The following is a 57,288-nucleotide window of genomic DNA, read 5'->3' on the forward strand; positions in this document are numbered from 1 at the left end:
ATGTTATGGGCCACACCACAGCCCGGGAAAAAGGTCCGGGACGTGCGCCGGCATTTAACTAGTTGCTTTGCTGTTTTAGGGGTGCCTATTACTATTAAAACTGATAACGGTCCTGCATATGGTAGCAGATTACTTAAACGCTTTATGCAAATGTGGAATATTAAACATGTTACTGCAATCTCTCATTCTCCAACTGGACAAGCAATCGTAGAGCGGGCTAACGGGACGCTAAAACGTTATATAGAAAAGTTCAAAGGGATTCAGAATGTAAGAGAAAGGGTAGAGAAGGCTCTTTTTGTGCTTAATCATTTGTGTGTATTTGGGGACAGTAATGAGCCGCCTATAATAAGGCACCACGCTGGCTCAGAACCCCCCAGGCCACCACACATGAAAGTACTGTATAAGGATGCAAAAACAGGACAATGGGTAGGTCCTGTGGAGGTGATTTATGTGGGGAGTGGTTATGTCTGTATTTCTACCAATTCAGGCACTATTTGGGTTCCCAGCCGCTGGGTAAAACCTGCTGTAGAGCACGCTGGAGGAGCTCGACGCGAGAACGCTGCTTCGCCTGCACCTTGCGATAGACCCTGTTCTGGAACCTATTCGACATCTGTTCCGATCCCACATACAGGGGACCACGCGTGAAAAACTCGAACTTTTGACAGCAAAGATACAATCTCATAACCCAAGGCCAACTGGTCACTCCAGCTGCCTTAAATGTGGTAACTGTAACTGTGGGGCGCGGGTATTGTTATGGTGTGCAGGGTGTTACCGTGAACTTTGGATTTATCAAACGTAACTGCGAGGCTTGTAATGTGGGAATTGTGAATTTGTTTAGCAAAAGCAAACACTTATATTAGAGCTTCACGCGATTAGGAAGAAAGTGACCAAAATCCTTATTCAGCAACAATCCGGAATCATCAATAAGAGGTGTAGTTGCTGGTCCACGGGCATGGATGTGAAGACTTTGACGGGATGTGTTGCATGGATCTAGAGGATCATTCAAAATCTATACATAAGGAGATACAAGACCTTATCAGCCACACCCAGCGTGTACAGAAAGATATCCGGGGTTTTTGGGGGGTTTTTTTGGCTTAGACGCTTTGGGAAATTGGTTGGGGCTAGGAGGCTGGCTTAAAGGCATTTTGCAAACGGGATTATTATTTTTGATCATTATTGTAATAGTTTTAGTAGTGCTTAGCTGTGTATTTTCCTGTGTTAAAACGCTGTTATTGAAAATGGTCAACCAAGCCTATGTCGCCCAAAATAAAAACAGGGGAATTGTGGATAACGGGCTAGCTGAGAAAGGTCACATAGACATAGTCCAGCCGGCTGGACAAAAATGCACATCGCTCTCAGCTTATCTGAAGTAAAGCAAAAATACACTGTCCTTGGCTGTTCTTGTTACACAATAACAGGAAGATTGCGGTGGGAAAAGAATGTTGCAGGTGGGAACCGATAACTACAGAAGAGAAACTAGGGGCGGGCTTGGTATTTAGGCAACTAACCAATAATGAGCTTAACTTTTGTAATATGTATGAGCTAATTATAACAAGGCCTAAAAGGTGACTGTAAGGCACAATAAACGAAGTCTGCTGATCACTCATATCGAGTGACTGTGTCTTCCCTCCGTCGCGACAAATACCCAGCTTCTTACATTTTTAATTTTTTTGTTAGAAGCTAGCCCTGAAATCTTTAAGGGCCATTTTCAGGAAATTTTTTTGACTGCTTAAATGCTTCTTATTGGGATAGCTGCTCTGCTGTCTAAACCCAAGTTTAATCTCTGGCTAAATTTCCACACTTATTTAGGGAAAGAAAAATACAAAACCAAAGTAAATATACATGAATACTGTTTTGATATACAATCCCTTCACACAGATGTCAGCTAGCTTTAGTTTTGGGACTGCTCAAGTCTTGAGGGACTTTTGTTGCACTTCTTCATGGAATCTTTTTTTGCAATTCTTTATATTTGGCTTCCAGACCATCCAGTGGCAGAGTCCTGTACTTTAATTACACATTGTGCAAAAATACTGTTCCTTTTGAGCCTGCTACCTGGTATTCATTGGGTAACCCCTAGTTTTGTAATGTAAAAATAATTGCTGCATTTACCTTCTCCAAGTCATTTTTGGGTTCACAGATCACTGTCATACTCTCTCTCTTATCTCTTTTCCAGGTTGAAGTGTCCTAGTCTATTTAATCTCTCCTCATAAAGAAGCCATTCCATGCTTTTCATAATTTCTCTCCCCTTCCTCTGTGTTTTCTAGATCTATGTTCATTTGCATATGAGGACACCAGAACTGCAGACATGCAAGGACACTTAAAACCCTTCTGCCTACATCTGACTGGTTTTTACTTCTGCTTTTTATAAGTTTGTATTTTAACTTGTAATCACGTACTAAGTTGGAAGGTGATTACTTTGCACAATGTTTTGATGAGCCATTGATAGGCCTCAGTTATGTCGCCATCTGTCTGTCTATAGACTATAATCCTGTCTGACTGGCAAATGATAGGCATCCCTCCAAGATTTATATTACTGGTTTATATCCAAGAGCATATTTTGAAACCACCTTGAATATGCATACAGCATCCACATTTCATTAGATCCTGGATAGCATATTGTTCATCTCAGTATCAAAAAGCAATAGCTCCTTTCATTTCATCACTGACATGAAAACGTGTATATATCTCTTTACCTCTTTCCAATTCCTTGGTCACAAGCATGACCTTCCTTTCGCACAAATTCCTTATGATCAGTGTTCTGGTCTGTAATGGCCCGTTTCCAAGGATGGGTATCTTTGCTTTTTCTTGGTATAACTATCAAGCACTGAACATCCTAAACTGTTGTTAAAAAGTCAGCATCTTAATGGTCAGCATCTTAAAAAAAACCACAGTTGATAGGCTAGGAGATTTTTAAGTTTTTAGAAGGACTTAGTTTGATGTGTATTGAATTAGGGACTGTTTTGTAACATCTTGCTAGGAAGTTTCATGCTATGTATGGAACAGCCTGCCTTTCTTTGCCATGACAAGCCTTCTGGAAGGAGATCCAGAAGCTGATTTTCCATTGGATTTCTTAGTGTTACCAAAATCTCGGAATGAAGAACTTATCGACACCAATGTGATGTAGATAAGCAGACACTTCTTTATTGACAGCCGGGTGCGTGAGTGAGTCCTCTCACGATCAACGCACACCAAGTCCCATAATCAAATCCCATATATAGAACTTATTCATACATATTCATTAATTATTCATACATAATCATAACATTTCCCGTAAATCATTTACATACTCTCCTCCTATATCCGATTATGCGCAGCAAAGCTTAGAAAGGTCTAGAAATGGGTCTAGGGTACAATTTGGGTAGGTGGGTATATGAGTCGGTGGTCGCGATCTCCCCCTGCCGGAATTACCTTTTTACTAAAGTTCACAGTTTCTTGGCAGGCACCTATAAGCTGTTCCAGTCGACTCTCCCCAGTTCCCATTAATCTCATATTCTGACATTTCAATGCACCTCTGCGTACAGAAGACTGGTTAAATACAATGGAACCTTCCAACCCTAGAGTTATTACAATAGTTCCAGGCCCTTCTTCTAGCCTTGGTACAAGACGTACAAAAGATTCCATAACGTCTCTTATTGCATATATGCAAGTTTCCTATAATTTTTTTTTTCTTAGCCTTCTACATTTTAACTCTATTATATGATTTTATAAAATCAATTAATTAATCAAATAGAATCAATCGATTTTAACTTATTAACTAATCGGTAACATTAGAATCACAGAATCATGGAATGGTTGAGGTTGGAAGAGACCTCTGGAGGTCATCTGGTCCAACCCCCCTGCTCAAGCATGGCCATGTGGACCTGTCCAGACAGCTTTTGAGTATCTCCACAACTTCTCTGGACAGCCTGTGCCAGGTGCTCGGTCATCTTCACAGGAGAAAAGTGTTTCCTGATGTTCAGAGGGAACCTCCTGTGTTGCAGGCCGTGCCCATCACCTCTGGCGCTGATACTGAACACCACTGAAAAGAGCCTGGCTCCATCCTCTCTGCACCCTCCGTTCAGGTATTTATAGACATTGATGAACCGCCCACTGTAGGAGAAGATCAGGTCCAAGAACATCTAAGGAACCTGAAGGTGGACAAGTCCATGGGACCTGATGAAGTGCACTCCATCATATTTGATAAGTCATGGCAGTCCAGTGAAGTTCCCACTGACTGGAAAAGGGGAAACATAACCCCCATTTTTAAAAAGGGGAGTCTCACCTCTGTGCCTGGCAAGATCATGGAGCAGATCCTCCTGGAAACTATGCTAAGGCACAGAGAATATAAGGAGGTTGTTGGTGACAGCCAGCATAGCTTCACTAAGGGAAAATCATGCCCGACAAATCTGGTGGCCTTCTACGACGGGGTTACAGTGTTGGTGGATAAGGGAAGAGTGACTGGCACCATCTACCTGGACTTGTGCAAAGCATCTGACACTGTCCACAACAACATCCTTGTCTCTAAGTTGGAGAGACAAGGATGTGACAGGTGGGTCACTCAGTGGATAAGGAATTGGCTGGATGGTCACACTCAAAGAGTTGCAGTCAATGGCTCAATGTCCAAGTGGAGACCAGTGATCAGTGGTGTTCCTCAGGGGTCAGTACTTGGACTTCTGCTGTTTGACATCTTTGTCTGTGACATGGACATTGGGATTGAGTGCACCCTCAGCAAGTCTGCCAACAACACCAAGCTGTGTGATGATGTGGACACGCTGGAGGTGGGAGTTGCCATCCAGAGGGACCTTGACAGCCTAGAGAGGTGGCCCATGCAAACCTCGTGAAGTTCAACAAGGCCAAGTGCAAGGTCCTGCACATGGGCCAGGGCAATCCCCAGCACAAATACAGGCTGGGCAGAAAGTGGATTGAGAGCAGCCCTGAGGAGAAAGACTTGGGTGTGGGGGTGAGCAAGAAGCTAAACACGGCTGGGCTGCATTAAAAGTAGCACAGCCAGCAGGTCGAAGGAGGCGATTCTCCCTCTCTACTCCACTCTTGTAAGACCCTTACCTGGAGTACTGCATCCAGCTCTGAGGCCCCCACCATAAGAAAGACGTGGGCCTGTCGGAGCAGGTCCAGAGCAGGGCCATGAAGATGATTGGAGGGCCACAAAAAGAGGGCAAAAGCACCTCTCCTATAAAGCCAGGCTGAAAGAGTTGGGGTTGTTCAGTCGAGAAGAGAAGACTGGGGACGCCTTAGAGCAGCCTGCCAGTACCTAAAGGGGGCCTACAGGAAAGGTGGGGAGGGACTTTTTACAAGGACATGTAGTGATAGGACAAGGCAGAATGGCTTTAAACTGAAAGAGGGTAGATTTATATTAGATATGAGGAAGGAATTATTCACTGTGAGGGTGGTGAGACACTGGCACAGGTTGCCCAGAGCAGCTGTGGGTGCCCCATCCCTGGCAGGGCTCAAGGCCAAGCTGGATGGGGCTGGGAGCAGCCTGGGCTGGTGGAAGGTGTCGCTGCCCATGGCAGGGGGTTTGGAACGAGATGATCTTTAAGGTTCCTTCCAACCCAAACCAGTCTATGATTCTATGAGATCCCCCCAAGCCTTCTTCAGGCTGAATATTCCCAGCTTTTTCAGCCTTTTCTCATAGGAGAGGTGCTCCAGTCCCTTAATTATCCTTGTGGCCCTTCATTGAACTCTCTCCAGTATGTCCATGTCTCTCCGTAGTGAGGAGCCCAGCCCTGAACACAGTACTCAAGTGTGGCCACACCATTGCTGAGCAGAGGGGAAGGAGTGGTCACCTCACTTGACACGGTGCCAATACTTTGCCTAATGCAGCCCAGGATAACATTGGCCTTCTTTACAGCAAGGGCCTGTTGCTGGCTCACGTTCTGCTTGGCGTCCAGCAGGACCCCCAGGTCCTTTTTTGCCAAGCTGCTGTCCAGCTGGGTGGCTGCCGGCATATACTTTTGCCGAGGGTTGTTCATGAGGTGTGTGGCTGAGGATGGCAGTCATGTTGTCAATGTAACCCATTAAGAACAGAGATCATAAAAGGACCATTGTGTTCAACAGCTACGCTTCGAACTCCAAAACTGCTATTCACAAGTTTGGTTTCTACATCTGTGATGAACACAGAAACATTAGATGGTCTCCAGTAGAATCTGTAAAACGTAGCTGTTGAGTAACAAAATGTTAAAAGCCAGGTGTGTCTGGACGCTCTCTGAGCTTTGATGAAGAATAAATACCATGACAGCAGATGCTGCAGCTGTCAAAAGTGCTGTTGTTGGTTCATACTTCAAACAGAAATTATTAGCACTGTTCAAATCAGAAACATTTGAGAAAGCCACCAGGATTTTTACCAGCATGAATCATCATCATGCGGCGAAAGCAAAATATTTTTTCTGTTAATGAAAATAAAAGATCTCTATTTGCATATAGATCTATATATACTGGGACTTACCAATCAAGCGTTGCCAGCATCAAGGTTCACTTTTGTTGTTTAATTTGGTGAGCTGCCAGCATCAACTTTCTTTCAGTACAGGTCAAAGTTAAAGTACATTTTGCTTTCAGTAAGTAGGTCACTTGGGAAAACATTGCAAATGTTCAGATACTTGTGAATCTTTGTCAGTTCTTATATCGTTTATCTTAAATATTTAAATAAAAACAGGTGCAGTGCATGACAAACTTACCAAGTTGCACTAAAGGAGACCAAACTGTCATTTTGGGCAGTGTTTCAGATTTACAACACTTTTCCATATTATCCTGTTAACTTCAACAGTGCTACAATCTGCAGAACAGTGCTTGATTTATGAAGGTGTCCTAGAAATACACCTCCATTTGCTCTAAGCATCTGCATGGACCTACCTTTATGCTTGTGAAATCGGCTGGATGTCTATAAAGCTCTGCACATGACCAGAGACACTTCAGGTCTTGACATCTGTCTCCAATTTAAGGTCGGCTGTGTCTTGTACTAGAGTATTCAGTAATAAAAGAGGACCAGGCAGGTCTTACTTTGTGGCCCTGTTCTGGACCTCTAACCAGATTTCTCAAAGACTATGTCCTGGCGCTGTCAGGGGACAGTCCTCTTCAAGTCAGCTCCCCAAAAGCACTGTGGACAGGAACGCACAAAGTCTGGCTCCCTCCATTTCCACAGTCCCCCAGCACTATTCCAGCAGGCTTTGCATCTTCAAACAGCCCACATGGTCTCATGCAATGTTTCCAGGGTATTTAGTATACACTCAAGAATGCAAAATATGTGACAGAAGAAGAGCAAATAATTGTGGTGGTGTAAGACAAATCCCTCCTGTTTTAAAAGGGAACTCCATCATTCATAGTTTTCACAGCTAGATATAATACATCAGCCCAAGTCTCTTTTTATGCCCATGGCTGTACTATAACAAAAAGACGTGGCCCACCAGCAGAGCCCTAAGGTGGCTGTCAGCCACCCTCCCGCTCTTGTGAATCGTCAGCTTTGGGAACTAGTATAGCCCGTGGCATAAAGCATCACTCTAATTTGTGAAAAACCTTAGAACTACACCTCAGAACAACTGAAAATCCACATCGCAAACTCCTTTCATGCATCTTGGGGGATTGTCCCTCCACCAACTGCAAGGCTTTCACAGCTCTTGTGTTCCTGTGAAGCAGTCGTCAAAGAGGAGCGTGAAGGGGAGAAGGATTATCTGCCATATTGAGCTTCCTGAAGTAAAAGCAGTGATACGACACAGTAAAACCATAACCAGTTAATGACTAAATACCGACAATATTTTTTAATGCTGCAGGAAATGTTAGTTACAGGAAATAAAAATTAGCTGCATCGATCATTTCCATTTAATTCAGAGGAAGAACCAAATCCAATCAAACAAGAAAAAAATAGCATCTCCTAGAAAGAGCCACAAAGTACTAGCTGTTATGAAATCCATGATCATCAGACAACTGAGCACTGGAGTAAGTACATCTGTAGGATTTTCCCAGGATCAGTTTATTATTCTGAAATTTGCAAGTGCTCTATACACACAAGTACCTGCAGCGGTACTGATTTGTTCAGTGAACATGGTAATCCAGCTCTCTTTCATCTGCTCTTAGCTTTATTTAATGTTCTGTGAAAACTAAGAAGTGTACCATTTGGCATTTATCTTAGAAATTCAGGTCAGCCACTCATATTCAGGAAGCATTTAGAAGCTGTCCTTCCATCCACAGAAGCCTTCCTATTAAAGAGGGTAAAAATCAATCACATGCACTGTCTTTATAGCCAGGCCCAATATAAGTAATTCAGAAAATAACTGATGGCCTATTTCTGCCTGCCTAATGTATTCACACTGCAAGCGAGCAACAGTCCATCTGTGCTACAGCTGTTGTGCACGGGAATAGCCACCATTCCTGCCCCACGCGTGCGGACCCCTGCCCGTTGGATCCGCGTAAACGGGGATTCAGGTTCTGCTCATTTTTCAAGCTGCTCTGCTTTAACATGTTGGAAATAGTGCTGAGCCCACTGCGGTGGCTTGACTTGGATGTCCGACAGGTGCCCACCACAGCCGCTCTGCCACTGCCCTCCTCAGCTAGGCCAGGGGGAGGGAACGTAACAAAAGGCTGTGGGTCCAGATAAGGGCAGGGAGGCATCGCTCACCAGTTACTGGCATGGAGCGACTCGACTTGGGGAAATTAATTTATTGCTAATTAAACAGAGCAGGATAATGAAATATAAGCCCAAATCTAAAAAGCATTTTCCCCCCACCCCTCCCTTCTTCCCAGGGGAACGGGGCTGCGGTGAGCGCATCACCCGCTGTCTCTGCTGCTCCTTCCCCCTCGCCCTCTGCCCCTGCCCCGGTGCGGGGCCCTCCCACGGGAGACAGCCCTGCACGGGCTTCTCCAACGATTCTCCACGACCTGCCCCAGCGTGGGGCCCTTCCACAGGGTGCAGTCCTCAGACACGGGCTGCTCCAGGCTGGGGGGCAGAATTAACTATCCCAGGCAAAACCAGCACGGCATGCCAGCTATGTAAGAAATGGTGTCCAGAGTGTGATGAATGAAAGTGGATGTACTGGGTTTGCGTGGCGAGGCCGTGGAAGCGGGGGTGGGGGGCTGCAGGGATGGTTTGTATGAGGAGATGCCAGAAGCTCCCCCCGGCCGGCAGAGCCGCTGCCCCCCGGCTCCAGGCCGGGCCCGCCGCTGGCCGAGGCCGAGCCCCGCAGCCGCGGGGGCAGCGCCGCGGGGAGAAGGGGCTGAGAAGGGGAAAAACCCCCGCGGGGGGGAACAGCGGCGGCAGCGAGGGGGGCCGGGAGGGGCGAGCAGCAGCCCCGCAGCCCCCCGGGGCAGGGCCGGGCCGGGCCGGGCCGGAGGAGGCCGGGGGGGCTCCGGGCGCCGCAGCAGAGGCTCCCCGGCAGCCCGCGGGGAAGGGCCGGGCCGGGCAGGGCAGGGCAGCCCCCGGCGGGGCAGGCTGTGCCCCTCAGCCCACGGAGCCCGCGGGGGAGCAGCTCCCCCCCGCAGCCCGGGCAGGGGGTGCCCGCGGGGGGCTGTGACCCGCGGGGGCCGCGCTGGAGCCGGCTCCGGGCAGGGCCCGTGGCCCCGCGGGGAGGAGCCCGGGCCGGGGCCGGGCTGCGGGCAGGGCCGGTGCCCCCGGGGGGGCTGGAGCCGGCTGGGCCTGAGGGGCTGCGCCCCGCGGGGGGCCGGGCTGCGGGCAGGGTCAGTAGCCCCACGGGCAGCCCCGGTTGCAGCGGCCCGTGCCTGACACAGGGGTGGTGGTAGAGGGTCTTGGTGGGCGTACGGTGAACACCCAAGTTTAACACACCACAGTGGAGGAGGGGCGAGGGGTAGGGAGAACTGTAGAAATTCACAAGCTTTTCATTTTCTACACAGGCCATTTGATTTGTGAAATGTCAGTGTCATAAACGAGCAGCCATTATTTCAGCTTTTTGTGTAAACACAATGAAATGGTGTTTTCCATTCACAGGGAAGTATTGCTACACTGTAATTAGAAATAAAACTTACTACATCCTGACATTTTTCTCCCTAATCTAATTCTTTGTGGACAGCAATGTTTGCTTTTGAATTGTCAGTTGCATAAAACTCTGTATCCCAAACCCCATAAATAAAGCATTCAGCAGAACAAAAGGATGCACTAACAACTGTTGTCTTTTTCTGGAGTACTTATCTTGAGTGGCATTTACTTTATAAATACTTTATAAAGACATCTCTTCTACACAGAAGTTCATCCTGTTCTTTATTTCACAAAGAAGTTTCCAGAATAATGAGCATATCCATCTTTTACAAGTGCTGGATATTTAGAATGAGGTAAATAATAATTCATATTCATTTAATGCTGAATATTATACTTAGCCCTGGACTTCTGAGAATCGAACAGAAAGTGATTCATGCATTACTGGTACCCATTTACAGTTACAGTCCTGTATGCAGCATAAAAAGAAATGACACTATTATCTTCAGATCTTTTTTCTTTTTACTAACCCTTTTCTTTATTCCTTCCCCTTCTTGTCTCAGCTTAAGGCCTGAAATAAACTTCTTGTCAGCAGTGAAATAACAAAACATTTAACAGTTATGCAAAGGTGAGACTAGAAAGAGGGACTGAGGCAAGAAAGAGCTGCAGCTTGGTGGAAGCCACTGCTGCTTCCAGTAAGGTCTCTATCAGTTTGCATGAAAGGATTACATACAGTCTGGAAATAAAAAAAAAAATACATATCTATTTCGAAATCCACAAATTTACATCACCAATTCATGTGCTAATTAAGGAAAATTTTGGTGGAGAATGCTATAGATTAGCAAGGGGCAATCATGACTTTAAAATTTGAAGGGTGATAGCCTGGTGCACGTGTTCCAGTCCTGGTTTGTGGGTGGGCTACATGCCCCGTTATGTAGCCATTTGGACTGTATCTATACCAGTAAGCTTATTAGATGGTGGGTACAACCACTGTTCTGTGATTATCTTTATTAAATTTTAACAGAAACATGGTTCTGAGCTGAGCTTGCACTTCCTTAAGCACAGTTTGATCGTGGACCATTGCCAAGGAGGAGACTGGATATGTCTGTCTCATTTTGGAAGGCGATGGACTTTAGCTATAAGGGCTGTATTCTATTAGTTCTGTAGTTTTTCTTACCTGGTGCTCAGAAAAAAAAGACCCTGCCCTGTTTTGGTTACTAGTATGGATTTTGTTTGCTGGTATAGATACATTGAAGAGCGGGTCAGCAAGCGGGTGGTTCCTGAAGGAGCAAAGAAGTTGCAGAATCTCCTTTGTCTGTAGCTGCAAGAAGAGCAGAGCATGGGCAAGGTGGAGAGAGGAAGGACATTCTTGCTGTACAGGATGCCTCTTTCCTATGTAAAAAAAATGTTGTGGATCATACCAGGAATTACAGGTTAACCATCTCTGGTGTAGCCAATGAACACAGAAATAGAGGTAAGAATCTCCCGAGTCCCAGTTCTCCCTGCCACTCCCAGTAAAAGTGTCCGTAATGTCTTTTTTTCAGTCATAGCTTGCTCCATAGCACCAGACTCGGTGAAAACCACTAGTGAAAACTGGATGTAGTTATTTTTACCTTGGCCTGTTCAGACAAAATGAGATGGTATGAAAATAAAAGTACTAGCTGCTGCCAGTTACCCGTTGCTGGCTCTGGCAGCACAGCAGTGGGAGGCTTTAAGGGAAGCATGGATGTGATTTCTGCTCAGTTCACCCAGGCTGGGTCAACTTCCCCTATGTACACCACAGCCCTATGATCAGTAGCAGTTCAATAGCATTTCACAAATAGCGTCTCGTGTAAATGTTACCCTGTTCAGCCCAACACTTTTTCTCTTAAGGGATAATCCAGGCCAAGGAAGCATCCCAAGGCTGTGTGAAGAAAGGCTATAACTTCTTGGGGAACAGAGTGGAGAAAAGCAAAGGAGCCAGGTCCATTTATGTATTCGTGTTCTAGGTATGCAGCAGTTTGTCACACCTTAGCCAGAAGTGAGATTTCACTAGTGAAAGGCAATTAATATAGGAGAGGAGAGGCAGAAGCAGAAGCAGAGGAGGAGACTAAACATTGCTGGGCTAAGAAATGATGCCGTACAAATCCTTCCTGGACAAATCCTCCCTTCACTGTATAATAAAGCTAGTTTAAGAATCTAGAGGGAAAGAGGAGAGGCTATCTCTACGCTTAGTCAGAGTACCCGGGCTTTAAATGCTATGTAGTCCTCCATTAAGATTTTAAAACTCTGTACAGAGGACACAGAAGGCTTTTCAGGGTGGGTTAATGCTCCTGTGTTAGCAGCACAGCGTATGACAACACAGCTCATGTAACAAAAGTGGCTGCCTCACCCTCCCTCGATATCACAAGTAACGCAGAGGACAGCAGCTCCTTTGGGACATCTCCATATAACATTAATCGAGCTCTAACCCCTGCGGCATTATTAGAGGTTGGAGCTCCAGGGTCAGACCAGGCAATTACTGCTTTGGGGGTTGCAGCCACACCCGTCTGAATTTGGGCTGCAGCAGGTAATGAACAGTGGGGTTGCAGTGGTTAGCCCAGGGATGCTAACCCTTACTGGTAACGAAAGACTGCACCCGGGCAATCATTAAAATATCTGGAGCGGAGATGGCACTAGACTGTACCAGGGAACTGAACTTGGGAAGCCCAGGTTTGTATCTGGTCTGCCAGAATGTACTCCTGCTTCTCCAAAGTACAGTCCACCTTTGCCATGTGTCATATTTAAAGCATAATTTCAGCAAGTTATCCAAGATGTTTTAATTACCGATCTTTTCAGTGTGCCTAGATTAAGTACCTTCTTAGACATGAAAAAGTGCTTCAAAAAGGCCTGTTTCTTTGATAAATAATCAGTTTTATGGTAGTTTTGGTAGACCAAATGGGTACAGAAGTTAAAGGCCTTGGTAAGGCTTAGTCCAAGGCTAAATGATATGAAGGTCTGAGTCAAGATTTGAGATCTGAGCTTGATTCATCTCATGGTAAACATTATTAAAACTTCGTAAAGGAAAAATAGTGAAAATATTGATGAAGTTTTAATTTTAACAGTATGATTTAATGACTTTCTCTTTTTTGTAAAAGAGAGGGGGTTTATGGAAACTTTCCACATTTGACTGTCATTTAGATATTCCTTTGTACGGAGCAGACAAAAGACAGTTTCACAGAGATGGTCTCAGGTTGTTAATGTTGCTGTCCTTTTTTCCTGAGGACAAAGCAATACAAATCTTCAAAGGGAGAAAGAAGCAGCAAGGATGGAAAATACAGTGTGAGGGAGCAGCAGGAGCAGCTGTGGGGCAAGGGTGGGAGAAGGCAGGTGAAGCAGAAGCCATGGGTGACAGCAAGGGACAGGGCAGTGCCCCCCCAGCCCCGACACAGCACCATCCCACAGCATCTGGCCAGAAGAGCAGAGCAGGGCCAGCAGGTCAGCAAAGCAAGTCAGCAGGTCAGGATGGGCAAAAACCAAGGGCAAGGGGGACCCAACGAGGCCACATCAAAGCTGTCCTTGAGCACAGGCAGCCAGACTCCAACAAGAACCTTGATGTTTTGGTATTCTTATTTGTACCTTTTTCATCGAATAATATATATGTTAATATGATTCAATTAGCTGCTCTGCACCCAGGCACATTAGTGCCTAGAGTTACTGTGCCCAGAATTACTGGATACGGCTTCTTGGCTGAAGGGAGGAAAAAAAAAAAAAGATAGAAAAAGGTAAGATACATATAAAAGATAGAAAAAAGGGAAGCGGGGGGGGAACAACAAAAGGCAAAAGAAACTCCAGGTCAAATACCCAGAATTACTAAAGCTGGCAAAGGTAGGGATATCAGGGCTCCTTCTGGTCCCCCTGTCTGTCTGTGACATTACCATACATGTGAAAGCACACTCTTATTGCAATGCACTTTGAAGTTCCACCAGGGTATTATAGAAGCCATTCACGAGAGATGCCAAATTATACTTCTTTCTATCTGTGTCGCTGTATTAAAAACCTGAGCAAAAGGTTTCAAGTTAAACCACCTTTTCCTTATTTTATTCACCTTGTTACTCCTAGTTTCTTACACAACCAGCTGTCATGGTTTAACACCAACCAGCAACCAAGCACTACACAGATGCTTGCTCACTCCCCCCCACCCAGACGAATGGGGAGAAGGATTGGAAAGGAATATAAAACTCCAGGGCTGAGATAAAAAAACAATTTAATTAGTAAAGCAAAAGCCACACACACAAGCAAAACAAGGAATTCATTCACCACTTCCCATGGGCACGTGTTCAGCCATCCCCAGGACAGCAGGGCTCCACCACCTATAACAATTACTCAGGACCACCAAACATCCCCACCCTCCTTCTCCTTCCCCCAGTTTATATACTCAGCATGACATCATATTGTAGAGGAATGAAGCTGGGTTAATTAACATTGATAATATACAGCTGTGGGCTGGCTTCAGGGGCGGTGGGCTGGCTGATGTAGATAAGGTGCAGCTGTGGCTGGTTCTGTTAAGGGGTTGAGAGCCAATGAAGGGAGAGCAGCCCAGGAAGAGAGAGCATGTGTGTGCCCTAGTTGAGAAGAGACTAGGAGAAGGCAGCAGAGGGACTGGTGTGGAGAGTATGCTAGTATGTGGTGATAAAAAGACCTTGTTGCAACCTGATAGTTTGGAGAGTGCTGCGACACTTGGTGCCCCATGTGAGGCCCTTCAGATTATGAGACAGTGTAATGAGCGGTGACAGCAGTGATGGCTGTGCTGGGGGATGTTCAAAGTTTTGAACGGTGATGGCGATGCCTAGCATAGCGGGGATAACCTGCGATCCAGATCATGTTGAGGTAGGTGGGAAGAGCCTCGGGACCTGGATCAGACACCAGTAAAGGTGAGCCGTTGGGATCAAAGAGAAGGAAGCCTGACTACCGTGGAGTTAAGGGACTGAGGATAACGGGTGACAGTGGTGGAGTACATGGCCAGACGTGGCAACAGCCCGCAGCGGCAGTGGGTCCGGTCAGACAGCGGTGATGGATGTGCCAGGGGAAGGCACAGGAGCAGCACGGTGCCACGAGCAGCTCCTGCTGTTGCTACTGCTGCTTGGCCTGGTGGTATTCTTGCCAGTGTTTATGTGCTCGTTGAAGGTGTCTCCACTCGTGGAAGAAATGAGTGACCACAAGGATGTTGAGAAGCTTGTTGGAACACGGACTAACGTATTAGTGCTGTATTCTAGATCTGCTGCTGTTGAAAGCTCATTCAGGTTACTGTCCAGTGTGACCCAAGAGGTGAAAGGACAAGGTACTATAAGTTCATCAGAACCCCACTCTGAAGAAAACAATATCCTAGATGTCAAGAAAGCAGATGAGAAGAAAGGTGATCAGCCCCCAGAAACTGAAAAGCCAAAGATAAAATAGAGGAAGGGATATGTGTATGAGTTCAGGGACAAATTGTCTGGACTGTATGAGAACTTTACTTGTGAAAAAGTTGTGATGACTGCTAAATACATAAGGCATGAAATGTTAAGAAGAAAAAAAGAGTTCGGGGATGAATTGTCTAGACTGTATGAAAAGTTTATTTGTAAAAAGGTTATGATGATTGTTAAATGCCTAAGGTATGAAATGTTAAAAAGGAAAAGAAAAAAAAGGGGGGGAATCATAGAGGAATGCAGCTGGGTTAATTATCATTGATAATATACAACTGTGGGCTGGCTTCAGGGGCGGTGGGTTGGCTGATGTGGATAAGGTGCAGCTGTGGCTGGTTCTGTTAAGGGGTTGGGCAGCCACTGAAGAGAGAGCAGCCGGGGAAGAGAGAGCATGTGTGCATGCACGCGCCCTGGGTGAGGAGAGACTAGAAGAAGGCAGCAGAGGGACTGGCATGGAGAGTATGTTGGTATGTGATGGTAAAAGACCTTGTTGCAGCCGGCTAGTTTGGAGAGTGCTGTGACATGGTATGGAATATCCCTTTGGCTAGTTTGGGTCAGCTGACCTGGCTGTGTCCCGTCCCAGTTTCCCGTGCCCCCCCCCCCCCAGCCCTCTGGCTGGCAGGGCCCGAGGAACTGAAAAGTCCTTGATTTAGTATAAACATCACCCAGCAACAACTAAAACCACCAGTGTCCTGTCAACCTTGTTCTCACATCAGAGCCAAAACACAGCACTGCACTAACTACTAAGAAGAGAATTAACTCTATCCCAGCTGAAACCAGGACACCAGCTTAGTCCACTCATTACTCAACCCACTATGTCTTCCTGTTCAAAATTATTGAATTTCTTTATTTTTTTACTTTGGACAATTTTTACAAATAGTTTTAGGCAACAGGCTGGATCGAATGCTCAAAGACATTTCTATATTGTATGGTATTATGATAGCACAGTCCATAGTATTAATCTTCACTGGAGAAGAAAGGAAGTTCCATTATATGCTGCTTAAATAGGAAAAAAGAACAGAAGCTGAAGAACTGAAATACAGAGGAAGAAAGCATCTTGCCTAAAGCTAAGCAGAAAATCTGTGACATTGTAAGGACTTGAATTCCACCCCCCTAACACACAGGCTAATACCACTCCTGCCCTACAAAAGCCTTTGGCAGCTGTATTTTTAATAGACCTCATGTAGATGAGATATTGTGAAAGATGTTCCTTTCCATCAACGCTGCAGATGAAAGTGGAGAATTTCCTACGGCAAAGCCATTTAGAGGCAGAGAATTAACAGTTATTTTTAAAATATCCCACTCCCTCAACAATTCATCACCACAACTACCAATTCATAAAAAAATTTTCCAGTTCAGTGAATAACCTGCTTGTGTACACTTACAGAAGTGGTCCCAGATGTATCAGTGTGCAGCTTCAGCGTGGTGTGTCACAGCTGGTGGTGGCAGCTGATGGGAACTCCCTAAGTGAACCCCCCCAACCGATGCCCCCAGTTCCTAACCAGCTCTTGCCTTCCATCTAGTGGCTACATCCATGCACCAAATATTTTATTCTGATTCTTTTTAAATTAATGTACTGAACAAGTTAAGTACCCTGTCTCCGGTAGAATGATGTAAGGCAACAGCCTTATTCTCAGAATTTCTAAATTACTTCGCCATGTATCAGTAAACCCAGTTGCTCAAATACTGTCGGTTCCTTCAAAAGTCTCCACAGGAACTTCAGAGTTAGGAGACTAAAAAAATAAATCTGAATGTGGAGTTCTTCTATTCCTTCCATGATTTTGAGCCCTGCAATGAAGCCGTGTTAAAAAATGTTTCACTGCCACTGTTAAAACTTTATAGTTTACTTTTCATCACAAAGTGCAAGGTTAAAATCTTCTGTGGAAAACTGCAAAACCTAAGAGATTGAAAGTACAACAGTAAAATCCCAAAAGTGAGCCCAGACTCTTGACTTTACATCCTGCAACAACCGCAAAACCACAGAACAGCCCAGGCTGGAAGGGACTTCCAAAGATCATCTGGTCCAATCTTTCATGGGAAGGGGAGCCGGTGAGATTAGCTAGCACCCTGTCCGGTCACATCCTGAAAACCTCCAGTGAACAAGCAATTCCTTCTCTCCAGCTACCAGCTGAGCTTCCCCTGTTTTGCACAAGCCATCTCTGGAGGAGGCAGGGTCTGTAGCTACAGCATCTGACCAAAGAACCGCACTGGCTGAAGTCAGACTTGAGTGTGGATCACACTGCCAGAGCTGCGGGAAGGATGCCAAATGGCCCAGCCCAGCTCCTCGCTGCTCCCAAAAAGCAGCCGTGTGTTCACAGGGAAGGCTGCAGCTAGAAATGACAGCCAGCATCTAGGAGAAAGTGCTGTATGTGGGAAAGGGAGGGCAAAGCAGAGATGCTGCTAGGGGATAATGGGATCTGGGGAGGTGCCTGGGGTACCAGGGGGGTTGTTCTGGCTGCCTTGGTTCAGCTGGTTTCTCATCCATTTGGGATAACTACCCACCGAACATAAGTTTTATTGGACATCTATAAATATTAATCACTCACCCTGATGAGGAGTGGAGCAGGCAGAATACAAAGCAGGGAGTTATCCCATGTGAGAATATGCTGACGCTGACATGTATAGCTAATCAATAGGCATTTCTAGATATTAAATAGGAAATATCTCCTTTGGGGTTTATTCCAATATAGGGCCTATCTATTTCTAAATTATACTCAGCATTTAAGCGTGGCTCAAAATTGATATAATCCGAGATAGTTTGTATTACCAGCATGTACTCCTATGAGCAGTAACAGTAAATGAAACAATGTCAGGCCACAGTCTTAGACACAAGCAAATGATTGTTTATACTGTTTAATTGTTAGGATATAACCTAGGGTATTTTAATGCTCAAAGTTTCCTAAACAACTCCCGGGTATAATTTAAAACTTGGCACAGGCCATGCACTATTCTCAATTAAACGGTTGCTCTATTTTGGAGGGAAAGAGTTTGAAAGTTTGCCCCAGTGCCAGGGAAGGCATTTAGCGTGATACTACAGGCATTACCTTTGGCTACATCCATGCTGCTGGGAAATAAAAGAGGCAGACTGGAAGTTTCAATAATGTCCCCCTACATACATAAGCTCTAGAGTTTGGTGAGCTTGTGTAAACAGCTTCTTTTCATCATCAGTTGCAGAAATCGGGTTCTTTTTTACGAGGCAAGCAGCTTGCAGAGTCCAAAACTGCTACCAGGTTTGGAGCAGTTGTGTGTAAAAACCCTCCTCTCTCCTGAGAATGCAAGGAAATTAAAAAAATTAAATATAGATTTAATTTCTTATTTGTCTTGCTAGTCTTTAAATAAAGGACAAGAATTCCCTGGCATTGTGTATTCTTCAGTAAGGAATAGTGTTCTGGATCTTTATAGAGCAGTAGTATAGGGAATCATTGCTTTTATAAAACCCACAGTTTAGTTCAATTTAATTAATTTAGTTCCAAAGAGATGTAAGTAATGAATGTGTCCAATATTTTTAACCAGTCCTGGTTAGGTTGCATACCTAATAAAGATCATGCATAAAGAAAATCATGCTTTTTGCCTAGAGAATTACAGGACTGACTAATGTATCGTATGTGTGTAAAGTATTAATATTGGATGATTATAAGTGAATGCACAAAAAGTTGGAAATGTAGAGTCCTCTAACTACTTGCCCTTTAGTGCACCAAGTATCTTGATTTAAAAGGTACTATCTGAAGTACAATCAGCCTGGAAAGAAAGTACTGGAAATTATATGCTAAAATTTCTAAAACTTCCTAAGTTACCTTGTTAAATTTAATTTCAAAACCAGCCTTTTTTTTTTTCATTTTGCAAATCTTACTTGATCTATTTCTGTTTTGAAAGTTAAATGGCAGCTTTGCAAATGGACAAAACTGACTCTTAGTTTCTTTTACAACCCTATTCTCTTTCACATCTAACAATCTAAAGGAGCTTCACCATAAGCAGTCCAATCCAAAGTCTGCCAAAATTAATGGAAACTTTTGTACAGCTTCATCAAGTTTAGTTTCAGGCCTTAAATAGTGACAGATCCAAAAGACTGATGTACTAATATGAACATATCACTTCATTATTGAAGTATGTTATACTTACTTGAGCCCAACAATTTTTACAAATAGCTTTATAAGTAAATATATGCAGAACTAATATTTTGAGCCAGTTAATTTAGCAATAATTTTCTTGCATTGCAACTAATAAGATCCCATTGGAATAAATATTATCATAGCCGATCCAAGGCAGAAGTGTAATCAAGCAAGTTTGGGAAAATAACATACTATCGTCATAAATGCCAACCAGATTTGTTTAATAAATGACACTCCAGGCAGAGTCCCCAGACAAAACATCCTTAAAGCCCCAAAATCGTTGAATTCAATTGCACTAATGAACAATGTATGTGCAAATCTCTAACCCCTGTAGTAGCAGAAGGCCAGAGCTAGGTCTCAGGAGATGTTGTTTAGGAAAACATTTTAAAGCATGTTAAGAATCACCATGGGTTGCTTTCTGTTTTCCACTGAAATCAGCAGTTCTTCTAGAAACTGAGCTCCTTGAGACACCGTGCGGCAGCGGTGGCCATGGTGTATGTAACTGGTGCTGTGACTAAGAGAAGAGATTGAAGCATTACTGGCAGCAAAGCGCCAGCTGTCTCTTTATCTCTGCTAGTAGTTTTGTGTTGAGATTGATTGGAAAACAAAAAAGATCCTTGCAGATTTCAGCAATGATGGCCTTTAGTGTGATGTCTACACAAAGACAGCGTAGACCTATCAAGTTCATTTCCATATGTCAAGCCCATTGAGTTTATATCCAAACGATACAACTTGTTATGTGTTGAAGCCCGTCTAAATGGTACGTGATTTTCAAGTGATGATAATGGTTTTGTGTTAATGTGTACTGTAGTGTAAATACAGATAAGCAGCACTGTTTCCCCTGAGAAGGAGGAAATATATCGCTATCTTATACTTTATTAACCTTTCTAACTGCCTCTAAGCAATTAGCTCCAAATACTTTTAAACTCCTTTTATCTCTGTAAAGGTATTCCTTTGTCTTTGTCTTGGTTGCATATTTGCTCAATTCACATTACACTCTTGGGAAGCAGTGGTAAGTGGACACAGGAGACCATATTTTGGCATTAATAGTGAGATGCTCATAGGCCCATTGAGGGGATTTGGGGAAGTAGATACATTTTCATGTTTTTAGGTTCCACTTTGCATAAGTAAGAAGAAAAAAGAAAAAACCCCACACCGTTAGATGTTAAAGCTACAGATTAGCAGACTGAGAAGAAAGCAGAAATGTGGAAACATCTAAAAGCTGAGACTTGGTGGCATTTCAAGTAATCCGGAGTTTGGGTAATATAGTGAAATACATTCCTTATGGAAGCATGGTTTTCAGAACTGATTTTTATGTAAACTCAGCATCATTAACTGCTGTTTCTGCTCAGAACCTGAGCATCAGCTATTTTTTATATTCATATTTTCATATACATGAAACCAGAACTCTGTTCCTGAGCGCTGGCCCGACATCTTCACAGCCTGAGGTTAAACTCTGGAAATCAAGTTTAAGTGAGCTCAAGATTTCTACATAGACACCAAGTGTGTTATAAGCACGAGCCTGTGTAAGCAAGCCCTTGAGAAAGAAAAGCCATAAAACACCATTCTGATGTCTGATGTCTGCTGCAGAATACTGAATCCTCTGTAGAGCTGAACCAGGTGCCTTTCGTGTTCAGAATTTATCCATGAAAGACAGGACTTTGTCGCAAAATAGCTCTCATCTGCGCTGCTTGCAATGCTGTTGTGGCAAACACAGGGCTGGTAATCAGTGTGTGAAGAATTATGTACATGCCCTTCTGGTGCCTCTCTTATGCTTAAAAAAGCCTACTTCAGATGTACACGTTCTGCAAAGAACATCTACGTATAGGAACTGTACAGCTCTATGTCTCGAGCTGCTCCATCTCAAACTTAGGACAGTCAGACCAGCACGTATGGGTAGGCAAGTAACAGCACTAATTAGATGTATCCCTTCTAAATATTCTCTCCCATCATACAGAAAGATCCCTTTGCAACATCCATGCATATCCATCCAGGTCATTTTAAGCATTCCTGAAAAAACCCAAAACTTTCAGGCCTTGCCTTATCTTGGAATTAGTTTCCATTCAGCAGTGAGTTGTCAGGAATAGATATAAATACACCAGTATTTATAGCCAGTGTTGGGCTTGTCAGACTTGGTTGGTTTACCATTTAATAATCAATAAAAGTGTCTTTATCTATTCCAGTGCATTGCTGGCCACAAAATCTGGGGGCGCTTCTTAGCAGGAAAACAAAAGCCTAAATATTCCTAGACAGAGAGCGCATGCCTAAATATTGTTTAGATACAGCAGGACAGGATAGTAACAGGACATGTTTTAATAGAAGCCAATAGTGCTTCCAAAGCACATGTTTGGGTACCGTTCTGGAAGAACATTACTTGGAGGTTCCGATGGCATTTGCGTGAGTGACGTTTGGTTAAATAGACGTGTTTGCATTTATTTAAAGACAGAGATTTCTTTTGTGGTTACTAATTGCTTGTACTAATGCTCAATCATGGCTAGTCCAGTTTCTTCACTGATATCCTAATGGGTGAAATCCCTACAGGATGAAGCCATAACCAAACAAGAAAAGAGGACTGTTTGGTCTTAGCTGCTACGGCTGCTTGGTAATGTTCTGCTCCTTGAGGAGTTCATGGCTAAGGAACAGTGCTAATGAAATGCTGTAATGGCTCCCATTATAGGAGTTAAACTGTACAAATTAGAGCAAAATGGCAAATGTCCTGTGGAGGAAAACAGCTGCTAACAGTATTGCTCTGTGGTACCATTGGGTGACAGCGGTAGCGGGATTGCTAAGGGCCCTGTTCTGCTATCAGCTGGCCAGTGCGATTGCAGGGGTATCAGGAGCATCAAGGGAAGTTGATCCCAAAGCACTAATGTAATGCAGGTGGTGAACCCTAGCAAAACTGTTCCTGAGTCAATAAAAGATGTTTCTTTTTTTTCCCTGATTCTTTTTTTGTTTTTACAGACTAGAGGAGAGGGGACTCAGCATGACATCTGGGCTACCTGCAGTCATGGCACGGACTTAACCATTTAATGTCATTTGCAAACTCATTGAGCTTGGTTGTAAACTAGTGAGATTTCTTCCCCTGCCAACTCCTCCTGGGGTGTCGTCCTGCTTTGCTAAGTGGGAAGAGTCAAAGAAATTGAAAATCTCCATCTGAGACTGTATTTCTTTGATTAGCGTTTTACTGAATGCAGAGTACAGGAGGTAAATCAGCGTTGTCACCCCTGAAACACAAAACTCAAGGAACAGCAGGCCAGTGGGTAACACTCAGCAACAGCCTCCCAGCAATTCACAGGCGCTTGGAAGGCTGAGTCCTGCAACACTCTTGAGATATTTTGATAGTGGTTTTTTTACAGATAAAGAATGTCAGACCTTGGCAGGTCGTGTGGCTTGCTCCAGCTCCTACAGTAGTGTTTCGTTAAACTGTTGGGAAAGGAGAGGGAAAAAAATTGAGTTCTGGTGGGTTGGACAACACTTTTTAGGGTAATGTATTCTCTTCTTATTAAAAAAAATGCTTTATAAAACCAGCTACCAAGAAAATCTTATTCCATGTGAGATGGCTTGGAAGCATTGCACAACAATTTAAGGATCTTCAGCTAAAGGAATCTAAAAGGATCCTCAGCTTTTCTGAGGATCTGATCCCTAAAATCAAATAAATCAATGAAAGGAATTGACCACTTAAATCAATGAAATCAACAGAAATAGATAAAGCAACATTATCCACAGAAATATAACAACACCCCTTCAATTTCACGCTCAAGTGTGCTGAAAAAAAAAAAAGCCTGCTTTTTCATGAAGAAAACCTGGTTTTTTAAACAACAGCAAAAGATTACAGAATCGACCTTTAATTCAAAATATATCCTCCACAAACATGAAGATTGTGCATTTAGCATGCAGCGTGGCAAGAATTTTTCCTGACTCTGATTTCCAGAGATGTTTTATTCTGTGTTACTGCACATTTTTTTCTCAGATACAGTAATGTTTGGATGCCTATGCATGCCTTTCACATGCATAGGTGCGCTGGGCAAGAATTTATGCAGACTATTCCCTGTCTTCAAATTCTGCCTGCAAAGTGCTTCTGAGTGGCTTATATTTGGAATACTAAAACTATCAATCTAGTATTTATGGCTAGCAAGAAGTGCAAATTCATCTCATCACTGCACATTCATGTAGTACCTGTCACCCATCTGATCTTTAAACAGAGGTTTAGTTTATCCTAACTTTGTTCCTTTTGCATTGTCACTGGAACAGATCGTCTTTTAAACAAATAAAAAAATATTAATTTTTAAATTTAAAAAAATGGTTAAAGAGTAGTTTTCAATAGAAAGTATCGGCTCCTCAAATATACCTCTAAACATTTACACTCCCTCGTCAGTCTGCTCAGCTCTTCTGGAGTCACGTTAACTCCTTACGGTCACCTTCATTTCCCAGGCAGTGCTCTGGCCAGCCTAGCCCCGAGGGGAGTGCTGGCTGACCCCCACGCTACAGCACAGGGAGCCGAGGGACAGGGACGCCAGGAATGCCGTGAGGATGAATGGGGCTTGCTGCAGGAAGCATAGCACTCCCAGTGGCAAAGACTTCTTTCCACTGGGTGCTTTCCCAGTGTGCACACCCTTCCACTGGGAGAAGGTGTTCAGTCATGTAATTGCTAGGGTCAGTAGTTCTGTGATTTCAGTTAATTTACAGTTTTCACATCCTCAAATCCAAAGTCAGCTTCACTAAAAATAGTTGTCCTCAATTGACTGGGAAAAGCAACTGAGGGATGGAGCTTTGAGCAATCTGATCTAGTGAAAGGTGTCCCTGCTCATGGCAGGGGAGGTGGAACTACATGATCTTTAAAGGTCCCTTCCAACCCAAACCATTCTATGATCCTATGATTTAAGTCATGTTATACCTTCTATTTCAAAACAATATTTTCCTTCAGTTATCTTTAAAATTTGAGTTTGCAGACAGTATGTCCTGTGAGAGATTTTGTACGGTACGCAAGATGTATGTATATGTGTGTTTGCAAATGTGTGTGTACCTGGTTCCACTTTGATCTCTCCAATCTAAGGCCATCACAAGTGTTTCATGTGTCTCTCCACTGTGATGGAAGAAGTAGCTCCCATGCTGTCTTTCTTACAAATGTCTCCCCACTTGTCCCAGAAGGGAGCCTCTTCTGCCTTTCCAACCTGGTATGAAGAAAAGAACATCTTCAGGAACTGTAAGCATGGTAAATCTGGAGAAATATTTCCCTGGTGGGTCTATCACACACTTCCTAGAGATGGAAGATAAACCATCCAGTTCTACTCTCAACAGTGGGAACCATCATTCTGAATTAAATGGGTCAAATATATCCTGTGTTTATGACAGATTATGTTATTTAATGCTCAGTGAACTGGTCTTCCACCAACAGAAGGTCTGCAGTAGATAGGTCATGATAACCTGGGCTCTTGTCGCCGTACTGTGACTTAGCCTGGAGTTGAAGGGGGCACAGGGAACAAGTCAGAGAGTAGTGACAACAGAGGAGTCAGGCAGTGGCTGCTGCACTATTCAGTCCTCAGTATTACATTTGAAAACTCCTTCTAAGTTAGAAATAGTCCAAATACTGCTCAAAAGTCAGGTGAGAAGCTATTTAGACAAAAATTATTTTTAAAATGCAATCATCCAGACTCACATGGAATGGTAAGCAAGTTCTCATGTAGGTTTTGCAGTTTAGTTCCGTTTGGTTCTTGCCTCCTTTCTGCAAAGCAATGCATTTATTACCACACTGGCCACGCAATCCTTTGTCTCTCTGTGCCCAGGAAGAATGCAGTCTTCACTGACTATATTTTAATTTCTGTTTATTTGCACAAAATGTTTTCCCTCATGTGATAAGCCTCATTATTTTGCTGCACAGACCTAAATCTGAAACAATTTCAATGGAGTTTACCTGAGGACAGAGGAATAGTTTAGAATCACTAACTGTGTTTCTAAATATATCTCATAGTAGCCTAACAGGCTGTAAGAAATTCCGATATCTATAAGGAAAAAACGGACAAAAATAAAATCATGCTGACAAAAGCTGACAAGTGGCTAATACAGACGAATGATGGAAATCTGCCAATAATGTCAATATCGTTTTCTTCCCAGCTATTCTTGGGGACCATGCTCAAATTATTTCAATAATTGACCCCCTTCAGAAAAAAAAAATAATCTTTTTTTGCCTTCTATTTAATGACCGTATTTAGAATGGGATATGAAAAAATTATATTGACATAGGTTAGCCTGTAGCGTTTAATTAACACAGCTGAGAAGTCTGATGCCCAGAAGGCATAGCTCCTTTCGTGTGGCATAAGCTGGTAGAAGCCAAGAGGACAGCCCAAATGATGATGATGAATTCTGCATATATCGGAGAAGGGCTGCTGGAGACCTCCTGGAGTTAATCTGTAGGGTTAGCACATGCTCCTTGCCAGAATATATCACATGGCCCCACAGCTTTGTGGAGTAAAGCATCATGTTAGGATCAAAGTGAAAATAACCAGGCAGGGAGTATTTGTGAATTGGTCTTTTGTCTTCTACAGAGGACAAGGGAAGGGCCTCAGCCTGACAGATTGTACATCGTACATGGACATGCACACAAGAATCGTCCACCCTCATCCTTCCTACTGCTTTGTTATCCCTGACTATAGTCCAAGTAAGCCAGTCAAGCCAATGGCTTGATCGCCAGCCCAAGAGAACAAATCTAAGAGTAGCCTTACATAAGGTTAATCATTCACACATGCAAACCCCCCCCCAAAATACCTAATATTCCTAAAATAGTTAGCATTTGTGTAATTATTCACTGTCTTATGTTGAAAATCCATCTATAACAATGACAAGCATAAATAACATATTCCTTCAGTAATAAACACTAATAGATTATTCTTATTAGGTATTCAAAAATTCTCAAAACAATGTAAATTTAAGTTTGAATCAGAGACTGCTGGGTTATTTCAGACAACATTTTTGCTTATCTGAATATTTTTGGCACATTTTCTGTTTCAATACACTTGTCATTTAGAAGTACATTTTCCAGTAAATTGACAAATATTTGTATGTAATTTGGCATCATAAAAGCAAAAGCATCTATTTATAGTAACACAGGATCATCCAGTTGGAAGATGGTCCTGGGGTTCTCCTAACTTGTTCTTACAGACTTTGAGGGAAGGAAGTTTGCCAGCCCGGTATATTCCAGTGCTTTACCATCCTGAGCACTAGAATGTTCCTTACCTTCAGTCTGAATCTGCAATGCTCAAATGCAATTTTATTACTTCTTTTCATAGCAGCCATTCCCTTATTTTTAATACAAGTACACATATAGCATGTATTTATAGGTGTAAAGTACATACTATGTATGTGCTATATACTATATGCTGTATTTTATATATATACTATATAGTACATAATGGATACTATAGTACGTATATGTAGTATACATGGGCTATATACTATATTCTATATATATACTATATATGTGCTATATTCCATATTCCATATAATGTATACTATGTATGTGCTATATACTCTATGCTGTATTATATATATACTATATAGTACATAATGGATACTATAGTACATATATGTAGTATACATGGGCTATATACTATATGCTATATATACTATATATGGGCTATATTCTATATTACATATAATATATACTGTATAAGGCATAACATATGCTATCTGCTTTGTATCTATACCTATATTATCTTGCTATTTGCAACTGTCATGGAGTTAAACAGGTATGAGGCATCTAAGAGCAGCTGAAAATCCAAATAGCTGTTTGTGTTTTCAGGCATGTAACGATCCTTTAAAAGAGATTTTTAGAATTACGCTTCTGAACAAGTTAAGTCTGTTTGAACCTGGAATAGTTGTAGGTTATGCAGCAGTGAAACTCTGCATAGCGCAAAAAGTGAAGGAAATTTTGCTGCAGTTGCACTTTTTCACTTGGGCTAGGCTAGCTGAGCCTACTGCTGCTGCTTCAGCAGCACGTCAGCCGGGAGTGGACAGCCACAAGCAGATACCAGTACTTTGGCAGTGCCCAACGAGGGGACATTTCTCACTCAGAGACTGGATTTTGGCAGGTTATTTGAAGCCTTGCGGTACTGGGGCCAGGCAAACAACAAAGAGCATTCCTAAGCTAAGTTGACACTATCCATCGGAATTTTAAGAACTGAAGTATTTCAGTACAGTGGCAAGGTTTTATTCTTTAAATCTTTTTTCTTTAAAATTGTTAGCCTTCAAATTTTCCTAATTACCCTGGCAAACAGTCCGGGTTTTATGTTTCCTTTTCTGTTAAAAATCTCCTGATACTAGTTCTGAATCAGGGTTATCTTGCACATTTGTGGGGAAAGGAATTGCCCATCTGATTAACTGTGGAATTGGCATTAGGAAAGGAAGTAGATGAAGTAATATTTTTCTGTGTGAATTTGCCTGGACCAGACAAAATTACTGGACTAGGTAATCAGTAGAAGACAAATACAACAAAAAAAGCTGCAATATTTCCAGATGAAAATGTGAAGTTAGAACTAAGATTGATAATAATGAGACTCATCTGACATACAGTGACTGTGTCTTTTTAATTATAACAGTTGTCTCTCCCTCATTTATTGTCCTAACAAAACTGTTGAAGAAACTTCATTTTAAGGCTGGAACCATCACAGTTCAAAATACCAATTTCAATCTTAATGGCAATTTTAAAATCAGTTTTCGTTAGACTATAGTGGGACCTGAATCTCACAGGATCAATAACCATTTCCTGGGTTTCAGTAACCAGTGTCTGGAATAACAAAAGGTAGAGGAAGCAGATAGATACTGATGTGATTTGAGGAACGGAGCTTTGGAATTCCCATGAAACATGTATTTGGGTGTCAGAGTGGCCACACTGGGTACACACCCCCAACTAGTGTTTTCAACACTTTGTACTTGTATGTCATCTTACACAAGACCAGACTTTCAAAATACCTTAGCTTCCATTGAGGCCCCAAGTACATGGTCAGATATTTTTGGGTGCATTTCAAGTGCCGAGATTTTTTTGAAACCTGATTTTCATTACTTTCCTGGAGCTTGCAGCTTTCCATGATGTGGTTCTGATTATGAAGCTAATTCTGGTCTGCCAAAAACATTTGGAAAAATCTCAGCTAGCTCTTTACAAGGCAATACCCAAGTATGACCTGGGGAAAAGCTCACTCCCAGGATGGCTCCCAAAATACAGTATGGGTGAGAGACTACACCATTTTTTGCCTTGTTCCTCCAGGGCTGTTGCAGAAAGACCAAACACCTCCCAAGTGCCCTCATGCCGTGTTAGGCCTGGCAACATGTACCTGCAGTTTCACGCTATGAAGACAACACACCAGCAGGCTCAGAATCGGCTCATATTACAGACACCCCAAAATGTGAATATGTGGAAGAGTAACCTTATTGCGGGGCTGCAGGGGCACCAAACGGCATCCAGGGGAGACCCAAGGGCAAGGCAGTGTGGATGCAGATTGGCATCTTGCCTTCAGCTATATGGATTGGCCCAGGGGCCAAGGATCACACTCATTTAATTGTGTAAACGTGACCTCACCGTGCAGTCTGGATGGCAGTGAGACAGGGGCCTCAGGTCTGCAGCCCTCTTCACAGCCTGGGGACACATTTGAAGTGTACTCTAGTTAGTACCAAAATTTGACAAAAACCTGCAGGAGGAAGATGTATAATTGAATCATAAAGCACGATAAAACTGCTAAGTTAAGGTTGCATCTTCAGTTTTGGAGTTTTGTACAGTTTAACTACTTTTATTTTCAAACTTAGTCCTTGTTTAGGTGGTGAAGCTCTCTAGAGCAATGAGAATTTTTTTAGTTATGTTTGGAGAGCAACAGCCTTACCCAGCTGTAAGCCCAGAAGTAGAGCTACGTAATATAAATAGCACATTTTTATAATTAGCATCCTTTATTTTTACTGATTTAATCTGTCATTTATGAATAAGTTTCAGCAGAAAGCTAGGTAGCAATCACCTCTCATCTTGCTTTCAGTGAAATTTAGAGTGTCAGATTCTGTGCCAATGCTACATTCATTCTACTGAGGTAACTGGACCTGTACTAATTTACACCAGCTGCTGCTTTGGTCCATTTGTAAAAGTACAGCAATTTTTTAGACACATCTTTGGTCAATGGTACGGCTCCTTTATGAGCTAGCCCAGCTAGTATTATTTCTTCCTTGTGGTTTCTTATTTTTAGATCAATACATTAAGTACCATTAAGTAGTCTTTAATTTTAGGCTTTTGTGCCCCATTATATTGCTTTTAAATCGTCAGCTAGATGATATAACAGGTAACGTGATGGACACATCCAGCACCAATTAAGACTTAAAAGCTAATAATGGTCTAAAAATATAGGTGATTGGAATTACCTGAGAACAATTTTATCAGAGCATCTTTAGACATATGTAGGTCTTTTATTCTAGCAGTAAACGATCTTATTCTATGGCTGTCTTGCTCTCCACCATTGCAGCTGGAGGTCCAGAGGATATTCCAGCTTTGAAAGTGGCAGACACCAGCAGAGGGATTCTTGCTCTCTAACTAAAGCTAGGACAAAGATTCCTTCTCAGCTGTGTTTGTTGCACATTGATTGGAGACACCTTATGTCACTCCTGCAAGAAAAAAATTCTAGAACCTGGAGCGGGTGGAAAGGAGACTGATAGATGCACACTGAGACTTTCAATTTTTACACTGAGCAGACTACTAAAATTTAATTCCTAGCTGAAAATCCAGGCAATGAGGATAGGACAAATACCTATGAAGGAAGCCAAATTTAACTGTGCTACAAAAACTTTATGCCAGTGTAAATTATCTCAGTTAAACAACTTCTGACTTACAATGACATAAGTGAGACCTAGATATTCTTGGAAATACATTATTTTTATTTGATGTTTGGTTTCCAAACATATATTTGTTGAATTGATCGGCATTTTTATTTCCTCCCCCCGCCCTCTCTTCTCCAACTTTTTAGCTCATGGAAAGGTGGGGAAAGAGAATATTTTTGGTTTGTTTTGTTGGTCAAAAGATTCAGTGGAATAAAGCTGACCAGGATTTTTTCATATTTTTTTCTGCTTTTTATCTTTTTCCTTTCTGTAACTTTATCTTCTCTGTACTTTCTGAGTTTCAGTTCCCTCTTGCCAAGCTGCTTTATTCTTTTTCAATTTAAAAAGTGCAAAAAATAAAACTGAAAACTGTTAAGATTTTTCTTTCTATTACATCTAATACCAGAAGTGGAGAAGAGGAGAGAGAAAATAGTATCCGAACTGCAAAAACTTCTAACATATTTTGTTTCTGAAAGTTGAAAGAAAAAGAGTTTGTTTCATTTTAAAGATCAATAGAAGTGTGAATGAGGAAAGATAAACAATCCTCAACTGGAGGAATCCAGCTGAGAAATTCATTTCCATAAGAAATTAGGCTGATAGACATTCTTTGCAGTATTTTTCTCCAACCAGAATAATTCCTGTAATTTCTCTTGCTCCTGTTACTCTGTACAGGACTTTGCATGAGCAGAGGATTGTCTCTATTTTGTTTAATCGGAGCTTTGCTATTTAATCTACCCAGAAATGATTCAAAGTGTTAGACATAAAAGCCCTGTAATAGCTGAATAAAAGATATGTAGTCTCCAAAACTTCCTAGCTGTAACTTAGGTGTTTCTCATGTCTCTGTCACTATAAAGCAACTTCAAAAACTTTTCACCCCTATAAGCTGGAATTGGTAGATAATTAATACCTCCCACGCAGCAATAAGTGAGTGATAAATCAAAGTGTTTAGGCTATTTAGGCTATTCCCAAAAAGAAAATAAAAGCTGCTTTTTTTTTTCCCAGAAAGAATCTACAGCAGATTTCTCTCTCTCTGTGTATGTATATGAAGAAGACTCTGATCTGACAAGAAAATTACATACTTGGCAAAGAAAGACTTAAAAATATAGGGCCTGACTGCCATGTGTAATGTTTTGAAAGGTCTGAAAGATGTAATTTTGTAAGACAGTGGGCCCTAGATCCTGCCTGTCTCTGAGAAAACAACCTAGCAAAGCCCTCGGATAAGAACTAGCACTTGCCATTATTCAGAATAACCCTCAGTTTGCCATGCTCTGTTGTAGTGGTCGCTCCCTGAGATAGCAGGGGTAGAGTCTGGATTTTGCTGTGCATTAGGCAGTGGTGTCTCTATTGCTGTCTTTACCACCCATTTACAGGTCACACAGAGAAACCGGGGAGGTAGAAAGTCTATTGGCATTTTATTCTAGAGCTGTTCTAGCAGCCAAGCTCAGAGCCTGCATCTGACTGATAGTTTAGGATTGCACCTTTCCGTACACTATTCAGTACTTCTAACTCCCCAAGAGAAGTTCTTTCAAACCCTAATTAAGTGACTAAACTGCACAAAACACCAGAGGTAGATTAAGAATCTTTATTCTATTTTGTACAGATGTTATGTAGTGTGTGGAGCAGTAAGCATCAGGATTTATCATGGTTTGTGAGGATGTTTGCAATGTGTTGTAAGAGCAGCTCTGCTTACTCACCAACAAGTAACTTGAGGGTCTTTATTTCTGCATGTGGCACAGGGAGATGAGAAAAAGCTGGGAAGTTGTGCTGAAGTGCTATCATTCCCCACTCCCATTCAGCTTTATGCTTCTCCATGGATAAGGCTGTGTGATTCCCTGGAGAATTACTGGGACACCTGCCAAACCAGAGTCAGAGAGAAAGCAAAATGCAGATGGACCAGTCCCCATCGCGGGTCTCAAAACAAACTGCCTCTTAGTACCTGAGTGTCCACACTGTGGTGCCTGGCATTATTTGCTTCAGAAAACAAGGTGGAAAAATCTATCTCCAAAAGATGACTTATCATTAGGAAGGGGTCTCTGTGAGCAGAATTAGTCCTGTCTGCAGCGGAGGAACCCACGTCCATGTAATGTGGATTGATGAAAAAGCTCCTGTCAAGAGTCCTTGCCTTTGCCTTGTCACAGGCAAACTCAGCTTGTCAGGTTTTGCTCTCCCAGTGTTGTTCAGCTTTAGCATTGGTGAAGTGGGCAGCGAGGAAAGAAGGGTGTTAATGACACTGCAGAAATCACAGTGAGCTCTGATCTAAAACCCTGTGTGCAGCTTCCCCCGCCCCAGGCCAAGGAGGATAAATTCAGCTGAAACAGGTGCTTTGAAGGGTGATTATTTCAGTCAGAGGAAGAGAAAACCTGTTTTGGGAGGAAAGCTCAGAGCTGGGAATGCTTAGCTTCATAAAACAAGACTTGAGACACAGCTGGCTTAGAAGATCAACAGCGAGCAGAAGAAATACTTCAGGTAAAGAAACAACATGTAGCTATAACTGGTTATGAATAAGTTTTAGTCTTCAGATTGGAAGAATGTTTTTGAACTCTGACTGAGGTTGGAAGAAGCTTCAGAGGACTAATAAGGGAAGGGAAGGAAAACCATTACTGCTGGTAATAAAAAGGGTGATGTATGATCGCTTCCTGTACCATGAGAACCTGGAGCGACTGATCCAGAAAAGCCTTGCCCAGTTCCTGAACTTCTTTGTTTCTCTGCTGTATTTAAAAAAAAACCTCTCCAAACTTCTTGATATATTTTCACAAATATCAAGAACGTACAGAACCATATGGGGTTCAAAAGACCTGAGCATGTAATGTGGAAAAAAGCTGTTTGGTTGGTTTTCAATATTGAATTTCTTTACCTATTAGAAAAGTAGCATCTAACCTAAATACCTTTGCAGATCACTTCCCAATTCACACAATTTCAAACCTTTTTGAGTAAAGAATAATTGAAATCTGTCCCTGCTAGTGGCTGTTACCCTATAAATAATATCAAAGATCAAATAGATGCTTAAATGAAGATATGGAAGGGTCTAATTATATTAAAGATTACAATGTAACTTAAGGAGTAATAATTATGCTTAAAGCAGACTATACTAAAAAGGAAAATTTTAGTGTAACATTCTTTTGATTTGAATAACAATCAATGAAAACACTAATGTCTTAATGCATAATTAAACATACAACAGTAGATTGATATTCACCAAGAAGCAATAAATATCCAGGTGAGCGCAAGACTTTTGTATATTCAGCAGCATTAGATAATAATTTATACATAACAAACCAATCTGGTAATAGGAGAGCAAAGGAGAAAAAAAGTCCTTTTCCAGTTGTTACACTTTGGAACATGCCACCAACTTTCCTTTAGATTTGATCTTGTCTCACTGGCAATATTACTGTGTGTTTGCTAGAAAACTCAGTTGCTGTACAACCAACGCAACTGCTTGATGACCACCACGTTCTGGGATCTAGTACTGACACTGAGTATTGCCTTACAAAAAGTTTCACAGAAATTGTTTCCAAGAAAGTTCAGACTTCAAAAACTAAATCTCAGTCAAAGCTGCCTGCAAAGGAGGGCTGTAAATGTGTAATAGATGTCCTAGTGTGTAATATATGTCCTAATAAATGGTTATTTCAGCCAATATGGATTTTTTTTGTTGTGACTCCAGTAGGTGAACAGCTTGTCTTGTGACCACAGGTTATAAACACTTTTGATGAGCCTGTGCTTGATTTACAACTGTAATATATTTGTAATGATTAATAATGTATTAACCCTTTAATAAAGCCTCCATGAACAGAATCTAAAGGCCTAGGCGAGTTTAAAACTTTGACATTCCTGGCTGTGAGTTGTGTCAGAGGCTTGTAATGTATTTCCCACATTCCCCAAAGAGGAAGATAAATCACAATTCATGGGATTTTAAAAATGTGCCATGCACTGTAATCATAGAATAATTTTAGGCCAAAAAACAATGTGCATCAGTGTAGATGATAGATTTTTTTCACACAGACATCACTATTTATAACCCTGTCTCAAAGCAATGAATAACCCATTCAGAGTTAACACTGACTAGTGCAACAGATAGCTGTAGAGCACAGAAGTTACTAAACCACAAATATATGCTTCAGCCAGTAAATTTTAGAAAAAAATAAAAGTAGGGAAATACCTTTGGAAGTAGTAATTTAAAAAAAAAATTTTTTTTTTTTGAGAAAGAAAGTGAGCATCGTTCTCTGTGCCTCAGTCCAGTGCCTCTGGCAGCTCCCTTTACCATTATCCCACCCTACATCCCATAAGCTCTTGAAGTCTCCGTGAAGTTAGTCCTGTGGAGAACTTGATGCAGGAAGAAACCCAAACAAAAGGAGAAGCTGGAGTGAGATGTACACTCTACAGGGTCTTACTTCATTTCCCTGAGACTTTCTCATGAGAAACAGATGAAGCACCTGAAAGTAAGTAACTCACAGTCTTGAATATCACTGCTATTCCTGCTAACTCTGTGGCCCCTACAGTCCATGAAACACCAGATTTCCAGTCCAAAGACCTGTAACAAATAGAGGTAAAACTGGACAAGGGATTATATGCCCATCTGTTTACCTCTTGAATTTTTGTAAGAAAGTCCTTTTTATTATGGCTTTCTTTTTCTAGGGTTTATGTGCTTTTGGCGGGACACAAGATGGAGAAGTGGCATATTGTATCTAGCTTCACAAAGAGCAAACATTTTCAAAAATTGACTTGTCAGAGGAAGTGGTAGACGGGCTTTCTAGGAGCTTCTGATTTTCTCCATCACAATTTTTCTGCCCTGATTTCCAAGCATCAGACTGAACGTGCCAGCTGTGATTCCACCAGAATCCATGAAACAGAAGCATCCAATGCAGCTGGCGCTTTGGCTTTTTCCTTCAGTTTACAGAGCACATATCTTTACAATGAGGAATAAGCCAGTCTTCTTAAAAAATATTAGTTATCCTGGCAGGAAAAAGGAGAGCAATTAAACAGCAATGCAAACATTTCCAAGAAGGTGAGAATAATGTTTAAGTGTCATTTTTATACTTGTGTCTGATGTTATTTGAAAAATACATATAGTATTTCTGTCAACATAACCTTGGAACAAAGACAAGAATGAGAAGAGCAGCCTCCGTTCCAGACCTTGCAATATGCCAAAAGAGTTTAACCAACACCACAGTAAATGATGCAGCCAGCAGGTGACATGTGGGTCCTGAGCTGGAGACAGAGCTGAGAAAAGTTCAAGCTCCTCTAGTTTACACCAAATAATGCTTTCCCCCAAAAGCTGACTAGGCTCTTAGGAAACATCTGCAAATATAAATGTCATTAAACCACTGACTTGCCTGCAGAGCAGCTGATTATCTTGCAGAAAATATTCTTTCTGTAACTATATGTCCTTTCTGTGCTTCTCTGTTTATTCTCTGAAATTCTTCTCATTCAGTTTCTTCTGTGGACACTTGCCTGAAAACAACTGTGACGTTGATGCCAAAAACTTGGCTCAGCCTCAGAAATGATAAACTTCGGGCTGCTTTCTATTTGCACAGCACACAGAAATTCAGAACAAACCATTTGTAGTGAAGGCAGACAAACCAAACCTGAAATCTGAAATATTTTCCCAAGCGACTGCATTGTTTTAAGAGCATGGCCTGCAACGAGAGTAAATCTGGTCTCATACATCGTTTCAGTGGTGGAGATTTCATCTCCAGCAGACAGCGTATGTGTGTCTCTCGGTTTGGCAACGGGAAGGAGGAGACTCCAAGGTCTCGTCGGAGCCAGTCCCACCACCATTACAGCCCCAATCCAAAATACATCGACTCGGCTCCCCCAGAGCCCCTCTCCGCGGTGGGCGCTCCGGGCCTGCCGTCCCAGTCACAGAGCCCCGTTGCTGCGGGCTCTGCTGCCATCAAGTGGGAACCGGCACAAACACGAAGGACCCGTCTCACGGAGCCGGGGGAGCCGGTGTATTTATGCCTCAGGTGTCGCCCAGAGGCCACGAGTATGGACGTCCCGCCACAGCCTCAGTCGCTGACGGCAAAGCTGTCTCCTCCACAATGTTGCACTGAGAGCTGTGCCTGAGGGCAACCGGTGAGGAGGTGTGCGCGTCTGTTCTGAGAAACGAGCATCACTCATCCTCGGCGAAGTGTTTGAGTCAGCAGGGTCACTTCTTATACACGTATATTTAAAACCATGTATGGATTGAGATGTCCCTCCAGCATGTCAGGCAGTGGTGGGACAAAGGTAGGAGAGATGGGAGTTGAGGGTGACAGTGAGGGCCAGCGTAGTGCCTGTCCCGACATGGTGATGTCCCACAGTGCCAAGCCAGAAAAGCAGTGCAGGGAAAGGGACAGGGGCCAGGGTCGGCCACAGCCCAGGGGTCAGACCACAGTGATGGGCAGGTCTCAGTTTGGGAGGAATTAAATTCACATTTCCCACCAACCTGAGCAAACAGCACAAGTACAGGCTGGTTCCAGTGATGCCTTCCCATCACCGCTGCTGAAGCTGAGTGCAGCAAAGTGTGCACAAGCACTGGGACCAGCAGAATGATGTGCTCCCCTTTGCTTCCTCTTCCTCTGGGAACACGTTTCTAGTACTTCAACTTTTTGGTGCAGAGGATGACTTCTCTGTACCATTCACAGCCCGTGGAGACGTGGCTGGCTGGCTCCTGTGTTAGTTACATTCACTTCACAGATGTGAATATGAAAATATGCCAAAGAACAAACCAGTAAAATAATTTCTGCCTTGTAGACTTTTGGTGCTGGTATGTATTGCGTTTAGCCACTGCTGAGGATGGGATTTCATTTTCAAAGACTGAAAATGGTGTAGGAATCTTTTCTAGACATGATCCGATGAGTGCAAGGAGAGCAGCAAACAGCAGATTATTCACTCCTCGTGCAGGAGAGATCCCATTTCCCTTTTGACACCAGGCTCAAGGCGGGGCAGCTCTCCAGCACAAATCACACTAACACCACCTGTGACCATCCAAGCACCCTAAAACGTTAGATCAGTTCAGATGTTCTCTCTCACAACGGTAAATCTGGAGGACAGCCCATCTCTCTGACAGCAGGTTTCTCCCGGGAGGCAAAGGCATTTTCTAGGGTTTTTTTCCCCAAGCCAATTTATGGAAACCACATCTGCAGACCAAACTACAGTTCCAAAAGTTTAGGATTAACATTTCCCACTGAGAGGCAGTTTGTTTTCAGTTTAGTATATATAATTGATACTGCAAAGCTCAACCTTTTTAGGAATGAAACTACTATATACTGGCTTTTCTGGTTTATGTTTACCCAGGATTCAGTCATCAAGGATTCAGTCCAGTATACAGATATATTTTAGCAAGATATTCATCCATGCCAGTTGGTATGATGTGTGGCAGTAGTGCTGTGATCTGTTGACACATTTAATGCTGCATTTGTAGCAAATGGGAGAACTGGACCCTCACACTTCCATAAAATGTGTGTAAGGCACAAAACAGTGACAGATTTCTGCTTTTTATCCCAGGCTAATGTATCATGTAAGTCTTTCATAAACTGATCCAGTTCCATCCTAAAAATACTCTTTTCTATTTATTCCCTTTACTGTCCATAAATTTGCTTCTCAGACAGTTAAAAATTTTGTGATTTCTTACCTAAATTCTTTCACATGAGGTGGTTTGGGATTTTTTGTCAATTTTGTCTTTCAGTTTATTCACTAAGTATTTTCTCCTTTCCTTGGCATGTCTGTCCTGATGCATTTATATGGAGCAGCTATATTTCTTGCTAACCTTTGGTTTGAAAGGTTCAACAAGCCAAAGGCTTACCAGATCTTTCAGCATTAGTAGTATCAAAACAGCTTGTGCTTCCTTGCATTGCACAAATCATGCATGACCAAGTAAAAGAATGGTAATTGAAAATAAGGACCAAAAATATTGAGAAAAAGAGAAGGCCACTCAGAGCCCTGTAAATAGGGCTGGGAACACGATAGATGTCTCTGTTCCACAGCCATACTGAAAAATCACAGTAGTAATTTGGTCTGAATCAAAATACAATATTTCTATTCAAATGTTTCTACAAAGCAAACTGGGATGAAGAGTTTTGGTTTAAGTGGAAATCTCTTATTCAGTCTTAAATTAAATGTTTAATGTGGTTGTCTTTTTGATCACTTGGGCTTTTTGTAGGCCTTGCACTCCACTTTCTTGTTTAGAAAAGAGGCCTTTTTTAGATGCCATTTGAGAGTTCAGAACTTTGTAGGTTTCAGGTAAAGAATGTCAAAACAAACACTTCAGCAATACAGGATATTTCATTTTGAAAATGTCAAAATGAAATGTTTTGACATTTCCACAACTTGTCCTCCTCTTTTGCAGCTTTAACTATTTATCAGATTCAACATGACCTCACAGTTTGCTTAACTGAAACGTCCCATTTTGGCAAAGTTACTAATTCTCAGAAAAGAAAACGGTCCATATCTACCTACTGGATCTGCCTCATCTTACTTTTCATCCTGCGAAAAAAGGTGGTTGATAGCGGTATCAGCAAAATGATGAGTAAAATGGAGATAGTGAACAGGATTCAGTTGTTATCTGCTTCTCCCAGTACAGAAGCTAAGAAATATCAAACATAGGTAGCATTTGATGAATGAAAACACTTTCACTGTAGAATTCCTTTGTACAGAGTATTATAGAAACTAAAAAGTTTACATGGGATAGAGGGATAAATTTATGGGAAAGAAACTTTAGATGATGTCTAAAAACATAGACATTACCGCTGGCTCAGGAAGTCCCCAAGCTGCAAACTGTTGAAGGCTAGAATAGTATTTTGACAAACAATTGGCGTGTGCTTTCTCTGCTCCCTGCAGATGTACTTCTGGAAATTTTCTGAGGAAGGATACTGAGCTAGACAGACCCTTGATCTGACCCACTCATCTGTTCTGAAGCATGTTAGTTCAAATAACGTGAAGAAACAGAATGAAAGAACCCAGCTTGACCGCTCTGCCTGTTGAGCACAGCTGTGTTTCAATGGTACAAGCCCTATTAAAAATGTCACATTTGATGTCTACAATGCTCTTCTAAGTTTCTACCGAACAGTGAGCAGCTGCCCTTCTGAGAGGCTTTAACAACCCAGATATTATCTGTTTTATTTCCATATTGGTAAGCTTATGATAGCTTGTCCTATGAAACTGTTTATTGTACCATACTAGTCTACTTTATTTCTTCTTGTCTTATATAGGGATTCAAATCTGTTGAAAACACCAGTGTCAATAAATAAGCAGTAGGCAACTTGCTAAGATCTTAAAGCAGAGAAGTGAAGTGGAAAGGGGAAAACCCGACATAACTCCATTTAGACTTTAATAGCTTTAAGCCCATCAAACACCAATACTTTATATTTTCCTTCACTCTGCCTAAACATTTAGCACAGCATGGGGATGAAACTGCTCCTCAAATCCAGCTCTGCCCACTCAGTGCTGATTTCATCACATCCTTTACAGAATGGGCTAGCAGCATTATTCTGCTTTCTCTTCTAAAATGAGCAGGGAGAAAATTAAACTGATTAAACTTTTTTTGAAGCCTCAGTTCTTTAGTTGGATTCTTAAGCATCATGATGACTTGAGTGTTCATCTCTGTTTGTATATGTATAAAAAAATTAAAAGAGACATCAAGTGAGGCTGTTGATCTCATTGAATATGTAGCCTTGAAAAAGTACTTGAAACCCTGCTTTGTACTACATAAGCACCATGTGGAAATCACTGTCAGTGGAGTCAAAGAGCCAGTGCATGGAGCACTGCAAGAAAAGCCGGGCTAAGGAAGAAAAAGTCCTGGTTTTGTAACACCTGTAACAGCTTTTTCATTAATTATTACTCAGAAGCGTAAAATTTTTTTTGCTGCTTTCAGAAGCGTAGTGTCTTCCCAAAGAAAAAAATGGTAATGCTACAGTAAGTATAGGTATAAAAGTCAAAGATGTTCTCAAACCTTGGTTCATGGATCACTTGCTAGAAGTCTGTAGAAGTACAAAAGTACAGTTGGTACCTTCTTCTGATTCCCAGCTGCACTAAAACCCGCAAATATTCAACGTTGTCAAAATATTTTCTCTGTCAGCAGCTGCTGATTTTGTTACTGGATTGGTGTAATACTGTAATTGGGAGATCTTTGTCCATGGTGGTAAAGGGGGTAGCACAGTTCACAAAAGATTACATGAATTACACACCAAAAAGCAGGGTAATGTTGCAAAAGAAACATTATGCAATGACTCATTGCTTAAGGACTGTGTTAATTAAATATTAATCAAGGCCTGAAGTATCATATTGAGAGCTACTGAGCTCACTTAAATTTGTGACCCCAATTGAAGCTACAAAACACTTGGAAATGTGCCCAATGAGACACAAAACACACTGCTGAAGTACTTGGGCATAGCTCTTCAACTCAATGCATGCTACTGCATGAAGGCAGGGGAAATGAGGAAGAAAAACCAGGCTGGAGAAAAACAGTGGGGAATGTCATGCAGCCATAAGCATTCATGCCACAGAAGGACGCTACCGTTAGAGGAATAGTGAGAGGCAGGGAGGTGTGGAGAAGAGAGGTGGCCACTGTTAGTAAGGAAGGTGCCAAAGAAGGGGGCAGCCAAGAGAAACGGTGGGCTCAGGATGAAGGAAGCCCGCCACTGCCCTGCACTGCTTCAGTCTACCCTTGCCTCTGCCCTAGTGCTCCCCTGCAGTGCCAGCCATGTAGCCTGGACATCCTCAGTAAAGTTGGGATTTGCTTTCATCCTGAAGAAGAGGTTTAAAATGTCAGGTGTTAAAGCAGCAACTGGGAAGCCGATGCTGGTAGTGACTCTGGAGGGTCGCAGTGATGCAGCAGTGACTTCTAGGTGGGCGTTCAGAAAGTCCCACCTGGGTCCCTTGTTTCACAGGTGAAGGTCCCTTGTTTCATCTCTGTTCCTCAATTCTCATTTTGTAAAATCAGAATAACTCCCTTCCATCCTAAAGAATTCTGTGACAGTAAATACATGCCTGGGTATTCTAAAATGACTGGATGAATGAAGCAGTATAAAAAGCCACATGGAAAACCTCAAAAGGGAATTAATAATTTTTGTCTTCAGAGAGGGTTTTTAAACTTTTACAGCAAAAAGGAATAGAAGTCATTCACTAAATCAAGGAAAAGCTTATGATGAAAGAGGTGCTGCAGACAAAGAAAAAGTATTTGATAATGCATGTGATAATTAAAAACTATGTAATAATGCAGGTGGGCAAGAAGTCTGATGTAAGATTGTGCTGTGTTTCATTTTTTAGTGCTAGTTTTGCAATTTTAATAACATTCAGTTACTTCTGACTGGGCAACATACATCAGAGATCACTAAATGAGAGAGCATTCACTCCTTAATTGATCTAAAATATGCAGTAGGTCTTTGCATACAGTAAGTTGCACAGTTTTGAAAGTACCTTTTTGTTAAGGTACTAAGAAATACTTTGGAGATTTGAATCTCAGTAAGCATATCAGGCATTGAAATTGCTGGTTGCTTCATAGTAACTTTGTGCACCAGGTAGCTCCCACGTACAACAGTAGGGCTGATGAATCCATCTAAGTTTTGCTCATATGTGTACGTACATATACAGACACACACACACATACATGCACTTGTACACACACTCACACACACACACACCCCGCCTCTCTCATTGTAACTTTCCCTTTGCCTGTGTCCCTCTCATTGAGGGCATTTCTGAGTTTCAGAAGAACCTCAGATAAGTTCTCCTGCACCATATTTCTCTTTAAAAATGTTTTCCTTTGCCATTTCCCCCCAGTTTGGTGGCCTCTGTACATTTGGCCAGAGGGCACCCTCTGTCACCTCCTTCAGATTGTTGGTGAAGATGCTAAATGGGACAGGTCCCAGGACAGACCCATGCAGCATTGCACTTGTTAATGGCCTCCAAGGGTAGAGTGTGACCCATTAAACGCGGCCCTTCAAGCCCTATCATGCAACCAGTTTTTACTACTTAGTTGTATCCCATCCAGATCATAGCGCTCTAACTTGAATCATGCTTGTTTTATACATTTTCCTGTACACAGGCCTAAGTAAGTAATATCAACATCTTGTGTAACAAAGGTGCATCTAGGTGTATATAGGAATTTATGTTCTCCTAGGAGACAAAGTTGCACCCTAAAAAATGTCTTTACGATAACAGCAGGTAATCTTACTAATGTGATGACTGTGAGAACACTGCAAGACAGAAAAAATCCAGGTTCACATGGCACAAGAACACAAGAGGATGACGGTCATTAGCAGAGACGTTGAAAGAAAAGAAGATGACTTAGAGAAAAGACAGTGAATGCTAATTCTCTGCTGCCCATCATTATTTCGGGGAAACTGGACTCTTTCCAAAGCCAGGCACTTTGTGCATTGCTATGCAGCAATGAAAGAGCCATTTGGGGTCAGCAGTAACTGTAAAATAAATGGACAGCAAAGGAGTCCCTCATTACTCAGCTTGACTGGAGACAGAAGAATATTTGATGACTGCTTTTCTATTCTGTCCCTGAAGCTGACCACAATTAAGCCAAGCCAAAATGATAATGGCTAATGGGATGCCACTGAGATTCAAATGTTATGTAGAATCCCGTGGGTATGTGAAGTCAGAGCCAGTAACACGTTTCTGTAGTCTAATTAAAAACAATAATGGAAATTTAATGAACACTGTGTTAGTGCAATGGGAGAAATTTGTATTTAAAAAAAATGTCCTAACAAGAGAAGATGGAACATTTGCGAGAGCTGAAAAAAAGCCTAGCTGACCAAAGGATCAAAAGGTCAAACATATTTCACTATTGCTTTTAGTTTCCTGTAGGAATTACAAACAGAAGGATCTCTGAGAAACTTGGTGAAAGAAAAATCGCTTTAGCAGCACCTGAAACTATAGTGGGCAAAGGTATTTCAATGGCATTCATTGTAGCCTGAAAGAAGAAATCGCTCACTTCTCTGGGTGAAACGTATTAACCTCTAACAGGCAGTGAGTCAATAAAAATGATTTAAGACTTCTTTCTGGCCTTAAACTCTGTGAATCTATGAATACCAGATGACACCCGTGCAAAGCCAACTGCTTGTCATTCATACCATGATCTTCTTTATGTTTCCTGAAGTATTAAAAGGACAATGTTCTTCTCTATCTGCCCACTCGCACATCTTAAAAGAGTTTGTAATCATATGCCAGAGACTTTGTGAGTTGTTGCTACCCTCTGGATGACCTGCTTGGAAGCTGTGCACTTGGGATACGTGCGCAGAATTGCAGCTGTGCTACTACCAGCGCACGATAAAAGTGGAAATATGACTAAGACGTGGTTCTTTTATTTTTACCAAATCCTTCTCTCCAAACTATGGATATCTCACAAATCCCACAGCTCTCACAGCTCTGTCAGGACATAAACAGCAACAGCGACTGCAGAATGCAAGTCCTGGTTTTACTCCCATCACAAGACACAGAAGAAGGCAAGGGCATCTTCAAATGAAACAATTCCTTTAGTCATGAAGTTTTGAGCACATACTAACCTGAAAAGATCTTACCATGAGGTAAGAAGCAAAATGGAAGTGCCTCTTAGGGAAGATGTAGGAGAAGGAACGGCTTTCCAAAAGCCAAGATGGATGGGAAGCGTGACAGGCAGAGAGAGGGGAGGTTGTTGGGAAGTCACCTCTCGATGCTCAGGTATCAGCATTAAGGAAAGCACCCCAGGTCTCTTCCTGACTTCAGAAATCACCTGCCTTCCTGGAGAGACAAGAGGGAGTTTATTGCTCTTCTGCAAGCCCTGATCAGAGGACTCCACACCTTGTGTGATTCCAAGGACTTTCCCTTTGCACTTCTGCTGCTTTTCCCTCACAACACTGCAGTCTGCCTGTCACTTTTCTGTGCATCTGTGCACCTTCATACCTCGAGGGTGCTGAGGCAGAGTTTTGTATTGTATCACTATCCAAAATGCTGTCACCCTCCCAGCTTTGCACTCCCGGTTCTGGACCACAGCCATGGCGGTTGTGTTGAATTTCTTACGAGAAGCAATTGCTACCACTGCGCGAACCATACTTTTTGGCTTTCTCTCTTTCTTCACCATTTGTTTTGTAGCTTTTAGTGTATAACATTATGTTAGGGAACATGTAGTGCCTAGTAGCTGCCAATAGGAGATAACAGTGGTTTAGGTAGCCAGCCAGCACTGCCCAGTAATACATTTGCAAAAAGCTGAGGTGCCAATTAGCATGGGCAACGCATGTGCGATCAAAACATGCTCTGAGCAGTATGATTAGCGTAACTAATAAAAGAGGTGGAGCACACCAGTGTGAAATCTTATAGTTACTGTAGGAAGAATATCTGGGAGGGTTCGCCAGCTGCACTGGAGAAGACGACTGTTTGGGAACACCCACCACCAGTACTACCACCACCACTGCTTCACCTCTCAGCTAGCTGCCATGGAAAATTCCCTTTTCTCTTTCCATTTCCCTTTTTCTTTTCTCATATTCCTTTTGTCCTTCCTTTTTTCCTTTCACATTTTCTTTTCCCTTTTCTCTTTCCCCTTAAATTTGTGGGGTTTTTAGTCTTTCCTTCAAAATGGCCATTCCCTTGAGAGCTGATGTCCCTCGGTTCTTTATATCATCAGTCATATCCAGACACCTTCTGTAAAACATCCATGTGGATGTTGCTGTGTAAAACAGCTGAGTAATCGGTCACGTCAGTGATTTATTGCTGGTGCCTAGGGTGCCTAGGGTTTCCACTTTTAGGTTTGTAATGATTTCCTCTGAATTAATGCCTAACGAGCCCAAAAGGTCTTGCTGCTTCTTGTCTGTTCTTTTTGCATTTCAAAACTTTCATCCAGAAAGTGCTGTATCTTTCTCTCTCTGAGTCAAACATTACTTCTTTCAAAAAACTGTCCTCTCTGCCTCTCTTGCTTTCTTCTAACAGCCTGGAAAAATACCTACTGGATAGTTACCACGTGCACGAGTGCTACCGGTCATCTCTGCAAAGTGTTTTATTGCCCGTCTGTGGGAGGCAGCATGCACCAGCAGACAAGGCAGTGTACTAAGACGCAAGACTGCTGGGCTCTATTCCGGTCTGCATGACTCCCTTTTCCATGGCTTTTGGCAAGTTATTCCACCTCTGTGCCTTAGTTTCTTTATCTGTAGTAAAGAAAGCATCGATACCAGGTTCTTACTGTTGTCTGCAAAGTACTTTGACTCTAAAGACAGAAGGGATTTAGATATTTTTTTGTTAGATCCACAGCTTGTTTGTTGACAGTTAAATCTTTATGACCAAATAGGTCCTAAAATTAGACCGTTGTGAGGTCAGCTTATTTCATTTCACCACATATCTATGAACCTGGTGACAGCAAAGGAGGGAAGCGGCTGGAAGATGCATGGAGAGGTGCCCCGTCAGGTTCTGCTGTTCTTTTATACCATCAGTGCAAATGAAACAATTCCTGATTCCCAGCTGGTTATTAGAAGTGTGACTTATTTCACCCTAATTCAGGAGTCTAATTCAGACATCTAACGTCCTGCTGTAGCCGAGAGGGAGAGAGACAAGGTTCCTTGAAAAAGCAGTCCATCCAGCTGTTAGGATACTACCCTGCACAATGGCACCTTTATCTGGCATCTGCTTTTCTACTAAGCATACCGTAACTATAGTGTCCTAGCATTATATGTGCAGTTTTATAGTTGAATTTCTTTGGTTGCTCATAATCTTTGTAAAAAAGTAATCTGCTGAAATCCTTCTTCTCAATTGTTTTCAAGAGCCATCCTCTTGGGTGACTGCAGAAATTCTTTCTACTATTCCTTAAACTCATGATCTGACATTTCACGCTGTGGAATTTTTTCCCCATTCCCAGTACTTTGAATCTAAAGATCATGTATTTCTTGTGTGATAGCCTGAACCTCTTCTATATTAATCACTTCCCATAACACAATGTCATAAGCAAGTTTTGTCAGCATGTTTCCACATTTAATCCTAAAACGATGTGAAAATATTTAAGAAATCAGTCACCAGGCTACTCCTTGAGGAACGTGTATACTCCTGACTTTCCTCCACAGTACATTCCCCTTCAAAAGCACCTGCCATTGTCTCTCTTCTAACTAATTCCTTATCCACCTGAAATTTCTTCTGCTAATTTGCATCTTCTCCAATTTCCCATATGGCACGGTAGGCCAGACAGATGACATCGATGGCATTTCTTTTGTCTAGAAAATGAGTTAGCAAAGAAGGATCAAGCTATTCAAATGTGATTCACATTCAGCAAACCCAAGCTGCAATTTATTTCATTCTCCATTTTTTCACTGTCTCCGGTTTCTTTTCCATCAAAATAAGTGTCAGGGCCCTGAGGGCACTAATAGGCATTAATTGCCTTGACCAGTCTTGCCCGAGGCACCCACTCACCCTATCCAGCTCCCCCCAAAACCACCAACCCTGCCTGTTCCCTGACAGCACATTCTTAAACTTCTCATACCTTTGAGATCAGGATAATGGGCCTGTAGTTATATAAATAACAATTTTAACCATCCTTAAATACCATCACTGCATTTTCATGCTTTCCCTGATTTGAGATCTGTGTTGGAAGTACTGCTATTAGATCAATAGCTTTGTGTATTCTCAGGTCTCTTTAGAGAGAAATCTGTAGTGGAGACGGGTCTCTCTCCCTGCCCTGAACTCATCAATCTCTCTGATGTTTTTGTGTGCACCTCAGTTCTGGTAATTTTTATTTCTATATTCTTAATCACAGAGCTGTCCTGCCTTTGCCCATATGTTCAGCTTCATCATCCTTACTAACAACTGAGAGGTACAACAACAATTAATGTTTCACCAGAAAACTACTTTCTGCAGATCTTCACTCAGTTAAGTTGTTAGGTACATGCCTAAGTTAGAGGCCAGTGGGAAAATCTGCATGTTTAAACACTTCATTGTACTGGACACTTGCACCCAGTTGCCAAGCATGTGTCACAAGTTTAGTGACACTCTGCACTTCAACTCACATAATGTAGTCTTCAGGCATCTCAAGGAGCTGACACAGGTGTCAAGAGACATTTTCCAAGGCTAAATATTGGAGCTTGCATTTTAATACACTACATTATTACAGGCAAATATTCTCCTCTAGCAGCCATGCACCATATGGTTATCTAGTTTCAAGCAGATTGCTAACCCCAGACTGCCTTAAAGCAAATAAATCATGGCATTCTCTTAATATATTGGAGACTGCATCTGTTATCCTGCACCTGTCACTGCTGCAGCAACAGAATGATTTATAGTTCTAAACTTCAGCTTGTTACGAAATGGCACATGGATAGACACACATGCCACCATCAGTTTCAGGAACAGATGGAAATGTAGCAGTGTCATAAACTTCAGACATCATATCCTGAGAATATCAAAGCTCTCTGACGGACAGTTCTTTTGAGAAACACACATAGGAACTGGTTATTCACCAGCATCTGCATGTTTCTTTGGTAACCGGAGCTATGCTTAACATCTGCTGGTTTAACTTGTTATATATGACATAAGGTTCATTTAAAACATTTGTCCACATTGGAGAAATAAAGAACAATGCATAGCTTTAGAGTACAAACACGGAAAGAACCTATCTAATTATTTGCTGTTTGCAACTCAATCTAAAGATGATTTTAAAGCAGTCGGTTGTGTGTGTATATATATATTTATATATTCACACAGCTTAGAGAAAAAAGATCTACTACTTGTTCAGGAACCAGTAATGAAATATATTCATAACTTGTTGAATAAAAACCAACTGCAATCTTGTTTTTAAGTTGCTCTTTCTTGAAGACAGGATGAATTTCACCTAACCTTACCAATCTAATATAAACATGTACATCTCTTGTGGTCCTATGGACAAAGAAGGGCAATTCATCTCATGTTAAAAATAGACGTCAAAGATAACTAGCTCTTAAATAAGTGTGGGAGGCATTTTTTGTAGTATGTGCAAAAATTTAATCACATATAAAAAAGATCAACCTCAAGGCTTTTCTGAACATTAAGGTTAGGAATTAGTGTGGCTTGCTCAGATTAAATTATTAATTCCTCTGTTTGCCCTAATCTTTTTCGCAAGCTCCTTGCCCTAGCTTCCATCTGCTCGTTGATTGCACTATCATATATTATGAAGAAACTCTTATTGACATGAGGTCTTTTCAAAGTGTTTAAATATAACTGCAAACAATTTCAATTACAGACTTTTTGAACACCATGGAAATAATTCAAGTAGCTTGAAATATTACCAAACAACTTGAAGAAATTTACTTGGGAGAGTCTTGGGTTTTCCTATTCTTCCATTTCAGCTTTCAGAATTACCACACTGTGTGCTTGGAGAGCAGCCTAACATGGTTTTCCTCATTATCACAGAAGTATAATACCTTAGACAGAAGATTAGGTGGACCAGAAATGCATTTCTGCGTACTCTTTCTTCTCTTTCATGACCAGATTGGAGCAACTGAATTTCTAGTGCATAATAATTTTATACATCGGTACAGGCTGACTGGTTTTGATTGTGCCTTTTATTCACACCAAGAATCTGTAAATGTCACCTGATCTGGTCAGAAATTTTCTGTAACAAATTATTGTACTGGATTCTTTCATTCACATTACTTTTTGATGGTTACTTGCCTGGTTGCCAAGCTTGCCTGCTTCCTCAGCAGCCACCAAGAGACCCGAAAAAAATTCATATTCCTCAGCTTTTGAGTTCTGTGACTATAGAGGATTAAACATGACAGCTAAATTCACTGTTTCTTCAGAAAATTGTTGACTCATTAATGAAAGAGTATGCAATTGAGTAGTTACCTCTACATTCGTGTTCTTAAGAGTTTCATCCTGTCCCAATCAAGAAAGCTTGTTGGAGCTCCAGCTCCAAAGCTCTTGGACTCTTTTACAGGCCGCCAAGGAGGATATTGTGAAACAGGAGCCTCTAGATCCCTGGAGTGTATATCTGCAGCTAAATATTGAGGAATTTTGGCTCCATTAAAATTTCTAGGGTATTAACTTCTCATCCCAGTTCTCAGAACTATTTTTCACAGATGCAGAATTTGCTTTTCCAGCAATCTGTGAACTAGACACCTTGCACTAGCAGATGTTACTGTACATCTCAGTAGACACCTCTTTGCTCACTAGAGTTTTTGTATTTGTTTGATGCCATGCTGCAAGGTTTTCAGGGTTTTTAGATGTGCAAAATTGCAGCCAGGGTACTTAACAGGATTTTCAAGAAAGCCTACAGACATCTAATTCCACCGACTTCAAATGTGCTTTTGTATTCTGTATATTGAAAACAAACATTTGTGAAGTTGTGATTATTGCCTCTGTGGCAAATACTCTGCAACAGAGGACAATGCTCCATAGATTAGTGTTTTTTATAGTCTCTCTATATAAGAATTATTGATCTTCTAAGGTTTTGCTTTAAAGCCTAGAAGGTATTTAAAATGCAAAATTGTTGTCAAATTTTTAGCGAATTATCACTGTTTTCTAAAAAAATGCATGCGTGGATTTTCATAACTGAATGGAAACTGATCTTTGAGAACACATATAAATAAACTTTAGGATATTGGACCAAATTCTGCTTTGACATAAACGCAGTAAAATCTCAGTATTGGAATGAGAATTCATAGATCATAAATTAAGACAGGTTTTGGCCAGTGCTGAGCAACAGAAACGCACCAGCCTTGGAGAAGCTATAAGTCACAAATTTAATTTTTCTGTTAAAATTGAGCTGGCTTAGACAAACTAATTCTCAAGCATCAGCTTCGCCCATATGAGAAACAAAAAATACTATGCCAACCTTATGCTTTCAAGTGAAAATACATCATCAATATTATAAGTTATTTAAGGATGGATCCAAAGCCTGTGGAAGTCTGCCACTTATTTTAATAGACTTTGGAACAAGTCTTTCGAATCATAAACAGATTAATAGTAAATAGAAAATACTACAAAAAGCAATCTCAAACATCATTCATTGGTTTAGATCTCCTACAGCTGGAAGACTACCCTATAGAAGCTATAAACATATTTCCAATATGTGAAACTACGTATGCAGGGGAATCCACATACAGAAATAAACATTCTTCATGTTTTATATTTTATTTTCTGCATTTTATGTATCTTTCAACTATCTGCTACTCCAACTTGAAACACAGCAGCCTGAGAGCCAGTGGGAAAGCTGGTAAAAATTCTGATGAAATAAAATAAAAAAAAAAAAACAAGAAAGAAGTCATTGCTGTCTGAAACTGTATGCGAGAAAGCTATTTTTAGTTCAGTTAAAAATGTTTCTGTATATTACCAACAATTATAAACAGACTTATTTAACAAAATAATGGCTGTCGGGTTGATATTCTTTAGGAAAATAACTATTGTTACCAATTCTCTAAATTTAATCATAAACTTAGTGATATTTAGTGCTTTTCTTGTAGTTCCAGATTCTTTGAATACAGTAATTATGTAGTAATTCCAGGCCTCAGCAGAAGCCAAATTAAGTTTCTAATCCCTAGAGCTAAAGAGAAAGCAGCACTCCAAGGGACAAAACCCAAAAAGCTAACAAAAGGATCAATTAAATCTGTAGGGCTTTTTTTATCCCAAATCGTAATTATTGGAACTATTACTATTTAGCAGCACTAAACTACTGTTAGGGATACGGAAAGGCTATGCTTGCTTCACCTGGGGTCTTATTATATTCTCATTATATCATTATATGACTATATTCTCATTTATGCTATGTTAATCAACGTAATTCTGTCGCTGAAAGTAGAATTTGGCTTGCGAGATAATTTTTCTTATGTTACTGGCAGCCCTTTTACCCCCTCCTGAGATACATACTGGTCTCGAAAAAGACTGGAACCCTAGGCAGTACCCCCAAAGGAGTCAGTTTAGCAGAATCACTCAAAAAGAGCGGCACAGCAATGGTAAGAAATTCAGAAAATAAGGCCTGCCATAAGAAGTTGAAAGAATCAGGATTGCTTAGCCTTAATGAAAGAAAAGGGAGCATGTTTTTATGCTTTTACAAAAATATTGCCAAAAAGTGGAAAGGACTAACTCGTTCTGCATTCCTGTGATGGACAGGATGAGACGTCACATGATTAAGCTGCACCAAGGATCATTTAAGTTAGATACCAGTAAATGTAATTTGATATGGATTTATAACAGCCCTTTAACCTGTTCCTCATGATCCCTACCACCAAATATGTGTTAGGGAAAAAGGGGATTTGTATAGAAGATATATTTTATATTATTGGTAACAGAAAAAGAATACAACATTCGACTGTAAATCTGAAAAACTACCTAGATTCTTTGATTTATGGAAAGCGAAAAGACTAAGAAGACAGAAAAGTAGAAATTAAGTGGTGACTTCCATGTGCTTCTTTCATATCCTTCAAGTGTACATTTTATCATAATGAATCCATAATACCGAATTTCCCACACCCCAGGGGAATTATCCCATCATTCCCATTCAATTAAAAAAACCTAATCAGTCTCTATCAGCCACACTAATCCAATCCCTTTTAAGACATTAAGTTCTAATTTATATACTCAGTCATAAATTTCACATAACCAGCTGCATTATCAGACTTTGATGTAAAGGGCTCATTATGCCAACCATCAAAATTATAAATAAACTTCTGCCAATTGCAACTCCTCTTTTCAATCCAACCTAGAAAAATTACATAGTTACATTTATTTACCCTTTTTACTTGGAGGTACCAAAGTGCTTGAGAAACTTTAATTATCCTCACAATGATTCAAGGTAGCAAAGTGTTAGTGTGACCTATTTAAATCACAAGAAAACAGAATGACAAAGACTTAAGTCACTTTCTTGAGATCACATAGAAATTAAGAGGCTATCATTAGAACAGATGAAATAAATCTTTTCTATTCACTAGATAGCACTTCCTCTCTAACCATGATAACACCATGAGTGTTTATTTATGGCAGAATTGTGCTGAAGTAATTCCACTACATTACAATAACTGATGGAAATAAAATGAGAATCTGGTCCATCAAGTGTGGCATTTCTACTTCCATTGTCATTTGCCCTTTGTCTCAATTTTAGCACATTAATTTGGTGTTTCATAATAGTGTCGGATCAGATTGAGCTTCCAGAGCATCCAATTCACCGAAGCTGAAAGTAGAATTCCTCACTGAGGAGAACCAGACTCATGGAAGTGGTAAAAGGTCAGCTGCAAGACATTTTGCTTTTTAAACTGCATGTGGAAATGGTATTGCTTGTGCAGTACCATAACAGGATGGATGTCCATTTGACAAGCTAACAATACAGAAACCTGATTGTGCTAATACCATCTTTCAATAATGTAATTACTTCATTAAATGAAGTACCAGATACTTTAATTAAAATTAAGGAACAGAAAGGATTTTAGAATTATCTAATTGCTGTCCACCTGCTTATATTTGGAAGAGTAACAATGGATTATCTACAGGTTGAGTAGAAAATTAATTACAGCGAAGAGTCTTTTCAGAGACAGTGATTTGCAAATTTGATTTCTTTGGCTGTCTTATTAGATTCCACACCAAAGATAAGACATTATGTTGAACATTTCTATTACTGTCCGCAGTCACTACCTGGGATGTTAGCACCATCAGTCTAGACATACAAAGCTTTCTGAATGGCAGAGTAGAAAACAGTTTTCTCAAAACAGTTTTCAGGGTTGCTGTCAAACAGGTTTATAGAAATTAAACTGTATCCGCCACAATTTTATTTTCTCAAGTCCTACTGAATCAGCCTTTGCTAAGTTTATGTTTAGTTGACTTCAATATTTTTTTCTGTCTTGAAGAGTTTTAAAACTGTATCATGTTTCTGAATGACTGTTGTTAGAATTTATCTGTATCTGTTACAGTATAGAAATTAAAAATTAAATAACAAAAGTCTAACACTTCCATTTCTCATCTAGTAAGCCTAATTTTTCCTTGTCATTCCAGAGTGATTCTTAGTGGATGTTTCTGAATGCTTTAACAATTTCAGTTCAAAATTACCCTAACAATGACTGTATACCAACTCTTGGACCAACATTTCACTATAGGAGTTATCACTGTTAACATTTTTGCTGATACTTTAAGATATATCTTGTAAACTATACCTGAGGTTCTTCAGATTCAATCAATCATGTCCTGTACCCTGGATCATAGAATGGTTTGGGGTGGAAGGGACCTTTAAAGGTCATCTAGTCCAACCACCTTGGAGGAGGGACATTTTCAACTAGATCAGGTTGCTCAGAGCCCTGTCCAGCCTGACCCTGAATGTTTCCAGGGATGGGGCATCTGCCACCTCTCTGGGAGACCTGTTCCAGTGTTTTACCGCCCTCATTGTAAAAACTTTATTCCTTATATCTGGTCTAAATCTACCCTCTTTTAGTTTAAAGCCGTTACCCCTTGTCCTATCGCTACAGGTCCTATTAAAAAGTTTGTCCCCATCTTTCTTATAAACCCCTTTTAGATACTGGCAGGCTGCTATAAGGTCTTCCTGGAGCCTTCTCTTCTCCAGGCTGAACAACCCCAACTCAGCCTGTCCTCACAGGAGAGGTGATCCATCCCCCTGATCATCTTCATGGCCCTCCTCTGGACCTGCTCCAACATGTCCACATCTTTCCTGTGCTGAGGGCTCCAGAGCTGAATGTAGCACTCCAGGTGGGGTCTCACCAGAGCAGAATCACCTCCCTTAACCTACCGGCCACACTTTTTTTGATGCAGCCCAGGATTATAGTAACAAGCATTACGGTAACAAGCACACATTGCCAGGTCATGTCCAGCTTTTCATCTACCAGTACCCCCGAGTTCTTCTCCTCAGGGCTACTCTCAATCCCTTTGTCCCCCAGCCTGTATTGATACTAGGGGTTGCCCTGACCCAGGTGCAGGTCCTTGCACTTGGCCTTGTTGAACTTCATGAGGTTCATACAGGCCCACTTCTCAAGCTTGTCCAGATCCCTCTGGATGCCATCCTATCCCTCAGGCATGTCAACCACACCACTCAGCCTGGTGGCGTCTGAAAACTTGCTGAGGGTGCACTCGAACCCACTGTCTGTGTTGTTGATGAAGATACTAAACAGTGTCTGTCCCAACACAGACCCCTGAGGGACACCACTCATCGCTGACGTCCATCCAGACACTGAGCCATTGACCACTACCCTCTGGATGTGACCATCCAATGTCTTATCCACTGAATAGTCCACCCATCAAATCTGTCTCTCCAATTTAAAGAGAAAGATGTTGTGGGGAACCCTCTCAGAGGCCTTACAGAAGTCCAGACAGATGACAGCTATAGCTCTTCCCTTGTCCACCGATGCAGTCACTCTGTCATAGAAGCCCACTAGGTTGGTCAGGCAGGACTTGCCCTTGGTGAAGCCATGCTGGCTGTCTCAAATCACCTCCCTGTCCTCCACGTGCCGTATGTGTCTTGCTGACACTGAACCATTATGCTTCATCCTATGTATTAAGCCTTTCAGATAACTGCAGATGAGAACAGATCTTCAGCAGATAGGAACAGGCCCTGATTCCTCAAGTGAATGCTTTTCGTCCACCTAGCAGAATACATGCAGTAGGTTTTGTCAACCTCTGCTTTACCTCTGATAACATTAATTAACGTGCAAAGTACTCGTATAAAGTTGTATTATTAGATCAGTAGCTTTCACCGAGTGCTCACCTGGGCATCTCTGCATTGCTTCTCAGATGTCCACTTAAGATAGTTAAGCAAATAGATCTCAGATGTCTTAAACTTGCTTCAGTTAAAAGTTTTCACAAGAAAACCATTATTATTTAATTGGGTCCGCACAGTCCTTTGCAAAAGAGACTGTAACAAATCAAACATGAGAAGTGATTTAGCTTTGTGATATTTTTCAGGAAAATTATATCTTTAAGTACATAATAGCGTTTGTTATTTCATTTCTGAATTCTTCATAACCTCTTTTTGATAGAGGTGCCTAGAACAGTTCATTGTTGTGACAGCCTCTAATATCTAATAGCTATTTAGCACCTCTGTGCAATCTGGTCTCCTATATGCTTTCACAGTAGGAGTGATACATTCTCCCTGCCCTAAGGACACTAACTAGTCTGTAGTTCTTTTTTTCCTCTAATTTTGCTTACTTTTTTTAGGAAGACAATATGATTAACATTTCCCTGAAAAATGGCAGCTATACCAGCTCCTTTCTAAATTTTTAAACAGACCAGTTCTTCTGTTACTACTAGCACCATTATTACTCATTAGTTGTACTGCAAGAACACTGCAGCACCTCAGCTTCATCCTGTTAGACACTCAAGAAAAAAAAAGGAAACAATGGATATGACAAATAAATGTGAGGACATGCAAACTGATCATAGGAAATACTTTATGCCCAATAAGGAGAAGAAGCCAGAGACAACAAATGTAATTCTGGTGACAGGTAGGTGAGCTGCTCAGTATGCGTAATTACAAACAAGATGCTCTCTTCTCCAAAATGTGAACAGGGCAGTCTGGACAAGGCAGTGCATCTTGGAGCAAAGACAGAGTGTGACTAGTCTTTCTCCGCAAAGCGGACACAGGGCCTTCAATATGTTTGTAGACGCCTCCCACCCTATATTTTGATTCCAATTACTAGATGTCCATGTACTCCCAGCTCTTCATAATCAGCTTGGTATTTGGATGCCGTGATCTCCTTCAGGCTGTAAACAGATCCCTGTATCCCTTAAAGTCCCTGTTGAAATAGAACTACACTGGCTTTACCTATTTTCAGATATTCTCATTTCTTTTCATATCCAGTATTACGTGCCCTCTGATGCATTCACAATTCATCTCTGAATTCTGAGTATGGTCATAATGTTTGAAGGGCAGTGATATTCTGAAAAGAAGCCTCAAATGACACTGTGCAGATTCACCTTTTATTGTCTCCTTGGCACCTCTAATGCAAGCTGTTTACTTTGGCATATTTGAAAGATCACACTGTTATTTGTCCTAAAACTTGCTACACATTGATTTGAAAATCATGCCATGTTCCTTCTGTTTCTGATATCTTCAGTGATAATAATTGAACTCATCAGTGGTAGTAAAGAAATGGAATAACTCTTGCTGTGCAGCGCTCGCAGAAGTACGAGTGAAAGAACTTTATCAGTGTTGTGTCTGGAAAGTGCTATGAAACACTCAGCATGATTCCTACATGTTATACTTCTGAATTCATACAATTGTAACCATCCTATTTTGTCCACTTTTCTAACTTTCACTGTACTTTCAGAGTAATCCTTGACACAGATGCATCCAGCCTGCTGAGGACACAATGCCCTAATGTTCACATTGAAAAGCAGATCACCAGTAACAGAAATATTAGTTTTAATCCTTTGTTAATTATAAAATTATACTCTGCTTTTAAGAAATTAAACTGGAGGAAGACTCAATTATCTGATCTAGAAATCTGCACACATTTCCCACAACATTTAAGTGATTTTTCAGGTGAAATTGTCACAAATGTAAACAAAAAGAGTCAATGTGCCTCTGAAAAACTTAGCTCACAGTTACTATTTGCATCTACTTTCAAACTCTGCAGTTCCTTGATAAATTACTCTTTATATTGCATTGGACACATTCTGAACCAGTGTGACTCATTTTCCTGTACTGGAGATCCTGGTATATCACAACACAGGAACTACTAATCTGAAAGTCAATATACAGTTAATTTGGAAATGGAAATCAGCTTGCCATACAACAAACTTAACATGAGGTATGGATAAATTCTGAAAAGAACCAGAAAGAACAAATAGAAAGAAACACTTGCTTGAAGAGTGCAGGTGGTCTGAAAGCAGCTGTGCAAACATAAGCCACTAACACTGGAGCTTGTATTAATGGAATTTGATGACCCATAATTATTTTTTAAGTTTCTTAGAATAGAAGATAGTTGGTTCAATACATGACAAAATAACGCAACTAGCAAGGTAGTAAATACACTTCTGTAATTTTCCTACCTTTATATAGGTACTTTCTCTTACACACCTGTGTGCCAAGACAATTTCTACTCTGCGGCTGAGGTAAAATCTACAGCAAATTTTTTTTTTCATTGTAGCTTCAACAAAAATA

The 57,288-nt window shown here is 41.4% G+C and overlaps 1 long non-coding RNA gene across 1 annotated transcript; it reads left to right on the forward strand.

Annotated features, from left to right (window-relative positions):
• Positions 1-8,940: 8,940 nt before the first annotated feature.
• On the forward strand, positions 8,941-34,060 carry LOC119143838. The gene is made up of 5 exons (XR_005102844.1): positions 8,941-8,976; positions 10,477-10,541; positions 11,159-11,387; positions 28,702-28,840; positions 31,287-34,060. It is a non-coding gene; the product is annotated as an uncharacterized LOC119143838 (long non-coding RNA).
• The last annotated feature ends 23,228 nt before the right edge of the window (positions 34,061-57,288 follow it).

Source organism: Falco rusticolus, chromosome 2, assembly GCF_015220075.1.
Source record: "Falco rusticolus isolate bFalRus1 chromosome 2, bFalRus1.pri, whole genome shotgun sequence".
Classification (NCBI taxonomy): domain Eukaryota; kingdom Metazoa; phylum Chordata; class Aves; order Falconiformes; family Falconidae; genus Falco; species Falco rusticolus.